We start from the raw sequence: 72,089 nt of genomic DNA, 5'->3' as shown, positions 1-72,089 counted from the left end.
TCTTGCTTTTAAAGCTTAAGCTTCCCAGCAGCAATCAAGAGACTTTGTGAGAATTGCGGTCATGTGAAGTTCGTGTTTTTCACGAGTTTAGCACAAAAATACTCTACCAAAATTCGTAATATTTTTTATAGGATTTTTGGTGTTGCAAAATTTTGTCACATTAATGTCAGAAAAATTTTGTATTCTGATTATAGATTCTCATAGATAATTTGTATTAGAAAACTATTTACATGTGTAAGACTATATTTTAGAAAGATTTGTTCTGGAGTCTCAGTCTATCTAGTAATGTTCAAAGCGGGAACATAAGAACACAGGAAACCATAACAAAGATTAAGAACAACACAAACACAGCACACAACATGCACACATATGACACAAGACATGTTTGTGTGCTTACTGATAATCCAAATTCCCTTTCCCCATATACATCCACGTATACATGAAGCTAACGTCTGTTTTGCCCGAAATCGAAAAAAAAATAAAGAATAAAAACAAAAAAGAATCCCCAATTCACTACTTTGTACATATATTCACATTTCTCTCGTTTCTCATTTAGGGTTTTGAATTATTGGATTTCACTAGAAAAAAGAAGTTTCAATTTATGAGAAAAAATGGCAACAACTTTGAAGGAGGTAAATCTTCAAATCCAGCTCGAAGCTGCTGGAAAAAACCTGTTAGGCTTCTCGTCAGTTGCTAGTACTACACCTATAGAGCTCCTCAGGTTTTTAGATGTATGATTATACACTTTTCCCGCAAAACACAAAGTTATTGAATTGGTTATAAAATGATTTTGTATGTGTTTCTGATGAATTAAACTGTTGAATTTGATTTTTTTTATATATTGGATTGTGATTTGTTCATAAAAATCTGAGTATGTATTATAGATTTGGTCATTGCCCTTTAATCTCTGTAAATGTTTAAGGATTTAGGTGACATGAATTGTGAATTAATTTTGTTATTTTATGTGTGAACTAGCTAGTCGTTCCAATTTGTATTTTATTTTTGTCACACACGGACACAGTGATCAAGGACTGATTTGGTATGTGCTTTTTATTCTTTTCAATCAATATTGAATTTGGGGTTTTTTGGTCTTGTTTCTCGTTTATACTTTGTTGATAGAGTTTTAAATATTATATGGATGTGGTCATTACTTTTTATCTCTATAATTCTTGAATGATTTTGATTTACAGAAATTGTGAGTTACTTGTGTTTCGATTTTTTCATTGGTTAAAGTTTATGGTATTAATTAGTGATGTCATTTATTCCATTAAGTTGATGCATCACATGCATAACTTATGGTAGACGTAGTTACTGTTTCTAAGCGCTATTTGGAATCACTAGTTAGTCGCAAGGTGGTTCATTTGACGTAGTCTTGTTGGAGCCATTTGGTTATGAATAATCGAGTGGGAATCTTTTAGAATCATGAAATTTTTATGATGTTATGCTTGATGGATGCTCTTTGTCGACTGAGGAAAACTTGTTATCCTTTTTTACTCGATTTTGACCTGCATATACATTTTCGCTCTTAACAAGTAATCCTTCTATTAATTATCAGTTCTTTCTCTTTATCTTTTTTTAATTTATGATCTCTATGTTTCATTTTTATAATACAGTTCTATTTATTCATGTCTTCCAGCGAGTAGAAAGACTTTTATCTGAGGTTGGGTAGGCACCTTCCAGGTGGATGAAAGACGCACTTGAACCCACAATGAAAGCATTAGTTTCTGATCAGTTGTTAAAGCATTCTGATTTTTATGTGAGAGTGGCAGTTGCATCTTGTATGAGTGAGTTTATAAGAATTACTGCCCCTGACACACCTTATAATGATACTGTTCAAATGAAGGTTGCCTAAATGTAAAGAATTAGCTTCGCAATTCAGATAAAAAGTTGACGCCTTAACAAATCTTATACGATTGTTTGCTTTTCCATCTGAATGATGTGCAGGACGTTTTCAATCTCATAGTATTGGTACTTGGCCTGTTGTCTAGCGAAGATGCCCGCAGGTATGACAAGGGCCTTCGTATTCTTAGCAATATGACAAATGTGAGAGCAGTAGTGCTGGTGGTGGACAATTTGATTCCCAAAATGTTCAGGGTGTTCCTGAATTCCATTAGGTAATCACAACTAGTGCTATAAGCAAGTATTCGTACAATATTAAGTTAAGAATTTAAAGCTTTGAAGTTTGCAGATCAAGCTTCAGTAATTGTAGAAGTTTAAGCTGACTTTCAGTTAGCATAAACTTTATGCAAATGAACTTTTGTTGTTTTGCAGATATTAGTAAATTTATATAGTGAAATTCCCTTAGAGGAGACGCGTAACATCTGAATTATTTTTATGACATGTTTTAACTTTTTCTTATATAATTAATATTTACGTTGTTAATATAGAGAAAAAGGAGATTGAGTTTAGATTTTGGTAATTATGTTTGGGTGATTAGTTGCCATAGTAGCAGCATTATGTCCACAATCAGTTTATGTTTTATTCCCATGTATCTCTAGGATCTCTTTATCTCATGCTAGCACTAATTTGAGAATATTTGCCACTGTACTATTGCTTGAATATGCTAAAGGGTGTTTGATACTGTATGCAAAATTACTTTTCATCAGAAATTAAGAATTTAGCTTTGTTTTGCTTAATAACAAGGTACCCCCACTCCGTTGTTGCGTTTAGACAAATGGAGTCTATCATGACCCGTGCTTTAGAAGAAAGTGAAGAGATTTCAAATGAGTTTCTGAGCATCCTCCTTACCAGCGTTAACAGAAAAATTGAGGTATCTGGTTTTATGTACTTCTTGTGTTTGCAGTTGTTTGTAGCTTATTAATTTCATATACTGAATCAGTTTGTGTTATACACATTTTGTTTAGCATATTTCATGCAGTCAGAGGTTATTGGGGGAGTTTGTTCTCATAAACTGCAGTGTCAAACTCCGCCACTATCTCCCAAGATTTGTTAGATCCGGGAACCTGAATGTTGACGATTATTCCTCAATAGTAGCTCACATATGCCAGTGCGCCGCTGAAAACAAACATGTGTGTGGTTTGTGTCTATCCTTCTACCTTCACATTTCTATACAAGATTAAACTGTGTTTCTCTACTTCGAGCAATTAGTATGTAATGTAGATATTAAATTATCGTGGTCTTCGATTTTTTTTCTTTCCTTTTATTTCTATAAAGTGATGCAAGTTACGACCTTTTCAAGTATTACTTTTGTGGTAATTGTGTTTCCTTTTGCAAATTAACTGCCAGATGGTGAAATTTAACTGTGTATCCTCCCACAACTCTCAACATGGGCGGTCTGAATCGGTAGATAAAGTTATTGCCCAGGAAGGCAAGCAAAAATCAAGAAAGACAGTTTAGTTAAATTATAAAGTACTTTATTGTATTTGTTATGAAGTAGAAGAAGATTTTACTTGTGGTAACAAAAGAAAAACTGCTGGAATTTAGGAAGCCAAATAACGATCAATAACTTTTGATAAATTTCAAATTATAGGAAAATTTTAGGTCTAGGCGATATTTAGTTGGCGTGGTCGCAAACTAGGTCAAGTTATATTTTTCTTATAAGTATAGTTATCCGCCGGATTAACAATAGGTAATATAAATTTGAATGATAGATGCTGTAATTTATCACTTTTGTTAGTTGATACTATTTTCTCTTCTCCCATACCGCGGTTGAGAAATTCTCGGAGTTAGAACTTGAATGCTTGGAGCAGGTATTGGAAAAGCGATTATGAACATTATAAATCTACTCTATGTTCTACTGAAGAACCTGGTTTATTTAACATTATAAATTCAATTATCATTATATTCCAAATAAATTCACTCTCTTTTACCCACACCGAGGCAGCATTGGAGTAAATGCATTTGTAGAATCAAATATCTTCTTGGTTTTCTAGTTCATCTCTTGCATTAATGTAAGTTTGATTATCAATGATGTGCAGGATCGTGGGATCGTGAAGGGGAAAGTGAAGGCCCTGATGTTGTTTGTTATGAAGTGAAGGCTGAATGAAGTGATTTACATTTTACTTGTTGTATAGGTTATGTTGGTTAGATAATCTCCAAGAGATCCTATCTTTGCTCTTATTTTAAAATTAGAGGGTGCAAAAAAATGTTGCAAGAGTCTCTTAGGGGATCTTCAACTCACTAAGAGCATAAATGTTGTAATAGGCTCTTAGGGACAGTGACGTGTAACCAAGATGATACTCTATCTATTGAACTTGATATGGAATGAGACTTAGAATCCTGGAAATATCATGTTCAACTTTAAATGTTTTATATGCGTTTACATGTGTGAAATATGATAGATCAATAGTGGCATGGACTGTTGATTGTGTGCATATTAGGGAACTTTTGGATCATAGGATTTCAACCTGGTTAAAGGGAATGTGAATGAAATTTATTAAAAAATGAATTAGATTCTCATTCCGTTAACCGGGTTGAAATCCCACGATCGAGAAAGAACCTTTAGCCTATTTATTCTTTCTAAAAATGTCAAGTTTTCTTATCTTAAAAGGTTCCTCTGTGATCTTGAATTTCATTTGGAATTTACATAGCATCTTTGGTTCTGGACTGGTGCTATGTTGTTTAAGTATTATGATCATTATAAATATAACAATTTACGTACATATGTGTGATTTTGGCACTATCTGATTTCTTCTGTGTGTATATATTATGACCATACCTAAGGGTGAGAAAAAAAACCGAAACCGACCCGAAAAATCGAAAAAACAAATAACAAAAACCGGAAACAATCATTACCGAACCAAACTGATGGAACGGTTTGGTAACGGTTACAAAAGAAGAACCTCTGTTCTGTCTTCCGAGGTTAGTGGAATGTGGAACCATTTAAATTTGCTGTAATTGTTACACAGCAAGTTATGTTTTCAATCTAATGAACCCCCTGGTGGTTTTCACTTTGAAGTCAAAGATGAGTCGCCTGTTGTCCAGGTAACTTCCCTGGAGACAGAATATTGACAGGCTTAAAATGTACATGGATATCAACTTGGTTCAACTACACGAGATCGTTTTAACGATTTCTGTAGCTGCTGCCTTAATACAGTTACAAATTTTGAATGAGCACTTTATTTAAAGCCTTTTCTTGTCAGACCATGTAAATATAACTCCTAAATCTGTAATTGAAATGTTATTTTTTAAGGAATAAGTTATGCAGACCTTCAAACTGACAGTTCAGCTGATGCATTGGCAAACACCATGATGCAGACAGTGGTACTTCACAGCGACATGTGGCTAATATATTTTTCTTGGGTAATGTTTTTTACTCAACAATAATTTTATCAGTTTAATTTCGTATTCGTATAACAATATAAACTTTTCCTTGTTATTTTTCCAGAAGCCTCGTACTTAGCTTCAAGGTCCAAGTATGCCTTATCTTTCTCCACCTACTTTGGCTTTCTGCATTCTGTGGCAACGTGACCAAATTCATCACAATTATAGCATCTAATTTTAGATCTGTCCATAGATCCTGATTTGTAGACACTCTTTCCAGTTATGTTTGAGAACCTCATCTGATATTTTCATTACAGTCATTATTGTAGAAAGATTGACCTTTACCCTTAAAGTACCCGGGCTTTTTGAATCTTATCTTTGAAAACTTTCTTGCCAGGTAGGCCATGGATTGATCCCTTTCATCTAACTTATCAAGAGTGTAGAATTCTTCCTAATCTACTTCCAGAATGACTTTTTTTTAGGTTCCTTGTATTAGGTTGCATAACTTGAATTTGAGATTTTGTTTCCTTTTTAATCTCCTTTTGGTCACTTGTTATCAATGTACTTGACACATCAATCGCATGTCCTTGATTTAGCTTCAATGACTTTCTCTGCAACATCTCAAATTTATAGGTTTTTAGAACTCCATATAAAACTTTCAGGGTTATTCTGCCTAGATGTCTTCCTTCCCTTATTGCAGAAATTTTCTGTTCTAAGTGGTCAGGAAGAGTGAGTAAGAACTTCAAGTTGACCTCCTCAGCATCATAGAACTTGTCATGTAACTCTGCAAGTCATTTATCAGCTTGTTGAATCTTTCAAACACTGCAATAATGCCTTCTTTTGGTTTGACCATAAAACCCTCATATTGTTTTATCAAGATTATACTTTGGTTTGATCTTACTTCTTCAGTACCTTCACATAAGATATCTATCTTCTCCCAGATTTGCTTGGATGACTCAAAGTTCATAATGTTGTTATACATAATATTATCAAGAGACTCAATCAAAATGAGTTGCAAGACACTGTCAAGTGAGGCCTTCTCTTTCTCTTGTTCAGTGTATGTTGATGGATCTTATGGAGCATAATGAGCTGGAATAACAACAACATCTTGAGTTGTTTCAGGTACCCTCACCATAGGAATGAAATGTCCATGCTCGAGAATCTTAAGGTACAACGGTGTAATATCCCGTAATTTTTAGAATTAGATTAATAATAGAATTAAATGATTAAAATTTTATAAGGATTAAGATTTAAAAATTGAAATAGACTAATGAGCCTAAAATTTGGATCGAATTTTAATACGGATAACTTGTAGATTAAGAAATAGGGTTTTGTGTATTGTTATAAATACACAATATCCGTCTTCCTCGCCTTTTGTATTAAATTTCTTAGGGCTTTAATACACAAAAATCATCAATCTTGTAAAATTTATTAGTAAATTCACCGTAAATCAGAATTCGTTGATTATGGACTTTTTGGAAAGGTCTTTTTGTTCTCTTCAACTTTCATACACTACAACATATTTGCAATCATACAACTGTTTTTTGCCGTTGTGTGAGAGGTAGAGTTTCCGTTGTCTATCCAACACTCGTGTGATCGAAAGTGGGACAACGGTTGTTTATACACTTGTAATAAGCGAGATTCAACAACGTTTTTTAATACTGGTTACAATTAAGAATTCACAACGGTTACTCTCTATTAACCATTGTTAGGAAATTCTTTAAACAACAGTTTTTTTATTCAACTATTGTCTACCTAACTTAACAACAATGGTTTTGTAGAAAAACCATTGTTGTTAACTTATTCGATGTTTTCATAAACAACAGTTTACAAACTTCTTTTAACTAGTTAAAACCGTTGTCATGAATCTTTTTCGTTTAAAAGACAATGTTGTAAAAGATTTGAACCATTGCAAAGAATATCAAAAGACAACAGTTTTTTTAAAAAAATATGTGTAGTGAGACATACAACGGTTTTCATCATTTTTTAATTGGGTTTCACACAACTGTTTACAAAGTTAATCTCATTATTTAAAATAAATCAATTTTAAAATAAAATGATATTACATTAATTCAATTGTTACTTCAAAATTAAAATTAAACTTATAATAAAAGGTTCTCTACAAGAATTACAACTATAACTTCAAATCTATTTCTAAACATTCTCATTAAGGTACACAATAACTAATTAATTTGCATACATATTCCGTTGTTTTTGCCCAAGAACCAAGAGAATGTTCACTCAATTGGCATGCCTAGTCCTAGTTCTTGTTCTTGCCCATCATGTTCTTGTTCCAAGTGTCATACATGTAGGTTTGCTGCATCAAGAATTACACGCATATGAGAAGAATATATAGAACTTCGAGAATAGTTAAAATGGAGGCAGAGAAGAAAATAGAAAATAAAGAGTGAAACCTGCAATCTATATGCCCATATGCAATCCACATACGTACGGCAAGAAACTTGAATCCAAGAATTAGTTACAAACACAAGTTGAAGCCGGTTGCTCCCAGTCCTGAACTCGCTTAACCTTTTGTTTTCAGGAGCATCTAGGTTGCGTACACTTGCAGGAGTAAAAGGACCAAACACAAAACTCTTAGACAGATGCCTCTACTGCTGCTTCATTGAGTTCTCATCATTTTCTTTTTTCACATTATGTTGCTTGGCATATGTTGGCATAATTACGTTCTCACTGGACCTGCACTTGGATAAAGAATTGTCCTTGAACCTCTTTGAAGCAGTATTCATAATTTCACTTCCAAACACCCTCCTCCTGGTGTCATATGAATCAGAACCAATACTGGAATTCTGTTTTCACCAACCGCCTTAATACTGGTTCCCTACGTTCTGGATCCTTAGGCAGATTCCCCTGGTGCTGCTTTGATGAGTTCTCATCATCTTCAGTTTCCACATTAATTTGCTTGGCATATATTGGCACATGTACCTTCTCACTAGACCTGCAGTTGGATATAGAATCTGTGAATCTCTTTGAGGCAGTATTTGCTATCTCAGTTCCAAACACCCTCATCCTGGTGTCATTTGAACCAGAACCATGCTCATGTGCATTACTAGATTTCTGTTTCATCCCCAACCACCTAAATGCTGGTTTCCCACTTTCTGGATGACGGACCTACAAATTCACAATATCGTATTTAGGAAAAATTAGATTCATTTTACAACTATCTTAGGCCTTTTCTCACATCAGTAAATCCTGAATATACCTAACCTTTTCAATAAGATTCATAGATGCAAAGACATTGGCAATATCATAGAGGCGCCTCGCTTTAGCTGTAGAATTTAATTACATGAGGAAAATAAATGTACAGTAGATCATCTACAATTTAGATTGTATAGTGAACAGTGGCAAGGTCATTTACTTCGCATAGCTGTTGAATCATGCACATCACCGGGCAATGCTGTTGCAGCACTGTCTAGGGAGATAATATCCGCCTAAAGGGACAAGAAAGTTTAGAACATATAATTGAAATAACAACTAGACCTTGAAAAGGGAATGTAAAAGATTAGCATAACTTACACCAGAACGAAGGAATAGCTTGACAAAATTCTGAGCAAGCAGTACCAGAGATTTTTCCTTGCGGTTTTCTAGAAAAAATGCCAGAAACTAATGTAATTAGAATAAATCTCATTTAAGGGTAGCCCTTAATCAACATGACAATACCATTTCCTTTAATTAAGGGATGTATTTGAGCAACAAGTATCAACATATTCCAACCCACAATCATAAACATACTTATTTCACAATACAAAAGTAATTTTACCAGTTTTAGTACATGAAATAGACTTCTCTTGCTGGAAGAGATTCAAGAAACTTGGCAACATACTTCTCTAACTTTGTCAAGTTCTCTCCATCAGCAGTAAGATTTATCAGGCAGTCTTCCTTTGAAAATAGACATTTACTGATCTCCCCAAGGATGATGAGATTTAATTCCAGTCAAGATCAATTTTCTCTTCAAGAGATTGCAGATACTCTAGATAACTGAAAGTACACACATATACAAATTACATTAAGCGCACCAATAATGATACAATACTTAATTTCTTGGATACACTGAAGAATTGAAAATTTGTATATAGGCATTTAAGTCCTTACTAATACCATAGTCAGCATTACAAGGCGGCAAATTCCCCCACCATCAAACTCTTATCATATTTTTTTTTCAAGTGCCAAAAGTGTTATTCAATTCAACAGCTGTCGTTCAACAAAATTACAAAAACTATTCGGCATTTCAACATATCAACCAAAGTAAACAAATTATAAAAACAACCAAATCACAAACCTACGATCCAAACAAAATCCAAATCATATACAAATACAGAGGGAGAGGGGAGTGAGGGAGAGGGAGAGAGAGATTAGAGAGAGAGCTGAGCGAGAGATGTATATACTTGGAAAGAGTCTCTTTATGAACCTGAAAAAAATGAATAGACATGCTACCAACATTAGAAAGCTTCTTCTAACAAAGATGACATTTAAAGTGTTTAGCTTTCGGATGTTGTTCCAATATCTTCTTATCATCAAACTCTCTATCTGCTGCAATCTTCTTCTTCCCCATCCCAGACTGATATTCAATTCTATTCAATACCCATTCCCTATCTAGATTACTATCAACAAATGAGGCGATGATGAAAATCACTGCATCGATGTGATTTTAAAAAAAAATAGGTAAGAAACTGGAGAGGGAAGAAATCGGAGATGAAAGAACGGCACAAGAACAATGAGGGAGAAGAGAAAGTCAGAGATAAGATAAGACAGAAATCAGTGGAGATAAGGGGGAGATATGGGGGGAAATGAAATTTGGTGAAAGGGGGAAATGAAATTTAATGAGAGGGAATGAGAAAATTGGGTTAAAATGTGTAAATAGGTTAATAAATTCTTTAATTTAAAAAGATTATTATTTAATTATATTTATCGTATTACATATTAGTGTAAAAGAATTAATTAAAATTTTCTTATTTAAAAATAATAATTTTTGTACATGAATGTTTTTAATATTATACAATTACATTGTAAATCAGGAACTAATCTCGTTGTTTGGAGTGATATTTTTACTAGATTTTTCTAATCCTGGCGTGCAAGATGAATTTCAAAATTTTTAATAATTTTTTCATATGACTAAAATTGATATAACTTAACATCTGTACGGTTGGATCGTCAAAAAAATCATTTTAAAAATTATTTGGTTAATTGGCAACGAATCTTGTTTTAGGGAGTTGTAATTTTACCTCATTTTCCTTATAAAGTCAAGCAAGATAAATTTTGAAATTTTTTATTATTTCTTTACATGGCTAAAATCAATATATTTTAACATCCGTACGGTTGGATCGTCCAAAAAATCATATCAAAAAATTATTTCGTTAATCAACAACGAATCTTATTTTAGGGAGTTGTACTTTTACCTCATTTTCCTTTAAAACACAAGGAAGATAAATTTTGAATTTTTTTTTACATGGATAAAATCAATATATTTTAACATCCGTACGGTTGAATCGTCCAAAAAATCATTTGAAAAAAATATGTTGTTAATCAGCAATGAATCTTATTTCACGGAGTTGTACCTTTACCTCATTTTCCTTATAAAGTCAAGCAAGATAAATTTTGAAAATTTTTATTATTTTTTTACATGGCTAAAATCAATATATTTTAACATCCATACGGTTGAATCGTCCAAAAAATCATTTCAAAAAATCATTTCGTTAATCAGCAACGAATCTTGTTTTAGGGAGTTGTACTTTTACCTCATTTTCCTTTATAAATCAAGGAAAATAAATTTTGAAATTTTTTATTATATTTTTACATGGCTAAAATCAATATATTTTAACATCCGTACGGTTGGATCGTCCAAAAAAATCATTTGAAAAATTTATTTCGTTAATCGGCATCAAATCTTGTTTTAAGGAGTTGTTTACCTCTTTTTCCTCAAAAACGCAAACAAGATAAATTTTAAATTTTTTTATTATTTTTTTGCATGGCTAAAATCAATATATGTTAACATCTACGGTTTGATCGTCGAAAAAATCATTTCAAAAAATCATTTCGTTAATCGGCAACGAATCTTGTTTTAGGGAGTTGTACTTTTACCTCATTTTCCTTTAAAACTCAAGGAAGATAAATTTTGAAATTTTTATTATTTTTTTACATGGCTAAAATCAATATATTTTAACATCCGTACGGTTGGATCGTCCAAAAAATCATTCAAAAAATTAATTTTCGTTAATCGGCATCGAATCTTGTTTTAGGGAGTAGTACTTTTACCTCATTTTCCTTAAAAACACAAACAAGATAAATTTTAAATTTTTTTATTATTTTTTTACATGGCTAAAATCAATATATGTTAACATCCGTACGGTTTGATCGTCGAAAAAATCATTTCAAAAAATCATTTCGTTAATCGGCAACGAATCTTGTTTTAGGGAGTTGTACTTTTACCTCATTTTCCTTTAAAACTCAAGGAAGATAAATTTTGAAATTTTTTATTATTTTTTACATGGCTAAAATCAATATATTTTAACATCTGTACGGTTGGATCATCCAAAAAATCATTCAAAAAATTAATTTCGTTAATCGGCATCGAATCTTGTTTTAGGGAGTACTACTTTTACCTCATTTTCCTTAAAAACACAAACAAGCTAAATTTTAAATTTTTTTATTATTTTTTTCATATGCCTAAAATTGATATATCTTAACATTCGTACGGTTGGATCGTCCAAAAAATCATTTTAAAAATTAATCTTGTAAATAGGGAACGAGTCTCGTTGTCGGGAGGGATACTTTTACTGGATTTTTCTAATCCTGACATGCAAGATGAATTTTAAATTTTTTATTAATTTTTCATATGACTAAAATTGATATATCTTAACATCCGTACGGTTGGATCGTCGAAAAAATCATTTTAAAAATTAATCTTGTAAATCGGGAACGAGTCTCGTTATCGGGAGGGGTACTTTTACCGGATTTTTCTAATCCTGACATGCAAGATGAATTTCAAATTTTTTAATAATTTTTTCATATGACTAAAATTGATATATCTTAACATCCGTACGGTTGGATCGTCCAAAAAATCATTTTAAAAATTAATCTTGTAAATCGGGAACGAGTCTCGTTGTCGGGAGGGGTACTTTTACCGGATTTTTCTAATCCTGACATGCAAGATGAAGTTCATATTTTTTAATAATTTTTTTATATGACTAAAATTGATATATCTTAACATCCGTACGGTTGGATCGTCGAAAAAACCATTTTAAAAATTAATCTTGTAAATCGGGAACGAGTCTCGTTGTCCGGAGGGGTACTTTTACCGGATTTTTCTAATCCTGACATGCAAGATGAAGTTCATATTTTTTAATAATTTTTTTATATGAGTAAAATTGATATATCTTAACATCCGTACGGTTGGATCGTCGAAAAAATCATTTTAAAAATTAATCTTGTAAATCGGGAACGAGTCTCGTTGTCGGGAGGGGTACTTTTACCGGATTTTTCTAATCCTGACATGCAAGATGAAGTTCATATTTTTTAATAATTTTTTCATATGACTAAAATTGATATATCTTAACATCTGTACGGTTGGATCATCGAAAAAATCATTTTTAAAAATTAATCTTGTAAATCGGGAACGAGTCTCGTTGTCGGGAGGTGTACTTTTACCGGATTTTTCTAATCCTGACATGCAAGATGAAGTTCATATTTTTTAATAATTTTTTCATATGACTAAAATTGATATATCTTAACATTCGTACGGTCGGATCGTCGAAAAAATCATTTTAAAAATTAATCTTGTAAATCGGGAACGAGTCTCGTTGTCTGGAGGGGTACTTTTACCGGATTTTTCTAATCCTGACATGCAAGATGAAGTTCATATTTTTTAATAATTTTTTCATATGACTAAAATTGATATATCTTAACATCCGTACGTTTCGATCGTCGAAAAAATCATTTTAAAAATTAATCTTGTAAATCGGGAACGAGTTTCGTTGTCGGGAGTGGTACTTTTACCGGATTTTTCCAATCCTGACATGCAAGATGAAGTTCATATTTTTTAATAATTTTTTCATATGACTAAAATTGATATCTCTTAACATCCGTACGGTTGGATCGTCGAAAAAATCATTTTAGAAATTAATCTTGTAAACCGAAAATCTCATTTATAGAGTAATACTTTTACAATGGTTTCCTTGAAACACCATTGTGTAAAGATAAAATAACAACGCTTTTTTTATTATAAAACCGTTGTGTGAGCATATCAGCTTTTTTCAATCTAACGGCTAATATCTAATCTCATTTCAATCAAGGGCTATCATTCAGACACTTCAGCAATCCGAGTAAAATGTTTACAACCAATCATGGGGTGCCACCTCATCAGGTGGTGCCCATTGAAATTATAAAATAACTATTTCAGACAACTGTTTTGTTCCGTTGTATGAAGTTTTCTAAGACAACCCTTGTAAAAACTGTTGTGTGAATTACACAACGTAATATCTAAAAGCTTGTATGAGACCAACTAAGACAACACTTTTGTTTTAACATAAAACCGTTGTATAAGAATTCGGCTATTTTTCGATCTAACGGCCAATATCAAATCTCATATCAATGAAGGGCTCTCATTTCGCCACGTCAGCAATCCTTGTGAATGATTTACCACCTATCACGTGCTGCCACCTCAATACGTGGTACCCATTGAAATTCCTCAGACAACGGTTTCATTCTGTTGTTTGATGGTTTAGAGGACAACCTTTCTAAAAAACCGTTGTCTCAATTACACAATGTAATGTCAAAACCGTTGTCTTATATCCCTATACGTTAACATAGTAACAACGGTTTGTAATCGTTATGTTAAAGATCTACAACAACACTATATTTAAAAAACTGTTGTCTGACTCGATGAGAGGATACAACTTGTACAACAGTTTAAAAAAGATGAATATCCGTTGTTTGTTCTGGAGCTCACACAACTGTTTTTTCTGTAAAATCAATTCACCGTTGTATGATTTTTAGGACGACGTTTTTTTTTTAACCGTTGTTTGTCAAGTGTTGTCTGATTACAAATTTCTTGTAGTGATATTTTGTATTTTTCAAGAAAACGTTGTTTAGAGGGTCAAAAAGGAAAAATGAGGATCTGATCAAAATTGGAATCATAGAGATATTCGAGATTTGAGATGTGCAATTATTGATGAGTTACCATTGATCGAATATGTATTCTAATTTGAATTACCTATTTACGTGATTGAGGCAAGTAACTTTTCGTTGCTCTGTATTATTGTGTAACGTATATATATTGTTTGCTTACATGTTCTTAAATGTTTGGTAAGTAAACTATTCGTGCCTGTATTACTTGTTTGCTTATGTGTTTTGTGTGTAACTTTCCGTCGCTTTGTATTATTTGTTTGTATGCGTGTTCTTTAAGTGAATATTCGTTGCTTCGTATATTGTGTAAAGTTCCATATTATGTGTGATTATATATTCTCCAATATTTGTTTAGTTGTTATTAGTGTGATATTGATATGTGATTAATAAGATAATAAATTCGGAAATCCCCAGTCTTAGTCATGTATAGAATTAGAACCCGATCACTGGGTAGTGTGATACATAGAACTTAGAACTAGTTTGCGCACATTCCGTAATACATCGATACCTTGTCAATCTTTGGTTTCACTTGATGAGGGACATTAACTATCCCTCCAACTAATAAGAATAAGAACCCGCTCACTTGGGAAGTGTGGCATAAAAAGTAAGATGCCAGTCACTGGTAAAATGTGGCATAAGATGTGATTTAGGACTGTGGGATTAAGATGAGAATTTGATATTAAGACTTATTGATTGATTAAGATTTTAATATGTGAATTATAGAATAGTAGTGTGCATCTCATTGATAATCGTTATAGAGTGTATTATGTGCAACTTGTTGTATTTGTTATCGAATATATGTGCGATTCTATGTGATTTATGTATATGATTAATGTCAAAGTTGTGTTTTTTTTTAAAGTTAAAAATATTTTTTTGAGCCTTTGGACGGTAATTACTTGCTGGGCTTCGCAGCTCATCTTTACAATTTTCAGGTTTCGTCTAAGATTCAAGTTTGATAGCATTGGAGTTTGACGTCTAATCTGTTTGCTTTAGATTTTGCTCTGATACCACTTGTTAGGTATGAAATGCACACGGGGGGGGGGGGGCGGGGGGGGGGGGGGGGGGCTGAATGTGTGTTTCTAACTGTTTACTTAAGAACTTTGTGATATGTTTTCAATAAAATCAAGTTTCAAATAGTTTGGCTTACTGGAACTCAACAGGCTAAGTAATTTGTAGTGATAATCAACAAACTGTAAAAATACATAGAAAGCAAATTATTAAAACTTACTTGATCTTTTATTAAAAAATTATATATGTTGTGCTACAAATCTAAGTTCTTGATGTTGAAGAACTTAGCTACTTTTTGAGAGAGTACAAGAAAAACTAGTCTGTTTGTTACAACTAAACAAATGACCCGTGACATGCTTTGTAGACTAACATGCACAATTTACATAGATTGCATTAAAATATACTAACATAATTTTTAAAGCTATTTTGTCTATTTCAGTTTCAAATGCTGCATAATTGCATACAATCTTCAGGTCTGCTACTCTCCTTTGTCCAGTTCATCATCTTGGCCCTTGATCTTGCACTCTTAAAGCTGTATTTGTAGACTTTTATTTTAATGATAAAATGGTTTGTTGACTGATAACTTTGATTCTTTATGAAAACTGTATTATGTAATTGAAGCGTTTATTGAGATCTCCAAAATATATAGAGATGTATGTATCGTGATGTTGAATGACTTGTCGATATCTGCACTTCTCTATATATATAAAATGACTTGTCGACATCTTCACTTCTCTATATGTATAAATGACTTGTCGATATCTCCATTTCTCTATATGTGTAAATGACTTGTCGATATCTCCATATCTCTACATGCATTTTGAATTATCGACATCTCCAGTTCTCTACATGTGTAAATGACTTGTCGATATCTTCATATCTCTATTTGCGTTTTGACTTGTCGACATCTCCATATCTCTACATATCAAGTTGACTTCTCTATAGGGAAAGTGACTTCTCTACAAGAGATATGACTTCTTTACAAGAGATATGACATCTCTACAAGTCAAATTGACTTCACGATAAGCTTGAGTAGTTTTCGATATACTTCTTGACATCCCTTTATCTGTAACTTCTCGATATTCGACTTAGAACATTTTTCAATCTACATCATTATTCTTCACCAAGCTATTGATCTTTATTCTGAGACATGATCAGGCTTGATCTTCTTCCAGAAACTTATTCCTAGCTTGTTGGCGGTTTACTGAGAAATACTCTAGTATAGTCTTTTTCAACATTCTTACATATTAAAAAATATCATTACAAATTACATAAGAGTTACAATTCAACTAAATCTAGAATTATCAATATGACTAAGTCTTGTTATATTAAGGCATGTCTTGCACAACAATCTCCCCCATTTGTGAGAAGATCACTTGTAACATATTCATGCTTGATCAAGACTAATCCCAAACTAAAATAAAAAACAACACAGATATACAAAGGACATTCTTTTATACATAAATGTCATCTAGCTGTTACAAAGAAAAAAATGAGTTACAGAACTAACTGAAGTTTTATACCCTGACTGAGATCTAATCAAGTTCTTTAGTCTAACAAGACATTCCAGTTCTTCATAATCTCAGGTCGTCTTAGTGCTTTCACAAGTTTCAGCCATTCTTCTAGTGAGTAACTGCCAAGATGCTCAAGTCTGTACCTTGATAGTCAGTGAGTTCTATATTCAGGAACACATCATTTTCAGAAACCCTACTTAATCCTCTAGCCTTGAGCTCATTTGATCTTCTTTCCAATCTGTCCAACTCCTCAGCCTTTCTGATAGCTCCCTCTTTCATCTCAACCTTCTCCCTTGTCCTTCTTTCATTTATATTTACCAACATTTCAGTTAGCTAAACCTTCCTCATCCTTGTGAATTTATCATTCTCAATCATTAACTTATCACCCTTTCAAACTCCACTGTTGAGAAGTTCTCCATTATTTCTTTCTTGAATATGTTGACTAAGCCATTCTTGAAATAGATTCTTACCTCTCCCAGAGTTTCCACAGAGACTTTACATATGAGTTCATTTTGTTGATTATTGTAGTCATTATCTGAGAATTTTTCTATCAATATAACTTAGTCTTGTTATATTAAGATATGTCTTGCACAATTATAATGTGGAAATCGTAAGAGCTCACTTTTTACAATAGAAGTTCGTTCATACTATGAAGGCATCTTTATCTCTAATTGCATTTTGTACAACTGTAATATATGAACACCATACTAAATGAAGATTTAATTATATTAAGGTCAATTGTGATGCTACTCTTTTCAAAAATACATCGAAAGTTGGTGTAGGTGATTTGCTTGGAAGACAATTGAGTTTATTTTTAATTTCAAGAATATCCGTCTTCAATATGTTAAGCTATTCGAAAACAAGACGACTAATTGTTTAGCTTATTTATCAGTTTTGAACCTTATTGCAATTCGTTCAGAGATTTGTTTTCGGCCATGCATTAAAAAATGCATAAAAATCTCATAAGGTCGAGTTTTATCTAGTCCTTAAAAAACTCAATTTTCTAGGAAAAAGGACCGAGTCAGGCGTTTCTAAAAATCGGGTCTGGCTGGACTTCCTATTAAATATGAGGTCTGTTTTAGGCCCGCGTGCCGGTCTGAACTGGACTTTTATTTGGGTTTTATTTATTTATATGGTAACCACTATTCATTTTTTTTGTGTCTCGATCTATGATTAGTTTAGCACCTAATGAAATTATATTTTTAATTATGAGAGAGGGTACTTTAGATATCAAAATAAAAGTTCTTTTTTTATATTTCATCCAATTGCTCTCATTTATTAACCTAAGCTCTATTGACTGTTATTTACGGTATAAAATCAACAAATCAACCAAATATACATTGTTTTACATCTAATAGTATAATATAATTTATAAAAATTTATTACAAATATCACACATATATATATATTCATTTTAATAAAAAAATTGAATTTTTATCCTGGTTTTTATGAAAAGTCCGTGCTTTTATCTGGCCGAAGTAGACTTTTATCCGGATTTTTCGGGTTCCAGCCCGGGTCAAATTGTCAAGAAAAAGAAGGCCCATTTTTGGCCAGCAATATTTTGAGGCTTTTTTCCAGATCGACTTTCGGTTTCGGATTTTTTGAACATCTCTAGGTGAGTTCTTCTAAATTAATGAAATTATCTTTAAATTTGTCAGAAAAATAAATTTTGATGGATTTGTTAAAATTTAAACTAAATACCACCATATTTTGTCGTAGTTATTGGAATCTTAATTGAATACAATCAGATTTTAAAACACTTTTTATAAACCTTTTTGAATATCATAATTTTTTTTTTCAAAAATAAAATAAAATATTTTTAAATTTTAAAAATATTTAAAATTTAGATCGAATATACAATAGTAGTAATGTGAGATTTCAAGAAGTATATAATAAATAGTGATAGAGGTACCAAATTGGGTACTAAAATTTGGTCACAAAGACATTGCTTACTTGACAATCCACTTACATTTAAAATTATGTTCAAAAATTATGAAACTCAAAATACGATCAGGAAAAAGCTTGAAAAGGTCTATCGGAAAAAAATGCGGCTTAGGCATGACACGCGGGCCTTAAACGAGCCTTCTTTTTTAGTGAAATCCAGTCTAGCCTAAAAATTCGAATAAAAACCTGCATTTTGAAAAGTTCGGTTCTAAAAAAACTCGGTTAAAAGCCAGATTTTTAATAAACTTGGATAAAATTTGATTTTTTTATAAAACATAAATATATATAATATTTTTAATAAATTCTTATCAACTGTATTTGTACTATTGGATGTAAAATAGGGTATATTTGTTTGGTTTGTCGATTTGATATTGTAAATAACAATCACCAGAGTTTAAGATTAATAATTGAGAACATTTGAATATAATTTGAAAGATTTTTTTTGTTTTCATGTCTAAACTCCTCTCTCCCATAGTTTGAAATATTTCGTTAAATATCTAAACTACTCATAGCTAGATTGAGGCAAAAGTTACTTACTAGTCTTTAATATATCTTGAAAAAACCCAAAACACGATATGACACGGTTCGCGGGTCTAAAATGGACCTCATATTTTAGTGGAACCTCCCATAGTTATTTTTTGTAATCACCCGTGTAAGTTTAAATACGTTTTATTGATTAGTTACTGTTTCTACTTAATGTTTCGTCCTTTTTTATGTTTCGATTTTCTTAATATATTTTTCGGGAATTTAAATGTTTCGAATTCAAGATCTGTATATGTTAATAATGTCCCAAAATATTCCAAATTAATTTTATTCAGTTCTGCATTTTAACATTCAACTAGTTATTTTGACTAATACTTCAAACTAGTGTTTCATCCTGAATTAGTATTTTGATATTTTAAAGAATTTTATTCAAGATTCAACGATATGGATGTCAATATGCATATATTTAATATGTTTCCAAAATTTGAAAAATATAAATTTGTTTGTTTTTGAAATTTTAACTGTCTCGTGTTGCATATATGAATGGTAACATTATATAAACTTGACTTAGAAACGATAACACTGAATATATGTTTCGTTACTGAAACGTTTTGTTACTGAAACGATAACACCGATCAAATGCCACTTGATTATATGGTATGGCTCCCCCTTGAACCATACTGGAATCCCTCATGGCTTTCTGACTCCCCCTAAGTCCACACTCGAACACCCACATGCCTTTTCCTTGACCTATTTATCGCTTTCTAGGTCCATTCGGAGAGTGTTGTAAAAGACATGCCTGTACTTTAACAAGACTAAGATATTTTGTCAACCCTAAGTAAGTTGTATTGTTATCCTAGTTTGTATTTGTACTTGTAACACTTAAAAGTCTGTAAAAATGCAAAGGAGCAGACTGGAGTCTTTTTCCTGAAACAATATCAAGCCTAAGGATTCTATCCGGAAGAAGATCATGCCTCAGAAGAATTTTGAAAAAGCTTGGAGTTGAATAAAACTGTTTGGATAAAAATACTCTAAGTCAGGATCTCTACAAGTCACAGATTTAGTGTTATATCATTCGAGAACTCCAAATGACTTATCGAGAAGCCAGGAAAGCTACTAGAGAACTCAGTGAGATATCGACAAGTCAAGAAGACATGAAGGTTGGAGATATCGACAAGTCATTTCTTCACTAGAGAACTCAGAGTTATCGACAAGTCTACATTCATTAGAGAACTCTGAGTTATCGATGAGTCTAAGTCTACTAGAGAACTCAGAGATATCGATAAGTCAAAATTCACTAGAGAACCCTAAGTTGTCAACAAGACAAAGTAAAGACATGATGCTGAGAGATCTCGACAAGCTAAAGTTTTATTCGAGAACTCAGAGAGCTCTATAAGTCAAATTCACTAGAGCATTAGAGATCTCGATAAGTCATTATACTTATCGAGATGTCAAGATCTCTATGTGCCTAATTGGAGATCTCGAGTAAAACTCTCAAAGTACAAAATCACAAACCAGTTCAATATTCAAGATTAACAATCAACAAACAATCCAAACAGCTGGATTGACAAGTCTACAAAAAGCAGTTTGAATAATGTGCAAGATCAATGGTGAAGATTAACTGACAGAGGGAGATTAAAATTATCACAGGATGCTAAAGATATGCTAAGCCAGAAATGAAAGATCTACTATTCTATAAATAGAAATGACAAGTGACAGTTTAGAAAAGCTAATAGCATGTCTTATTGTACACTGTGTAAACCGGCAGTTAACTGAATTATAAAGTTAACACTGGTCCTTAAGTCAGAGGTAATAATTTAGATCAAATTTCTTGTAACACTCTCAAGGAGAAGCTAAGCTCTTTATTAACAAAGAACCTAGAAATTTTGTTGCAAAACAGTCTTAATTTTAATAGAAAATTAAGTGACTTTTGAAGATCTGTGTTCTCTATTTTTTGCAAATTTAATTTCTGAATGAACACATTTCACTACACGATTTAATTTATTTTGATCAGCCATAAACATTCAAGAAAAGCCCAAAAACAGTAAAACATATTCACCCCCTCTGTGTGTTATTCATTTCCTAACAGAGAGCCATCAGAGATTTTTATGTATTGTTTACAACCTAAAACTGTATACGACTTGTTGGATCGGACAATTTACTTCTTCTACAAATGATGTGGACTGAATGGTATTTATCTCATATTTTTCTTTTAAAAGAGAAAAACATGATGGTGTTGAGATTTTAAATTAATTGAATTATTTTTTTGACCAATATAGTCGAGATCATCGGATTTTTCTTCGGTGGTTGATATGGTACTAAATAATAATTTCTCATTTTCCAAAAACAATTCTCAACGATCTAATTATATATATGTCAAGGTCTACATATTTGGATATTTCAACATATTTGGATATTTCAAATATTTCATAAAGAATAAACATTATTTGATTTGTGATTTTAACAGTTAACTAGTGATATGATTGTGACTTCAAAATAACGTATTTTCGCCGATTGTCATTTCAGTTTTATTAAAACAATCTTGATAATCCAACTGAATAGATGTTAAAATTTATATATTTTATTATTTCAAAAAAATTAGTATTCAGTTTTTTTAAAAAAATATTGATCGACGATCTAACCATATACACTTTCTAGTGGTATTTTGAAATTTCAATAAACAATATAGTTTGAGATTATAATAGTTACTAGTACGTCTCTGAAAACTTAATTATAATTTAACCCTTAAAGTATAATTGATGTACAATTTAATTTGTAAATCTAGAAGGGTTTAAACTCGGTTAAAAGATTGGAGTTTAAATCCTTTATTTGTAAGCATTTTATATTTTAATTTGACTGGTATAAAATTTAGAAATGACTCTTAATTGAAGTCAAACCGATCTGACCGACCTAAACCGGGAAAACCGCTTCTTATATATATAGGCGTGTGTCTCGCACAGACTTTTATGCTAGTTAATATAAAAGGAAGGATATTTAAATTTTATAAATTCAATACAAATACATATTGTGAACATTTTAAAATAAAAATAAAATATTTAAAAATAAATAATAATATCTAAAAATATAAAGGAGTAGCACGTTAAACGAAGTGAAATTTAAATAAAATATTTAAAAATAAATAATAATATCTAAAAATATAAAGGACTTGCAAATTATCTCGATTATCGATTTTTATAATATTTTTGAATACATAAACTACAAAATAAAGTAGACAGAGAAAAATGACACTTTGTGAATATATTTATTGATATATGCAGATATTATAGATATTATCATAAAGATTATGACTTTTGAAATAGTATGAAAGGTTTTTAAGATATTGAAACTTTTGCAAATTTTTTGAGAAGGTGCAAAATTGAATGTTAAAAAATTACGAGGCCCCCAGGACCATGATTTTTGTAAGGTCCTCTTCCATATTTAATTTATTTTCTTCATAGTTTATATTAAAACATAAATCGTCTGATGTATTAAGAAATATGAAGCTCAAGCTCCATTCTTCACATGTTTAGGGTATTAAATATTAATAACTATTTCTTTTAGTTGAATTAATTTAGCTCTTTCCTTACCTATTGAGGATTTTAATGTTCAAAATTTCGTTGACTTTATCTACTCTTTCCTACCTCTGATCTTCCTAGAACTGAGTGGTCCATTTTCAGGCAATTCTATCAAGTTCTACCCTATGTCAAATACTTTTATGAACACATGTTTATTCGAGAATCATACAGTATCTGTCTACAACTTTAAATTGCTTTATGAAACCCTTGTATTTCATATAAATTGTTTTGCATCTTATGAATATCACTATGGCAGCCTAATAATCCCATTCATGATGTGTTTGTATCCAGAAAAACAAGATACATGAATTGGAGAAAGTAAATCCCCTTCATTACACACCATGGTACGGACTAGTGTCCTTTTTTTAAGTTACATTTTAGGTAAAGGTTAATTTGAGAAATTTAAAGACTCACGCACACATGCTTCCACTGAGGCATGTTTATACTAAATATTTTATCACTTTCATCCAGCATTTGTAGACAAATGAATGCTTATGATCCACGTCGCCTGCTCTCATGTTCTTGCAAAAGGTCAGTTCCCCATTCCTCACCAGCTGTAAAATTAAAGGAGAAGGAGGTAACTCTATCCAGTTAGTTTTAGTTGACAACCTTACTGGAGGTTGTAAAAAATGGACCTGAAGCATTCAACAGAGGTTGAGATACTGGTTCTTAAGGGTGATTGTGCTGGTCATGAATCATTCAACGGAAATCCAGAAGACTTCGACAATAGGATTGTTGGCAAAATGGAAGGAAAGACATCTGTGCTTCAAGGTACTACTACACTGAAGCTAAAAGAAGGCATCAATAACTTTGTTAATCTTTCTTTCACGCAGAATTCAGGCTGGACGAAAATTTCGAGGTTGTGCCTTGGAGCAAGAGCTGTGAATAGTTTTCCAGGAACTACAATAGAGCCAGGGAAGACAGAATCCTTCGACCTTAAAGATCATCGAGTAACATGTGAGTACCTCAAAAGTTCATAATCACTTTTACTTTAGACAAAACATGTATTGCAGAATATATATTACAGGACATGTATCATTGTACTTAGTACTCCAATTAGGAGTACCCGGCAAAGAAATATCAATTTTATTTATCTATGAGCTCTTAGACTATGATTTAACAATAAAGTAGTTTATTAGTAGGGACATCATGCATATTGTCATTAAGACAGTTTATTATTTTTGTGATTAATGTCTGGTTGTTCTTCCCCTTCTGATTATGATCACAACAGATAACATAATTGTGTGATGCTTGCTATAACCATAAAAATTTGTGTGCAGATACTTAAAGTTGGCCCCAAGAAATGGGAGGAAATAACAGACCATGCAAAACATGCATAATCAACGACAAGGTTCACGTTTACATCAGTCCCGATTCAAAACAAATGTGTGGAGTTGTATCTGATGCTATAGGACAATTAAAGGGATCACTTAAGGAATCTCAAAATTCTAATCAAAATATCACCTGGGATTCTCCGTTGTTCGATACATGGGAGCAAGCATGTCAATCAAGTTCTTCTGAACTAAACCTCCAGGATTATGATGAGAAATTTCTGCATTTTATGACCTTCAGTGATCAACTTGAAAGGCTCATCAGCCCAGTATTAAAGCCTAAATGTTCATGGTTTATTATCTGGTGTTTCAAGATGGCTCGTGATAAGGAGAAGGGTTGGATCCTTGAAAAAGAATCGTGTTAACAAAAAACAGAAGATCTTATAACAGGCGCAGAAACTCTCAACTCATAGTTGACAATTAATACCCGTCTCATTGGTACTGCAGCTGATGAAGATACGTGCAGGTTCAGGGGAGCAGAATGTTGGGTTTTCATGCAGCAACAGTACAGATCTGAAGATCATAAAAAGAATTCCTTTTTTTCATATATTTTGTATATTAGTATAAATATACTGTAGTGTGTAGCTCTTTAACTTTGAATTTGAGTTGTTTGTACAAGGCTTGCTTTTCTCCATGTTCATTTGTAGATTTAACTAATAATTGATATAAGAGTATAGTGTAGTAAGTGTACTTACACTTCAACAGATAAATCACTTCCAATATTTACACATTTAAATTAAATTAAGAACCCTCCACCCTCCTCCTTTATCCGGGCTTGGGACCGGCTGTGTCAGTGCAGTGACATAGGCAGAGTTACCCTACTCCCCCTCCCTCCCCAAATAAAAAGATAAACACCAGTTATGCTGAAAATTAACTTAATTTCATGTCCTGATATCAATACTTGTATAAGTAAGTTGGGATAAAGAAAATGCAGATTACATATAAGTTTCTTTAAACACAAGTAGGTTACTGAGCTTGATCAGAGGGAAAATTTGAGCACATATAAGTTATAATGATCTGAACTCTCTCATGGAATGCTTTCTTCAAACATATGGGTCAACAATCTTAGATTATCAGAAAATCTTAGTCAATTAACAGCTGGGATTTTCTGTTGTTAGATACATGTGAGCAAGCAGGTATCCCATTATATGATAGTCTTATGTCTATCAATTGCATTGGGGATCAAGTCAATTAGGTTCTTTTAAACAAGGTCTCTGCGGTCCAATATACTCTCCTCTCCATTTTGATGAGGAAATTCTGATTTTTTTGAACTCCGACAGTCGACCTGAAAGGCTGAGCCCAGAACTAAATGTTAGGAATATATGTGCATTAGTTTGATGATATGTTTAACAAAACACTTAAGTAGAAATTTAGTGTCTGTAGCCTCAACGGATAAGACCACTTTGGCTATCCGTTGATGGTGTAGCTTTACTTAGAAATAAGTCTAGTATTGTAGCATATTTCAGTCTCTGTATTTAAAATTGTAATTCTTAGAAGTTGAGAGAAACTATGAGTCATGTTGACTACTAGATGATATGCAGATAGGAAGGCCAATTGTAAATATTTCATGCCTTGTAATTTTGTATAAATGAAGTGGTATCAACGGATGACTTAAAAGACCTTCAACGGATGAGAAGCTAAGCTTCAACGGATGTCTCTAAAGCTTCAACGGATAACATCCTTCAACGGATGAGAGCATCAACGGATGAAAGCTTCAACGGATAACATCCTTCAACGGATGAAGTCATCAACGGATGAAAGCTTCAACGGATGTTCTGCTAATCAGCCGTTGATAAGTGGTAGTTGTACCTACAAGCAGAGGCACGTGGGTTGACAGAGAAAACTGAGATGTGGTAGCCGAATTTCAGGATCAACAGAAAAAGCAGCCGTTCTTCTTTTGTACAAAGTTGCAATAGTCAACAAAGTACTTGAGTGAACAGGAAAAGAAGCAAGTGAAGAACTTATTTTACTATTGTAATTTTATATTGTTTTTCACTTGTACACTTGGTAATATATATGAACCAAGAAGAAGCTAGTAATTAGAGAGATTTTTCCAGAGCTGTTAAGAAATATCTTGAGAGAAAATTCATCTAGTTTGTACTAGGATGCAGCTGTGATCAACATTGTTGAACACAGATTTTCTAATACACCATCTCTGGTGGAACAACAAATCCACCAGAAAAGTTTTTAAGGTCTGTTGTGTTCTTTACATTTGTGCTTGAATATATATCTGTCTGTATTAGCTTAAAGCAATTCACACACTTGTTCTTCTTGAACACACAACTTTATAAACTGCTCAAAACTTGAAAAAGTTTTGAGATTTACATTCAACCCCCCTTCTGTAAATCTCATTGTTAGTCTTCTAGGAATAACAATTGGTATCAGAGCAGGCTCTTGACACACAAAGAGTTTAAAGATCTTGGAATCTAACAAAGATGAGTAAGAAGGATATTGGAGTAAAGATCCCAGTTCTTGACAAAGACAGTTATCACCACTGGAAGGTGAAAATGCACCTTCATCTACTCTCCCAAGATGAAGGTTATGTAAACTGCATTGAGAATGGTCCTCACATTCCCCACAAAGTAGCCACAGTTGCTACGGCCACAATTGCTGTTGGTCAATCCATTCCAAAACCTAGAGCAGAATGGACAATGGAAGACACAGAAGAAGTCCACAAGGATAAGAAGGCTATGAACATTTTGTTTAATGGTCTTGACAAGGATATGTTTGATAATGTGATAAATTGTTCAACTGCCAAAGAGGTTTGGGACACAGTTCAGCTGCTGTGTGAAGGTACAGAACAAGTAAGAGAGAACAAAATGCAGCTTCTCATTCAACAGTATGAGCACTTTCATTTTGAAGAAAATGAATCTTTAAATGACACATTCAATAGATTCCAAAAACTGTTGAATGGACTGAAGCTGTATGGTAGAGTGTACCAGGTGAAGGATTCAAATCTTAAATTTTTGAGATCCTTACCAAAGGAATGGAAACCCATGACTGTTTCCTTAAGAAACTCTCAAGATTATAAGGACTTTACTCTTGAAAGATTATATGGAATCTTGAAGACTTATGAACTAGAGTTGGAACAGGATGAGGTATTGGAGAGGGGGAGAAAGAAAGGAGGTTCAGTTGCATTGGTAGCTGAAAATGAGAAAGAATGCAGAAAAGAAACTGTGAGATCTACATCAAGCTCCAAAGATGGTGTAAGAAATCCAGAATCAGACAAGGGTAAAGGGCAAGTTGCTGAAAATGAAGACAACTCCAGTCAAGATGACTCTGATGGTATTGATGAGCATCTTGCATTTCTGTCCAGGAGATTTGCAAAGATGAAGTTCAGGAAAAACACTAGAGCCACTAAACCCCATAAGAACATGGTGGACAAATCCAAGTTCAAGTGTTTTAATTGTGGTATGAGTGGACACTTTGCAAGTGAGTGCAGAAAGCCAACCTCTGAAAAGAAGAAGTTTGATCAAGTAGATTACAAAAAGAAATATTTTGATCTGCTCAAACAGAAGGAAAGGGCTTTCATTACTCAAGAAAGAGACTGGGCAGCTGATGGAGAAGAAGAGGATGAAGACATGGAATATGTTAACTTGGCTCTCATGGCTGATTCTGAGGAGAATGAAGTTAGTTCATCAAGCAACCAGGTAATTACTACTGATATAACACAGCTTACTAAAGAAGAGTGCAATGATGCTTTTAATGACATGTCTACTGAACTGTATCATTTGCGTGTATCTCTTAAATCTCTTGCTAAAGAAAATAGTAGGATTAAAGAGAACAATCTGTTTTTAAGTAATAGAAATGCTGTGTTAGAAGATAAGTTAATTGACCTAGAAAAGACTAAGCTGCATTGTGTATCTGTTGAAAATGAACTAGCTGAATCTATTAAGAAAGTAGAAATACTTTCCAATCAATTAGAGAAAGAGCAAGAGGTGATTAAAGCCTGGAAAACATCTAGGGATGTAAGTGCTCAAATTGCCAAAGTCCAAGGAATTGAATCATTCTGTGAAACTGCCTGGGATAAAAATAAAAAGAAACTGGAATTAATTGATGGACTGTCAACGGATGTGGAATCAACGGATGATGAAAGTTATCCGTTGAAGGAAGAAAAGGAACATCCGTTGAAGGTTCCTCAATTAAAACAGGCAGATGTTTCTAAAAGAGAAAATCTAAAGAAACTCAACAAAAAGTTTGGTTCAACTTCAAAGAACTTTGTCAAAGAAGGAGCAAGCACATCCAAAGATGTCAGAAAGGTGAATGTAGGGCACATGACCTTAGAACAGTTAAACAATAGGCTCAAGATGGTTGAGGATAAAAAGGAATCCAAAAGGAAATCCAACAGAAATGGGAAGGTAGGAGTTAACAAACATAACAATTACACACCTGACAAGTATGCTCCTAGAAAAAGCTGTGTGCATTGTAGTAGTGTTAATCATCTATCTGCTAACTGTAAATCTATTAAGAAAACTCCCATAACTGTACCCTCTTCCATGCCTAACATGTCTGTATCACCTCTACATGCTCTGCCTGTTATGTCTCAACAAAATCCTTATGCACATTTTGCAAACATGCCATATTTTAACAATTCTTATCTTGCTGCATTCAGTATGCCTCAATTGCCATACAATATGCCAATGTGGAATAACATGTATGCACAATCCATGCCTAATAATACTATAAATGTGCTGGATAATGTTGTGACTAACCCTACACCTCAACCAACCACATCTAAGACCAAGGTTGACTCAAACTCACCTAAGTCTAAAGATGCAGGAGGAATGAAGTCTAGGAGAAAGGCTAACAAGAATGGACCCAAGGAAACTTGGGTACCAAAATCAAATTGATTGATTTTGTGGTGTGCAGGAAAATAGAAGAAATCTATGGTACTTGGACAGTGGCTGTTCAAGACACATGACTGGAGATTTCTCCCTGCTCACAGAGTTTAAAGAGAGAGCTGGCCCCAGCATAACCTTTGGAGATGACAGCAAAGGGTTTACTATGGGATATGGCTTGATTTCAACAAGGAATGTCATCATTGAAGAAGTTGCATTAGTTGATGGTCTCAAGCACAACTTACTGAGTATCAGTCAACTATGTGATAGAGGGAATACAGTTTCCTTCAATTCTGAAGCCTGTGTTGTCACTAGTAAGAAAGACAACAAAGTGGTTCTAACTGGAGTTAGAAAAGGAAATGTGTACTTAGCTGACTTCAACTCTACAGATGCAGAATCTATTACTTGTCTTTTCAGCAAAGCAAGTTCAGTTGAGAGTTGGCTATGGCACAAGAAGCTATCCCATTTGAATTTCAAGACAATGAATGAACTAGTCAAAAAGGACTTAGTAAGAGGAATTCCTCTTGTTGAATTCTCAAGGGATGGTCTGTGTGATGCTTGTCAGAAAGGCAAACAAAGGAAAGCATCATTTCAGAAGAAGCTTGAAACAACAATTGATGAACCATTACAGCTGCTACATATGGATTTGTTTGGACCAGTCAATGTATTGTCAATAGCAAGAAAAAGATATTGCCTAGTGATTGTAGATGATTTCTCAAAGTTCTCATGGGTCTATTTTCTTGGATCAAAGGATGAGGCAAGTGAAATCATTATCAATCACATCAGGCAAGTCAATAATCATCCTGACTTGAAAGTAAGAAACATCAGGAGTGACAATGGAACTGAGTTCAAGAATTTGACATTAAGGCTGTTCTGTGAAGAAAATGGAATCATGCATGAGTTCTCAGCTCCAAGAACACCTCAGCAAAATGGGGTAGTTGAAAGAAAGAACAGATCTTTAATTGAGGCTGCCAGAACAATGCTTGAAGAATCAAAGTTACCAACATATTTTTGGGCTGAAGCTGTTAATTGTGCCTGTTTCACTCAAAATATTTCTCTGATCAATCAAGCTAAAGGCATGACTCCTTATCAGTTGTTCAAGAAAAGAAAACCAACTCTAAACTTTCTTCATGTCTTTGGATGTAAATGTTTTATACTAAGGAATCAATCTGACCATAAAGGGAAGTTTGATGCAAAGGCTGATGAAGGAATATTTGTTGGTTATTCAGCTGGAAAATCTTATAGGGTCTACAATCTAAGAACCAACATTGTTATGGAATCTGTGCATGTTGTGTTTGATGATAAAAAGATTGATGGACTAACAGATGAGGAACATTATGAGAGACTCAAATTTGACAATATTGAAATATATTGTGATGATAGTGAAGAAGAGATTGATGGAGACGACACTTCAAAAGGAATACAAAATTTGCTCCTGGATAATGCACAAAATTCAGCATCCGTTGAAAGACATTGTGCATCATCCGTTGAAGTACTTAATGAAGCATCCGTTGATCATAGCTCATCAACTGATAATCAATTTACATCATTAATTGATGGAACTCCAAGTTCCCTGCAAAGGACCAACAACTCAGGGGGAGTTTCAACTAATCAAAACTCTATCTCACATCATGACAATACTGAGATCACCTCATCTAGAGCTCATCTTCCACCTCAAAGGAAATGGACCAAGAATCATCCCTTTGAACTGATCATTGGTGATGCATCATCTAAAGTGCAAACAAGAAGAGCTACTCAAGATGAATGTCTGTATAGTAGTTTTCTATCTCAGGAGGAACCTAAGAAAGTGGAAGAAGCCTTATTGGATCCAGATTGGATACTAGCTATGCAGGAAGAGCTAAACCAATTTGAGAGAAACCAAGTTTGGAAGCTGGTACCCAAACCAAAGAACAAGAGTCCTATTGATACAAAATGGGTATTCAGAAATAAGATGGATGAAAATGGCATTATCATAAGGAATAAAGCCAGATTGGTTGCTAAAGGCTATTCTCAGCAAGAGGGAATAGATTTTGATGAGACATATGCTCCTGTTGCAAGACTTGAAGCTATCAGAATCTTTCTAGCCTATGCAGCCCATGCCAATTTCAAAGTCTATCAAATGGATGTCAAGAGTGCATTTCTAAATGGGAAATTAGAGGAAGAAGTCTATGTAAGTCAACCTCCAGGATTTGAAGATCCAAATTTTCCAGACTATGTGTATTATCTGTTGAAAGCACTCTATGGACTGAAGCAAGCACCTAGAGCCTGGTATGAAACATTATCAAAATTTCTTTTGGAGAATCACTTCACTAGAGGTACTGTTGACAAAACTCTCTTCTTTAGAAATGTTAATGGCTCTAGTATACTTGTTCAAATTTATGTAGATGACATAATATTTGGTTCTAAAGATAATAATCTTTGTAAGAAGTTTGCTAAGCTAATGCAAAGTAATTATGAAATGAGCCTAATGGGAGAACTAACCTATTTTCTTGGTTTACAAATTAAACAAGTTAGTAATGGAATTTTCATTAGTCAAACTAAATATATTCATGATCTTTTAAAGAAGTTTGACTTAATGGAATGTTCATCTGCAAAAACTCCCATGGCCACTGCCACCAAACTTGAATTAAATAAGACTGAAAGGTCTATGGACATTACAAGTTATAGAGGCATGGTTGGTTCACTTTTATATTTAACTGCTAGCAGACCAGATATAATGTTTGCTACATGTCTGTGTGCGAGATTTCAAGCTGATCCTAGGGAGTCTCACTTAATTGCTATCAAGAGAATTTTCAGATATCTCAAGGGTACACCAAATTTAGGAATTTGGTATCCTAGAGAATCTGGCTTTGATCTAATTGGTTATTCAGATGCAGACTATGCAGGTTGCAAAATAGACAGGAAAAGTACAACAGGCTCCTGTCAATTCCTGGGAAACAAGCTTGTATCATGGTTTAGCAAAAAGCAAAATTCAGTCTCTACTTCAACAGCTGAGGCTGAATACATTGCTGCTGGAAGTTGCTGTTCTCAAATGTTATGGATGAGGAATCAACTCCTTGATTATGGACTTCATGTTGATAGAATACCTATCTTTTGTGACAACACAAGTGCCATAGCCATAACAGAGAATCCTGTGCAGCACTCAAGGACCAAGCACATTGATATAAAGTACCACTTCATCAGGGAGCATGTCATGAATGGTACAGTGGAACTACATTTTGTTCCAAGTGAACAACAAATTGCTGACATATTTACCAAGCCACTTGATGAATCAACATTCACAAGATTGGTAAGTGAGCTAGGTATGCTTAATTACTCTTAAAATTCATGTCTTCTTTGCAATTTGATGTGGAGCCTGAAATATATTAGTTGCTAGAACAAATTTGACTTTTAACAAAGTTTATTCCATCAACGGATGTTCCCTATCCGTTGAAAGTCAAAATTGCTCTATCAACGGATATTCATTATCCGTTGAAAGACAAGTATATCTCTGGAACTTTTATCCGTCAACGGATAAAGCTGAAGTACCTTTCAACGGATGACAATTTACATTATCCATTGAAATGTCACATCAGACGTTTGAGGTGTTTCACAGCCGTTGATTCTATTTTCTTAACCGTTGATACCATACATACATCTGTATGTATTGGTTTTAAAGGTAGTTACTAGAATACTTACAGTTTATTCTTAAACGGCTGAAATTCACTAACACCTATTTATTGATTAATCCTTTATTTATTTTTTTTTCTTTGAAAGCATATAAGCCCTTCTGATTGTTCATTATTACTTTACGCTTTCTTAGAATTTCAAGCATTTACCATTTTCTCTCTGCAAAACCCTCAAGTTATTCTCTGCAATTTCTACTCACAACAATGGCACCAGTCGTGAAGATTATGTCTCAATCTGGGTTCATCTACGAGAAGAATAATTTCATAGCTCTGGTAGAGAAGAATGAAGCCCACTCAGATTATCACAAAATGATGGACTTCATCAAAAACTGTAAACTTAGCTATGCAATGCTGGAAGCCCCAACGATTTTCTGTGAAGTAGTTGAAGAGATTTGGACAACTGCTGAGTTCAACTCCATGGATATGACTATCTCCTTCACTCTCAAAGGTAAAAATCACTGTATTAACTGTGATGACTTACAAGCATGTTTTAAATTACCTGAGAACAATGCCATGACACCACACACTGATAGTGATGTATCCAGCATGTTAGATTCCATAGGTTACTCTCTTAACTCTGCTAATTTAGGGGGTATTAGACGAAAAGGCCTTAGGAAAGAATGGAGTTTTCTTGGGGATGCCTTCATAAAGGTTTTCTCTGGGAAAATTAGTAATTTTGATGCCATAACTTCATCTCTTGTTAACATGTTCTATATGCTTGTTTCTGATAGGTACTTTAACTTTAGCAACTATGTGATGCTAGAATTAGGTACTAGATTAGGTAACAAAGCTAATAGACCTAATAACATCTATTATGCTAGATTCTTTATGTTATTGGCTAACCATGTTGCTGAAGGTTTAGTCATAATCAATGAGAATAATAAACTCAAGTGCTGGACACAAGAGAAAAGAGTTCTTGCAGACTTGAAGAGAATGGATCTTAACAGCAGTGTGCAATTGGTATATTTACCAATCATGAATGCACCCCAGGTAGGTGAGGTAATTGCTTCTACAACTCCTACTTCTTCCAACCCCTCTATTTCTTTATCTTCTAGTGTGGCCATGAAATCTGTGTCAATGCCCCAACAGATTTCTACCAAGGTCACCAAATCCAAACTTTCAAAATCCAAGACAAAGAAAACCACCTCTGTTGTTTCTCAAAAGACAACAGTTGTAACAACAACCATTAACCCTGAGGGAAGTGATCAGGGTGTGAGTGGTGAGGGGAGGGGTGAACATCAAAGAAACCCCCAGGATAAGGAAGGAAAGTTGAGTGCTTCCCAAGCTAGCCAAGCCCCAGTTTCTCAAAAAGCTGTGGTGGTTGAAAAGGTCTCTAGCACATCCCTAGTAGCATCCTCCCAAAAGGATGTTACTATTGAAAAGAGTTCCCATCCAGGAACACAGAACAAAAGAGGGAGGGACACTAAAGCCAAACACTCACCTACAAAAGCCTTTATTAGAAGAAAGAAGGCTAGAACCCAATCTTCTACACAGGGTGCACACACTGCACAGATACATCCATCTGTCTCTGTGCCTTCTCAAACTCAGTTTGATGTGACTCCAATAAATGTGGAGTCACAGCCCCATTCTCTCACAATAACTACACATCAATCACCAAATACTTCTTCACCATCTCTGGATGTGGATATGCTATTCCCATCAATTCCTGATTCTCCCTCTTTACAACTCAGGGAGGAGCCCCACTCAAATACAGGTGATCATCATCTTTTAGATGATTTGTTGGATCACCCGCAAATTCTTTCAGATATAATTGAAGGATCTGTATCAACACATATCAAATCAATCTATACAGATTCAACAGTTATATCACTTTCAATTTCATCTTCTTTTCCTTCTTCAATGGATATCACTCATCCGTTGACAAGTGGTTGCTCTTCAACGGATAAGCTTAACAGCAGTTATCCGTTGATAACAACAGTTTCAACTTCAACGGATATTCCACATCCGTTGATAGTCTCTACACAAATAACTGAAATGATTCCAAGTGTAGAAGACATGAATACTGTGCAATCACTTTTAGGATTGAGGGCAGGGAGTGAAAATTTGAGTGAGAGGCTGGGTTGCTCCCAGGCAAAAGGAGAGATTGAGAGCACAAAAATGCATGCTATTTCTTCCAGCATGGCAAAAGTCAGTGAGTGGAGTACCACCTTAGAAGGTGAAGGTGAGGGAGTGAGATGTGTGAGCCAGGGGGAGCCCCTGATGCAAGAACATAGAGAAAAAGAGAGAAAAGCAGGTACAGTTGATACAAGGGTGGAACCAGCCATTGCTCATGAGTCAATGATTGTGGATGATGCTGAAAAGGAAAGACAATTTCAGCAACATTACAAAGCTGTAATTGATAACATTTCCTTGGATGCTGACACTTTTACTCATCCTGTGACAGCCTATCAACTGTTGGCTGCTCAGGGCAATGAGGAGGCAGAGAGGACACTACATCTAGTGCACTCAACAGAATCTCTTCAAAGGGATAAAGCTGCTATTAACAGGATGCCTTCTACAGCTGGTGAGCCATCTGAGGAATTTGGAGTAAATTCTGATGATGATGACTCTATTTCTTCTGATGGAAGCATGAACATAGGGGGAGATGAAGACCCTAGTTCCATTCCTAATCTACCTGAATGGGCCCTGACTAAGGAGCATAGAACAGGTGAATTCAATGTCCACCTGGTCAAACAAATCATCACTATTCAACAGGCCATTCAGAACACTTCAAATGCAAATATCAAGGCTATCCTCCAAGCTCACCTGGACTCACTGCATCTCATGAAGTTGCAGAAAGTAAAGCAAGATATGAGTCTAAATGATCTCAGGAAAGATATTGCTGACTTGAAATCCTTCACTTCAGAAAAATTGGATTCAGTCATGCCCTATGGTACTTTGCAGGACTTGGTTTCGAGATTGAAAAAGGAATCAGTTACTGAACAAAGGCTGGCCAAGTTGGAAGACAGAGTTCAAGGAATTGAAGATTCTGTGGCCACCCTTCTTCTCAACCAACAATCTCAAACCAATCTCCTAATGCAGCTGGCAAAAGCACAAGGCTTGACCCCTCTCCTTGATGATAACAAAAAGGGGGAGAATAAAAGGGAAGGGGAAGGAGAGCCCTCTACAAAGATTCAGATATCTAAAGTGCTAGTTCCTGCCATCACTACCTCTCCAATCATTCAAATCAAGGGAAAATCTGATGGAATTGATTTGATTCAGCTAGCAGCAGCTGAAATACAAATGAAAGAACAATGGAGGAGAATTGATGAAAGGTTGCAATTGGTGTTTGGTTCTACACAAAATAAATCAACATCTGTGAAATTTAGCACAAAGATTGAACCAATCAACATGGAGCTCATGCCAGTAGGGAGTCTTAAGGATGGAGAAGCTTCTTCCAAAGAGCTACAAGCTATAATCCTCAAGCCCAATGAAAGATCCAATAAGGACTCAACAAAGAATCCTTTAAAAGAAGTGGACTTTCCTCCTTCAAAAGATGATGAGAACAAGATCTTAGGCAGGAGTATTGCCTATCTCAAAAAGTCCATGGATGAGGCTGTAAGGAGAAATAGAGCTATTATCATTAGAGAGGGAAAGAGCATATGTGTGATGCAAGGACATCCCAAATTCTCAATAGCTAAGAAAGAAGAAGCCAAGCAATTAAAGGCTGACAAAAGAGCACAAGCAAAGCTTGAAAAACAGCTAAAGTCAAGCCAAGTTAAAGAAATGAAAGGAATTGAAGTCAGGGGTGAAGAAAAGATTGCTAACTTAGATGAGGTTCTTGGGAGCATATTTGGTGAAAATATGGAGGAAAGAGAGGAATGGCAGAAGGGAAACAGAAGAAAGGCCAAGGCACACAGAAGGAGTGAAGATAACCCTGAAGATACCAAATCTATATCTAAACCACTACCTTCCATACCTGAACCTTTTGTTACTGATCCCTCTATAAATATCCATGGTGAACCAATCATTCCAAAAGAGGAACCTATTGATTGGGACAACATCACATTGCCTACCTTTCTAACCACTCTTCCACCACCAAAGAAACAGAAAAGAAAACCAAAATCTACACCTCCCACAACCTCTAAGAAATTCACTCAAAAACAAAAACCTAAGCCTAAGTCACCCATTTCTAAAGATGATTATGTTCACATTTGTGACATAAAAGAAATTTCAGACATTGAACTCTATCTGGATGAGCTGGAGGATGTAAGGGGAATAGCTGCCTACAGACAGTTACCAGAAAGATTAGTGTTCAGATATAAAGGAGCTGGGGAAAGAACATGGCCTCTCCACAGGATTCTAAATGAAGGCTACTCTACCTTGATCAGAGTCTTTTCAGCCATCAAAAAGGATTCTGGCTTTACCAGAACAGCCAAGACTGAAATTCTCAACAAGATTGCCAACATAAGGAAGACTTGGAGGGAACCAAATGCTTTGCCCAGAACCTTACTCATACAAGAAAGGGGAACTAAAATTCACAAATCACCTCATTGGTTGATGGAATTTAGAGATGACAAAGGAGTCAGAAGATTTTTCAGACTTGAAGACCAACTCAAGATTGCCAGCAATGAAACTCTCAAAGAAATGCAATCTAAGTTGGATATCAGTGATGAAGATGAAGCTGAATTCTTCAGAAAACTCCAACTCCAAATTGAGGGAAATGACAAAGGGCTAGGAAAGAAAACCAGGGAACAAAGAAGAAAATGATGATTTGCTCAGGCTAGAGGAGCACCCCTGGAAATACTGTAAATCTTCAATTACCTCCTAGTACATACACTTTTGCAGCACTTTTTATATTTCTACTTAGTTTCAATTCAAATATTTGTTAAGTGTTTTGTTATCATCAAGTTAACCCTGAATTTATGCCTACAGTTCTTATAGACATAAATAGGGGGAGATTGTTAGGAATATATGTGCATTAGTTTGATGATATGTTTAACAAAACACTTAAGTAGAAATTTAGTGTCTGTAGCCTCAACGGATAAGACCACTTTGGCTATCCGTTGATGGTGTAGCTTTACTTAGAAATAAGTCTAGTATTGTAGCATATTTCAGTCTCTGTATTTAAAATTGTAATTCTTAGAAGTTGAGAGAAACTATGAGTCATGTTGACTACTAGATGATATGCAGATAGGAAGGCCAATTGTAAATATTTCATGCCTTGTAATTTTGTATAAATGAAGTGGTATCAACGGATGACTTAAAAGACCTTCAACGGATGAGAAGCTAAGCTTCAACGGATGTCTCTAAAGCTTCAACGGATAACATCCTTCAACGGATGAGAGCATCAACGGATGAAAGCTTCAACGGATAACATCCTTCAACGGATGAAGTCATCAACGGATGAAAGCTTCAACGGATGTTCTGCTAATCAGCCGTTGATAAGTGGTAGTTGTACCTACAAGCAGAGGCACGTGGGTTGACAGAGAAAACTGAGATGTGGTAGCCGAATTTCAGGATCAACAGAAAAAGCAGCCGTTCTTCTTTTGTACAAAGTTGCAATAGTCAACAAAGTACTTGAGTGAACAGGAAAAGAAGCAAGTGAAGAACTTATTTTACTATTGTAATTTTATATTGTTTTTCACTTGTACACTTGGTAATATATATGAACCAAGAAGAAGCTAGTAATTAGAGAGATTTTTCCAGAGCTGTTAAGAAATATCTTGAGAGAAAATTCATCTAGTTTGTACTAGGATGCAGCTGTGATCAACATTGTTGAACACAGATTTTCTAATACACCATCTCTGGTGGAACAACAAATCCACCAGAAAAGTTTTTAAGGTCTGTTGTGTTCTTTACATTTGTGCTTGAATATATATCTGTCTGTATTAGCTTAAAGCAATTCACACACTTGTTCTTCTTGAACACACAACTTTATAAACTGCTCAAAACTTGAAAAAGTTTTGAGATTTACATTCAACCCCCCTTCTGTAAATCTCATTGTTAGTCTTCTAGGAATAACACTAAAGCCTAAACTGTCATGGTTTATTATTTGTATTTCAAGGTGGTTCATGATAAGGAACATACATGATTTTAACTAAAGACAGAAAATCTCATGACATATCCAGAAGTTTAGCAAGAAACATATATAATTTTAGCTCTGCTCGATGCCTGATATGTCAGATAGCTAGTAAAACTAAAAAGTGAAATGTGGAGAACCCCTTGTATGAATTTAATGAGAAAGAATAAAGTGTTTTGCAAGGCTTGTTTTTTTAAGTATACATTTGAAGCTTGAACTAATTTTTGTAAGAGTAAAGTGTATTTAGTATCTATCTTAACCAAATAAAGGAGCCACTGCCTCATGCATTCAAAGAATATAAACTGCAATTATTTTGTTCAATTTATCAATCCCTTATAATAAAAAGAACTAACATTCGAATATCAAAATGACAATTCGACTTATAAGTTGAATGCACGAGATCATCTGAGACCCCATGAACCTTGTGCAGTTGTGCCATTAAATTAAGAAGCCACCAGGTTACCCTCCTCCTTTATCCGGGCTTGGGACCGGCTGTGTCAGTGTAGTGACATAGGCGGAGTTACCCTAGCCCCCCCCAAAAAAAAAAATAGATTAACAACAGTTATGCTGAAAATCAACTTGATTTTTATGTCCTGATATCAATACTTGTACATGTAAGCTGGGATAAAGAAAATGCAGATTACATATAAGATTCTAAAAACACAAGTAGGTTACTGGCTGCCTTATACATGTGGTTATTGTTAACAGTTATGCTAATCAGCAGGGTACATGTACTTGGTAACCAAAACCTGGTTTTTCTGCACGTGTTTTAGACTTATGAGACACAGAAAGCTTCAGTTTAAACCAGGACTTGTAACCAAGCGCCGGATTTGTTTACATTGTCAGACGAGGAAGCTTCAAAGGGGTTTAGCTATCATAGGTCTCCTTAGTGGTTGTACTTTTTAAGGTGCATGACAAAGTATTCTCGATTTTTTATTGTGCTTTTGCACTTATTGTATACAGTTTATAGTGCAATGCACACTTATTTGTTTTTGTGCTTTTTTTTTGCACTGGTCTATTTTTAGCCCCTTTTTGTGCCTTTTTTGCACCGATCAAGTTTTGCCCACTCGAGATGAACCAGCAATGCTTACCTTATTATAGTCAATCTCAGTAAGGATTGTATGATGCTACCCCCGAGACATCACACATGCTGCAACAACCTTATTATAGTCAATCTCAGTAAGGATTGTATGATGCTACCCCCGAGACATCACACATGCTGCAACAACCGATCTGCATAGGTATGAAAGCCTTCGGAAACTAAAGGATGATCTTACATCAGGCATCTAAAGACATCAACTAGTGCAGAATTGCATGCTTAGATTCACCGAAGTAGATGTAACTGCTTTCATAAGAATAATGTTAATTCAAACTTAGCATATTTTAGGCAGAGAACCATATTGGTGTCATAAAACCTCATATATAATAGACAATTCTTTATCCCACAAATATGTAGAAGCATTTACTGAACAAAAAACCAAAATAAACAGCATAACTGAAATTTTCATTTAAAAGATATCAACATATATTTCTGAATTTTATGTATCAGATTTTTTAAATTATATAGAGTCACGCATGGAGAACCCTGAAAAATCATTGTTCCTACACTTTTAAAAAATTGCAGAGCAATACAAACAAAAAGTGCATAACAATGATTTTCATGGATTCTTAAGCTAATATGATTTTCATTTGAACGTGATTCTATATATTATATAGGGTCTGTGAGAAACATCTGATTACCTAAACAGCTCAGAAACTCTCTAATTCAGCGTTGAGATTTTAAGTAAAATTTCTCTCAAATTACCCTCTACATAGCTTCTTCTTCTCAAGTCAGAATGCACCCGAAGTTATTCATCCATCAAAGCCTCAACATATCATTTCCTTTCTAAACACCTCCTAGACTATCCTTCTTAAGTCCATCACTACTCGCCTCAAAATCACCCGAGTTTAACCTATTCATCCCTTCTACGTCTCATATAGCATATGCTTATGTATCCTTAATTTATTCATCAATAACCTCAAAAAATCTGTCAGCCCGTTAACTTATTCATCCTCCCCACTCTCAACAGAGCATTTCTGCTTCCCACTCTCTCTCTCTCTGTCTCTCTCTCTTTCTCTCTCTCTTTCTCTCTCTCTCTCTAATGCCTCCAAAACTCTCAGAACAAAGATTCTAAGTCAAAAATCACATACCACCTTATTCTATCCATAATGTCCTGATCAGTATAGTGTATATGCTTCTAAAAACCTCAAAACTCTCACACTAGAAGTCAAAAATCAAGATGTACTCGAAGTTATTCATCCATTAAAGCCTCAATGTATCATCTCCTTTCTGAACACATCCAAGACTATCCTTCTTAAGTTCATCGGTACTAGCCTCAAAAATCACTTGAGTTTAATTTACTCATCTCCTCTACGTCTGACATAGCATGTGCTTCCAGAACACCTCCAAGACACTCCTTAATTAAGTTCATCAATAACCTCAGAAAATCGCTCAGCCCGTTAAGTTATTGATCGTCCCCACTCTCAACACAGCATCTCTCTTCCTAAACGCCTAAAAAACTCACAAATACACCCTCTCCTAAGCATCTCTGCTTCTCTCTCTCTTTCTCTCTCTCTGATGCCTCAAAATCTTAGAACAAAGCTTCTAAAAAATCACATGAGAACTTATTCTATCCATAATGTCCTGATCAGTATAGTGTATATCCATTAAAGCCTCAACGTATCATCTCCTTTCTAAACACATCCAAGACTATCCTTCTTAAGTTCATCGGTACTAGCCTCAAAAATCACTCGAGTTTAACTTACTCATCTCCTCTACATCTGACATACATCTGACATAGCATATGCTTCCAGAACACCTCCAAGACACTCCTTAAATAAGTTCATAAATAACCTCAGAAAATCGCTCTCAGCCCGTTAACTTATCCATACTCCCCACTCTCAACAGCATCTCTGCCTCTCTCTCTCTCACTCTCTCTCTCCCCCCCACTCCCTAAAGCCTCAAAAACTCTCAGAACAAAGCTTCTAAGTCCGAAATCACATGAGAACTTATTCTATCCATAATGTCCTAATCAGTATAGCGTATATCTATTAAAGCCTCAATGTATCATCTCCTTTATAAACACATCCAAGATTATCCTTCTTAAGTTCATCGGTACTAGCCTCAAAAATCTCGAGTTCAACCTACGTATTCCCTCTATGTCTGATATAGCATGTGCTTCAGACCACCTCCAAGACACTCCTTAATTAAGTTCATCAATAACCTCAGAAAATAGCTCAGCCCGTTACGTCATTCATCGTCCCCACTCTCAACACAGCATCCCTCTTCCTAAACGCCTAAAAAACTCAGAAACACGCCCTCTCCTAAGCACCTCAAAAACCTTGGACTCAAAAGTCAAAAATCAAATTTCGTTCTAGTTAGTCGACACCTCCAAGACTCCAACACTATGGCATATTAATAGTTATTAAGATTAGAAGATCTTACCTTTAATTGTAAACTAATAAATATTTGAAATTAGTAATAATGGAAACAATAGGACTAGAAACTACCTCAAAACATAGGCGAGGATGATGGTAATGAGTACGAAAAAGGCGAAAAGAATGGTACCTAGTTGGTGGAGATGTGTGCATAAAGGACATCGATGATCACATGCAAAGGCAGCACGAATGCAATCTGTGTGGAAAAATGTCTGCATGGTAGGAGAGCTATACTCCCCCCTAGACTGAAAGTATCTAGACAGATACTACAACAACAAAGTTGTTGTGTGTCTTCTAGAATGACGACACTCGTAACTATGGCTTTCGAAAACGCTCGCGAAGACATTGTCAAATATCTTTCTCTCTGTGAAATATGTTTGTTTCTCTCTGCTTTTTTCTGGTTAGGGTTGAATAATCAAGATATATAGAGGGGGTATAATCTCATTAGCGTACGGTTAAAGCTGGTTTATTAGCAAATTGCTTGGGGCTAAAGCTATATCATAATTGTTGTCTATCGCTGCGTTATTAGTACAAGATACATATGTTATCCGGATTGCACGCCCTTTGCAACAGAGGAAGAAGCTGTTAAATAACGAGGAAGGTTCGCTTCAAAGATCGATTAAAACAATCTGTTTTTCTAAATGCATGTTTTGAAATTTATTTTTCCGCGTAAACCTTATACGCGAATTTGGCTCAAATTTGCATTCGTTTACCAATTTGGTAACACTAACCCGGAACTAATATATTCGTGTTTACCCATTTTAGTATACTAAAGTACACGAATTATATATGAAAAATATTAATTGTTAAAAAATGTAATAGATAATTACAGGGTGTATTCAATTGAGATTTTGAAGGATTTTAGAAATCATGGAGTATTCAATTTAGATTTTAAATAATTCTTTAAAATCTTAAGGTATTCAACAATGATTGGAAAAAGTCTTTTAACTAAAGTCAAGAGTATTTAGGTAAAATACGTACTTTTACCTCGTATTAATTACTTTGCTTAAGCACCCACTGATGTCAAGTATATAATCAATTATTTTTGAATAATAACTGTTCGTGATAAGTCGGGATGATAAAGATATTTATGAGAGCTTATTATCTATTTAAATTTCAGGTTTTGTTCTCTGTCATGTAGACGTGCCAATGGATCGGGATCCGATCCGATCCAATCCGGGTCTCGTTTACTGTATATAGACTGACCTGAAAATTTTCCGATCCGCAACCCGATCCGATAAGGGAGATCCGAATAATAAATGGACTAAATATGGATTTAAGTCAATCAAATCCGGTTATCCATGACCCGATCCGTTTAGTTATATATATAATATTATATAAAAATATATAATATAGTATAACATAATTTAATATATTTATAATAAATAGTATATAATATACTCAAACGCACCTGAAGCACCTCTTTTGAAGGAACATGTACTATTTTCACCGAGATTTCTTTTAGGATTATTACAATTGATTAATTTCTTGTGCAGGAATTGAATTTTGATCAGTATAAGCAAGTTAAGTTGGGATTTCTCACTAGACTTGTCCCAGGAGGGAAATCCATGGCTAGAATGTAGTTTTGATGATTATTTTTGTTTTGGACGCATCTATCACATTTTATGAACTTCAAATAGTGTACCAAAACTTAACTTACTAGTTCTCAAGCCAGTTAAGATGAGAATGCCTTATTGCTTGTTGTTGCTGCATACATACATTTGTTTAATGCCTAGAATCGGTATTAATTTAGCCTATAGTATAATCATTCTGATCTGAATTTATTTATTTGCAACATAGGAAAGTTAATGCTCGAACATGTTTTTTCCAGTTGTGTATATGTATTTATATAAAACTAAAGATATAGTTTTACAAAGTGAAGTGAGTGTCCTTTGTTCATGTTAAATAACGATGAGTGGTGATATGTGAAAAATTATTAATAAATATTAATAAATTCATAGATATCCGAAATCTGATCCGTTATCCATTAAATTAAATGGAGTGGATATGGATTGACATGTAAAATATCCGGGTTGTGACCCGATCCGATCCGAATATGATAAATCTAAATGAATTTGAATATGAATTTAGATGAATCCGATCTGAATCTGATCCGTTGACAGGCCTGCTCTCATGTAATCTCTCATGTAAGAGCGATTTCATGTTTGGTTCAGTATCGGGAAGTTTTGTTTTTGGTTCCGTATCGATAATTGTAACTTTGCATAATTTATTTATTTACTGATTTGAATTACATGTGATTTAAATTATTGTCGATTGTTTGAAAATTTGTTGATAAGTCATGCGCATTTATTATTCACGACTACAAATTGTTTAATTATCTCCCTAAAAAAGCAATGTTAGTGTGTAATGTGCTACAAATTGAACATTTGACAAACGGGAAAAAAAATATTTTTTCTGCGAGGGAGTATAACTCCCTGAAAAATAATTTTTGTGCGAGGGAGTATAGCTCCGTGAACATTTGAAAATTATCTCCCTGCACGCATGGAGAACCCTGAAAATCATTGTTCCTACACTTTCAAAAAATTGCAGAGCCATACAAACAATAGAAGATCTTATTTAAGTTCATCAAGACACTATACTTGTTATCAGCATAAGATTAGAAGATCTTACCTTTAATTAATATGTAAACTAATAAATATTTGAAATTAGTAATAATACTAGTAATAATGGAAACCATAGGACTAGAAACTACCTCAAAACATAGGCGAGGATGATGGTAATGAGTACGAAAAAGGCAAAAAGAATGGTACCTAGGCGGTGGAGATGTGTGCATAAAGGACATCGATGATCACGTGCAAAGGCAGCACGAATGCAATCTGTGTGGAAAAGATGTCTGCACGGTACGAGAGCTATACTCCCCCCTAGACTGAAACTATACCCCCGGATGAAGTTTGAACAAAGAAAAAAATAATTTAATTTCTTTTATTACATTTTTGTTCAATTTGATAAGGTGTCGTGTGGTTTTTTATTAATTTATTGTTCCCTTCCAAAAAAATCATCATTTTGATTCTTAGACTTTTTAATGGAGTTTAAATCATTTTAAATTTCACATGTATTACTAGTAGTTATATTTTAAGTGATAAAAAAATAATACATGTCAACATAAATTCATCAAAAATATAATTTATAGGAAGACTTGTGGGGGTTTTATTTACAACTTTGTATAATGACGTGTCTTGAAGTTGTATTTATAGTTTGTCCATCTGATGTAAGTATATAATTAAAAGTAGATTAGTAAAGTCTAATATAACGTTGAAATTGACATTGAAATTGACATCGACATCAGAATTTTTTGGTACCAAAAATATTAAAATTGTGAATAAGATAATGTTGCTATAGAAATTAAGTTAAACAATTTATGGGAATTTTAAAAAGAAATAGGTTAAACATTTTACAGTTTTTGTTCGTCCGTTCTATTTCCCGTGGATTGATAGTTCGAGAGACTGCTAAAATTAATATTAAGTAGCAAAGTTGAAGAAATTGTATCAGTATTTACTCTATGTATATTTATGTATTTTTTATTTTAAAAATTGATATAAAATATATGTATTTATTAATTATTTGCATTAATTAATGGATCGATACGGTTTTTCACAATTCGGTTCCAACCTATAATCAGAACTGAAAAATCGATTTTAATCTCAGTTTTAGATCGGGTTTAGACGATTTGAATGTAGACGGTTTTTAAAGGTTTCAAATTCAGTTTCGATAATTTTTTGTTCAAATTCGGTTTCGATTTCATTAGTCCTAGTATCAGACACTTTGGTAGAGGCTGAGAGAGAACTTCAGGTATGGTAACACTAAAAACCCGAATGCAGTTTTGATGAAAAAAAGTGTAAAAATCCTCGTAGCATAAGTAGACTGTACCAATATATAAAAAATTTTAACTGACATTGCACGAGCTCGTGCATAAGGAATGCAGACAAAACACAATATCATACTTTCATCATAAACCAAATTTCAGAATGAGAGAAATCCTATTACGTGTCTGATGGATATTAATGGTAGATGGAAGAATGGTAGATGGAAGAATAATGAGAGAGATTTTGAAAAATCATTAACGATTATTTTAAGGATCTCTTACTTGCAACAAACGTTATCTGACTTTGATAACGCTCTTGAAGGCATTTCATGTACAATTTCTATTGAAACAATTAAAGTTCTTGATGAGTTAGATACCATGTATGAGGTTCTTAAATGTTGAATAAGATGCATCCAACCAAAATTTCGGGAGTTTTTGGCATATTATCCAAAATTGGTGGCGTGGCCATGTCGAATTGAAAGATATTAATAAGACTTATATTGTCTTAATTTCCAATGCAATGAACCAAAGGAAATGAGTGACTTCAAGTTCGTACGCTTGTGGTTTATAAGTTGACTCCTAAAGCGATGGTGAATCGCCTTAAAAATGCTTTTACCTGATCTTATTTCTCTTCGTCAAAGTGTTTTTGTCCTTGAAAGATTAATTACATACAATGCTCTTGTCGTCTTTGAAGTATTTCACGCAATGAAAAGGAAGGGATAAGGGCGGACGGATACAATGGCGTTAAAATTTGATATGAACAAAGTATATAATTAGAGAATGGGTATTCGTAGAGCGAGTAAAAAATGGGTTTTGATTGCAATTGAGTGAGGGAATTATGGGTTGTTTGGGCAGTGTATCATATGTTTTCCAATAAAAGGGTGGAGTTGGAGGTTGTGTTATTCCATCTCGAGATCTTCGCCAACGGCATCCAATTTAATCATATCTACCAATTTAATCATAACTACTCTTGTTATGTGCAGAAGCTTTTTCATCTTTACTATTGCTGGAAACAACTAAAAAATACATTCATGGTACGAAAAAATGAAAAAAAAATGACCAAACAGACAAGTAAGGATCCGCTAGAGTTTTTCAACAGCTTTTTTCGGGTGACAACACTCCCTTTTCGATATAAATGCTCCAAAATTGCTAAAATTATCAGCGTATTAAAATGACCATATGACAAAAAATCAACTTCAATAAATATGAGGTGTCTTTTAGTAATAAGCGGAAGAATGATATCTTAAGAATTTTGTGTGTTCGACAAGTAGACAAACACGAGAAATGTTTACACATTCTTGGTATTTATATTTTCCTATAAATTCCTTTACTTGATGTAAGAGTATTTCCGTACATATTGATATCGAGAGTATCATGGAACGCGAGAAGATTAAAAGCAGCTGAGCTGAGTACTGTATGATCACGCTATTGAGGATGCATGATCATGCCAAATTGAGATTTTGTATCCGAAACATTTTTTCGAATGATGTAGAGATTGTGCATTACAATTAATATTTTATTTTTAATTAAGATTTATTTTATTTTAGAGTTATCAATCTATATGATGTAAACAACATAATATAATGAATGATATCTTTTATTGAAATTAAATCTTTAAGAGTTTTGTGTATTCAAGAAATCTTCGTAGATTTAAGGTTTGTCTTGTGGATTAAAGGTAGTAAAGAATTTTTTATCTAAGAGTTATGATGAGAATTATCGCTTGCTTTTATTAGGTTTTCGTGCTGCGTCATTACTTTTTTTTATCGAAGATTAAAGAATTATTTTAGTTATATTTTGGATTGCGCATTCTTTTGCTAGGAAAACAACATATAATTAGTGCAATTACAAAAAATAATAGGGTATGTATATATCGCGTCAAAATATATTTAGGTAATATGTCTTTCATAATTTATATGTACTGCATTTATAACGATTTATGTTTGTTACTTGAAGCTTGTTAGCACTAGATTTAACACTAAAAAAATCACCTTAGCACACCTTAAAATTATACAATAATTATATTTCATTGACTCTTGTTATTAGTTAATTTTTTTCGAATTTCGGGTTTAGACAGGATTTTGGGCTTCGAAGCAGGTTTCGGATAAAACATATACCTAAAATTCAAATTCAAAAAAATCAGATTTAAAAATTAAACCTATATACAAATTCAAAAAATCGATTCTACAAATGTGAAATTTCGAGTTTCGGATTGGCAATTCGTCGGATTGAATTACTTTGCCATCCCTGATGATACATTATCTACAACTTAATATTGATATTGAAACCCAAGTATTTCATATAAATTATTTTACATATTATGAAAATCACTTTAGCAGCCTAATAATCCCATTCATGATGTATTTGAATCCAAGAAAGCTGGAGAAAGCGAATCCCCTGCATCACATACCTGCTGTCGATTAGTATCCTACTTTTTTAATAAAGGTTAATTTAAAAAATTTAAATACTCGCGCGCCTATGCAATCGTACTAAATATTTTATCACTTTCATCCGGCATTTCACGTAGACAAAGGAATGCTTAGGAACCACGATTCTTGCGTCCAAGTTCTTGCAAAAGGTCAGTTCCCCAATCCTCACTATCTGTAAATTAAAGGAGAAAGAGGTAACTCTATCAAGTTAGCTTTACTTGATACTTGATAGCCTAACTGGAGAGGTTGTAAAAAATGGACCTGAAGCTGCCATAGAGGTTGAGATACTGGTCCTTAAGCGTGATTGTGCTGGTTATGAAGCAATCAACGGGAATTCAGAAGACTTCTTCCGTACTTCAAGGTACTAGTACACTGAAGCTAAAAGAAGGCATCTGCAACATTGATAATCTTTCTTTCACACAAAATTCAGGTTGGACGAGAATTTCGAAGTTATTCCTTGAGGCAAGAACTGTGGATAGTTTTCCACGAACTACAATTGAACCAGCAGAGACAGAATCCTTTGACCTTAAAGATCATCGCGTAACATGTCAGCACCTCATAAGTTCATAATCACTTCAATTAAACTTCTGACTCAATATTGAATAATGGCGGTCAGTCCACCAAATTAAATTCCAGCAGCTGGTTACAAGTGATACCACATTTCTTTGACAGCAATAAGCACAAGTTTAACATAAGGTTCAGTTTAGAGTTGAGACAGTTGATGTGTTTGTCAGGTCTACACTTTTTGATATATATTTTTATACTTGATCTTGTCGCAGCTTAAACATATTGGCAGAGAGAAAAGAAAACATCAGAAGGTTCTAGGCATGAAAACTGTGGGGGATCTTCCAGGGCATGACATCGTCTCCTATTTTATTTCAGCTCCTTCTCAGTGTATATTTTAAAGCTTTTTCAAATTTTATAATTTAATTAGTTTAGATTTATTTACTCTCATTATACATGAATAAGGGTACCATTGAGAATTTCCCTTGTATATATTTGTCATCTTTTATTTAGGCAAAAGTTCTTTGAAGTGCCTTAAATGAAGTTTTAGTGGAAGTACAATATCTTCCCTAATATGTTCCTTTTTAGAATATTACAGAACAGGACATGTACTACAATTAGTAATCCACTAAGGAGTACTCCATTAAAAAAACCGATCACAACAGATAACATAATTATGTGATGTTTGCTATGATCGCAAAATTCATGTGCAGACTGCAGATACTAAAGTTGGCCCCAAGAAATGGGAGGAAATAATAGACCATGCAAACACAAGTATAATCAACGACGAGGTCCATGTTTACATCAGTGGGAAAACATAGGCATACATGATGACAGAAAATCCTAGTCAATTTATCACTTGGGATTCTCCATTGTTCGATATGTGGGAGCAAGCAAGTCAATTAGATTCACTTGAACTAAATCTCTGGGGTCCAATATTCTCTCCTTCCTATTATGATGAGGAATTTCAGCATTATATGATCTTCAACTATCAAACTGAAAGGCTCGTCAGCCCAGAATTAAGGCCTAAACTTTCATTGTTTATTATCAGTGTATTGCTTCATAATCTCTGGGGTCCAATATTCTCTCCTTCCTATTATCATGAGGAATTTCATTGTTTATTTTAATGAATACACTGTAGTGAATGAGCATTTTTTTCAGCAATGGAGAGCGGGCAAGCAGAAACTTGACTAGCTCTAAATCGGCTCTAAGACCTCTAAAGTTACTAAAGGTGACAATTTCAAGATGATCCAGGGTACAGTCTCCAGAATCTTTTATCCGATATTTCTTGAGATCACCTTCAACTAAACACACAGCCTAATATAGAGAAAATGTTATAAAAATGACAAACAGTAGCTAAGTTGTAGTGACACAGAATAAGATGAAGTGATGGTGCATGACTCACCACAATATTTAGTTTGCACAAGTTGGGAACACTCCGAATTAAGCACAGCAAACTAGAAACCTCAGACAACTTATCAAAACGTATGTCAGAGATATTTAGAGTCTTTAGGGAAGGCAACGGTTCAGAAAGAGTTTCCAGAAAACGTCCTGCAGTTTGAAACATGTTGCACACAAAGAGCACGGACAATTAGACATTGATGTATTGTGCCAAGTTAAAAAGGACAATGTAAAGAGATCTGAAAATTACCCGAATAAATTTTAATGCAATATACAACTTCTCAATTTTTGGTAAGCTACCGAAAACATTGGTAGTCCTATTATGAAGCTCTTCCAAGTTCCAACTATGAAATTGTTAAGCACACTGTCAAAAGGAAGATCAGACATTTTAATGTCTGGGACACCAAGTGAATAGTCCGTAAAATATAGCTAATGCAATAAGAAATAAAGAACCCTCTGCCCTCCTCCTTTATCCGGGCTTGGGACCCGCTGTGTCAGGTAGTGACATAGGCGGAGTTACCCTAGTCCCCCACCTCCCCCCCAAAAAAAACAGATTAACAACAGTTATGCTGAAAATTAACTTGATTTTTATGTCCTGATATCAATACTTGTACATGTAAGTTGGGATAAAGAAAATGCAGATTACATATAAGATTCTAAAAACACAAGTAGGTTACTGCCTACCTTATACATGTGGTTATTGTTAACAGTTATGCTAATCAGCAGGATACATATGCTTGGTAACCAAAACCTGGTTTTTCTGCACAGTAATGTTTTAAACTTATGAGACGCGGAAAGCTTCAGTTAACAACACTAGGGCTTGTTACCAAACGCCGGATTTGTTTACATTGTCAGACGAGGAAGCTTCGAAGGGGTTAGCCATCATGGGTCTCCTTAGTGGTTATACTTTCTAAGGTGCAAGTCAAAGTATTCTCGATTTTTTATTGTGCTTTTGCACTTATTTTATACAGTTTATTGTGCAATTCACTTATTTATTTTTGTTTCTTTTTTGCACTGATCAAGTTTTACCCAGTCGAGATGAACCAGCAATGCTTACCTTATAGTCAATCTCGCTAAGCATTGTATGATGCTACCCCAGAGACATCACACATGCTGCAATCCCAATCTGCATAGGTATCAAAGCCTTCGGAAACTAAAGGATGATCTTACATCAGGCATCCAAAGACATCAACTGGTGCAGAATTGCATGCTTAGATTCACCAAAGTAGATGTATACCTGTTTTTTTAGGATAAAGTCAATTTAAACTTAACATATTTAAGGCACCGGTGTCATAAAACCTCGTATATAATAAGCAATTCTTTATAACACAAACATGTAGAAGCATTTACAGAACAAAAAAAAAACAAATTATACAGTATAACTGAAATTTTCATTTAAAAAATATCAGCATATATTACCGAATTTTATTTATCAGATATTTTAAATTTTATAGTCGCGCATGGAGAACCCTAAAAAATCATTGTTCTTGCACTTTCAAAAAATTGCAGAGCAATACAAACAAAAAGTGTTTAACAATGATTTTCATGGATTCCCAAGCTATTATGTTTTTCATTTGAACATGATTGTGTATTATATAGGGTCTGAAGAATCCAGGGAACCACTTTTTGCACTTTCAAAAAATTGCAGAGCAACACAAGTAGAAAGTACTAAACAATGCTTCTCACATCTTCAACACTGACAAAAAGTTTTTATATAAATTAGTTGAGCGCTTCTCCGTTCTGTCAGACACATCTGCTAACCTAATTCTCACTAAGCCCATCTGTACTAGCCTCAAAAAGCACACGAGTTTAACTTATCCATCGCTTTCACGTCTGATATGACATATGCTTCCAGAACACCTCCAAGACAGTCCTTAATTAAGTTCATCAATAACCTTAGAAAATCGCTCTCATCCTGTTAACTTATTCATCCTCCCCAATCTCAACACAGCATCTCTGCTTCGTACTCTCTGTCTCTCTCTCTCTCTCTCTCTCTCATGCCTCAAAAACTCTCAGAACAAAGCTTCTAAGTTAAAAATCACATGAGACCTTATTCTATCCATAATGTCCTGATCAGTATAGCGTATATGCTCCTAAAAACCTCAAAACTCTCGCACTAAAACTCAAAAATCAAGATTACTAGTAGTCATTCATCCATTCAAGCCTCAAAATATCAAATCCTTTCTAAAAACCTCCAACACTATCCTTCTTAAGCTAATTACTAGCCTCAAATTGCACTCGAGTTCAACTTCTACTCATCCCTTCTACCTTTGATATAGCATCTGCTTCCTGAAAACCTCCAAGACACTCCTTAATTAAGTTCATCAATAACCTCAGAAAATCGCTCTCAGCCTGTTAACTTATTCATCCTCCCCACTCTCAACACAGCATCTACGCTTCCTACTCTCTCTCTCTCTCTCTCTCATGCCTCAAAAACTCTCAGAACAAAGCTTCTAAGTTAAAAATCACATGGAGACCTTATTCTATAAAGGACAGTGACGTGTAACTAAAATGATAATCTATATATTGAACTTGATTTGGAATGAGACTTGGAACCCTGGAAATATCATGTTCAACTTAAAATGTTTTATTTGCGTTTGCATCTGTGAAATATGATAGATCGATAGTAGCATGAGCGTTTGATTGTGTGCATATTAGGGACCATCTGAATCATGGGATATCAACCTGATTAAAGGGAATGTGAATACGAAGATGAATCAGATTCTCAGTGTTGTTAACCGGGTTGAAATATCACGATCAAAACGGCACCATAAGCCTATTCATTCTTAATAAAAATGGTAAGTTTGTCTTCTCTAAAAAAGGTGTCCTTTCTTACTTTGAAAGTACTCTATAAAAAATGCAATTTTTCACTTATAATTACTATGAATTTGGATTAGGTAACATAAATTTTATAAACAATCAAACAATACTTATAAGTAATTTTCAGCGTTTAAGGGGACCAAAGTTACATTTTCTTGATTTCTTGTTTATTTGGAACCTGGAGATGGAGTTTATTTGTGCTTCATTGTTTTGGATATCTTTTGAGGATTTATGCTGTTGAGCTCAACGAACAGAGCAGATTTCAGGTCTTTCTTCATATATAGTAAAAAATTGATTTGGAGCATCCTCTGCGATATTCAAATCAAATGTAGAAATTAAGATATCTTTGAATATCGATTGCAATTTGATGACTGCAGTGGCTTGGTTCTGTGTTGGTGCATCAAAGATTAACAGGGTTTTGTAAAAAAAATTAATTGCCCCTTCGGGAAGATTATCTAGGGTTTCCCTCTACTGAACTCAGTCGCATTGAAATTTAAGGCGGGAAGTGATGTTGAAATTTTCTCCATCTAGCAGAAACTACGTCAACTTTATTTTTAGCCAACTGAAAGTGGAACTGATGGAGTGTGGTTTGGATAGCATTCTTTGCTAGCCTATGTCCCTGCGGTCGTGCCTCAGCTCTTTAGCTTACATATTTCCTGGCGAAAGCTTTTCCATACCATACTTAAGTATGGTATTTGCATTTGTGCATCATGTTTCTTTATCCATTCCCCTCTTTTTAAAAGCAGTGATTTTTATCTGCTTGTTTTTAGGCCCTCTTTTCCAGACCAAAGTTCTTTAATTGCATTTTATTTTTCTTGGAAGCAGATATTCAAGTTCAATCATCTTTGAAATAACTATGTTTATGGTGATGTTCTGTACTATTTTTTTAGGCTTTTTCATTATTGGTTTCAGCAATCCAAGTGAAGGGGTTCTTTTCCCTGTCTTCAGTACATTGGGTGTTTTTGGTTTGTAAAGTTTGCTCATTTGTCTTGGATCCCCAAGTCAACCTGTCATTGTGGTCGATCTTCTGGAACTTAGGAAATTTGCAGGAAACTGCACAAATGGCTCCATTATCGAAACATGGTCTACTAGTAATTTTGTTAAATGTATCTGGCAAAGGCGAGTTGCCTGCTGCCTTTTCCAAGTTGAACTAACTAGAGTTTCTTGATTAGAGCAATGCCGTTTTGACTTTTTAAATTTTTTAGTAATCTTTTTGCACTAAGCAATAATTTCTTCTCTGGTGGTTTCAATTATCAAGTCTGCATTTCCTCCAAAGAGATTCATTTTCTTGATCTTTCAACGAACCATTTTACTGGAGTGCATGTAGGCTTCAAACTATGTGGCAGCTCTCTAGAGCAATTGAATATGAATTACAATTTTAACTCATTTCCAGGATCCCTTCCTGAATCATTGTACTTAACATCTTCTTTGGGCAATTTTCAGTCTCTGAAAACAATTTATCTTTGAGAAATGTAAGTTTTTTCCACCTCAAGACCTTAATTTTTAACAACAATTCATTTTCACGCCCCCCACCAGACAGGTCTGAAAATCTAACAGAGCTAGATCCCTCAGAATTATGTGAACCTTTCATCTCCATCTATTCCTTCAATGGCAAAAAACTTTGGTGGTGAAGAAGAAGAACTACCAAATAACTATGTTACTCGGACTATTCATTTTATCTTCGAGTAACCGTGTCGCACACTCGGACTTGGACACTTATTTTAGGCAAAAAACATGAATATTTTTGAAAATGTTGCCGAGTCCGATACTTAAACTCTATCCATGTCGGACACTTCTAGCCGAATCCAAGTAACATAGCCAAGTAATACTAGTGGTTTTAAAAACTTGGAGTTTTTTGCTCTGGAAATTATGCTCTTACATGGTAAGTACTAGCTTGGTTACTCAATTGCAACAAATTACAAATCCTTGATTTAATCTTGGAAGTATCTACCATTGGATTGGTCATACGGATAGCCTTGTTTGGACTTTCTGAACGATACTCTCACCGAGAAAATCAAGAGAGTTTGGCAGAGCTGAAGGGCCTCATTTCTACAAACAACAGCATATTATGTGATCAATTAATTTGCATCCCTCGGTATGTTAAGAGAAATTAGAGTGCACATTGTTGCAGTACAAGCAGGCTTCAAGTTTCCCTCTATCCAAAATATTATCCAATAAGAGGAAAAATAAGAAACGGATCCATATTGCCCGATACTGGGAAACTGGCTTCATGTCTTGGATTTGAGCAGGATAACCTTTACGGATCTATAGCGTCATCTTTCAATAAGTTAGCATTCCCTTCAAGATTAAGTGTTCCTAATATCCCTTGAGGGAGCTGGAGGCCAATTTTTTAAGCATTTTATAATTCAAGATTTAATTGCAATCCTGGATTAATGGTAAAATTAGAATCTTTTAATGCCGCTGCCAGTAATTTAGAGAATCAACCAAAATTTCCAATTGCTTTATGCGAAATTTGGTCTTGCTTTTAAAGCTTAAGCTTCCCAGCAGCAATCAAGAGACTTTGTGAGAATTGCGGTCATGTGAAGTTCGTGTTTTTCACGAGTTTAGCACAAAAATACTCTACCAAAATTCGTAATATTTTTTATAGGATTTTTGGTGTTGCAAAATTTTGTCACATTAATGTCAGAAAAATTTTGTATTCTGATTATAGATTCTCATAGATAATTTGTATTAGAAAACTATTTACATGTGTAAGACTATATTTTAGAAAGATTTGTTCTGGAGTCTCAGTCTATCTAGTAATGTTCAAAGCGGGAACATAAGAACACAGGAAACCATAACAAACAGATTAAGAACAACACAAACACAGCACACAACATGCACACATATGACACAAGACATGTTTGTGTGCTTACTGATAATCCAAATTCCCTTTCCCCATATACATCCACGTATACATGAAGCTAACGTCTGTTTTGCCCGAAATCGAAAAAAAAAATAAAGAATAAAAACAAAATAAAGAATCCCCAATTCACTACTTTGTACATATATTCACATTTCTCTCGTTTCTCATTTAGGGTTTTGAATTATTGGATTTCACTAGAAAAAAGAAGTTTCAATTTATGAGAAAAAATGGCAACAACTTTGAAGGAGGTAAATCTTCAAATCCAGCTCGAAGCTGCTGGAAAAAACCTGTTAGGCTTCTCGTCAGTTGCTAGTACTACACCTATAGAGCTCCTCAGGTTTTTAGATGTATGATTATACACTTTTCCCGCAAAACACAAAGTTATTGAATTGGTTATAAAATGATTTTGTATGTGTTTCTGATGAATTAAACTGTTGAATTTGATTTTTTTTTATATATTGGATTGTGATTTGTTCATAAAAATCTGAGTATGTATTATAGATTTGGTCATTGCCCTTTAATCTCTGTAAATGTTTAAGGATTTAGGTGACATGAATTGTGAATTAATTTTGTTATTTTATGTGTGAACTAGCTAGTCGTTCCAATTTGTATTTTATTTTTGTCACACACGGACACAGTGATCAAGGACTGATTTGGTATGTGCTTTTTATTCTTTTCAATCAATATTGAATTTGGGGTTTTTTGGTCTTGTTTCTCGTTTATACTTTGTTGATAGAGTTTTAAATATTATATGGATGTGGTCATTACTTTTTATCTCTATAATTCTTGAATGATTTTGATTTACAGAAATTGTGAGTTACTTGTGTTTCGATTTTTTCATTGGTTAAAGTTTATGGTATTAATTAGTGATGTCATTTATTCCATTAAGTTGATGCATCACATGCATAACTTATGGTAGACGTAGTTACTGTTTCTAAGCGCTATTTGGAATCACTAGTTAGTCGCAAGGTGGTTCATTTGACGTAGTCTTGTTGGAGCCATTTGGTTATGAATAATCGAGTGGGAATCTTTTAGAATCATGAAATTTTTATGATGTTATGCTTGATGGATGCTCTTTGTCGACTGAGGAAAACTTGTTATCCTTTTTTACTCGATTTTGACCTGCATATACATTTTCGCTCTTAACAAGTAATCCTTCTATTAATTATCAGTTCTTTCTCTTTATCTTTTTTTAATTTATGATCTCTATGTTTCATTTTTATAATACAGTTCTATTTATTCATGTCTTCCAGCGAGTAGAAAGACTTTTATCTGAGGTTGGGTAGGCACCTTCCAGGTGGATGAAAGACGCACTTGAACCCACAATGAAAGCATTAGTTTCTGATCAGTTGTTAAAGCATTCTGATTTTTATGTGAGAGTGGCAGTTGCATCTTGTATGAGTGAGTTTATAAGAATTACTGCCCCTGACACACCTTATAATGATACTGTTCAAATGAAGGTTGCCTAAATGTAAAGAATTAGCTTCGCAATTCAGATAAAAAGTTGACGCCTTAACAAATCTTATACGATTGTTTGCTTTTCCATCTGAATGATGTGCAGGACGTTTTCAATCTCATAGTATTGGTACTTGGCCTGTTGTCTAGCGAAGATGCCCGCAGGTATGACAAGGGCCTTCGTATTCTTAGCAATATGACAAATGTGAGAGCAGTAGTGCTGGTGGTGGACAATTTGATTCCCAAAATGTTCAGGGTGTTCCTGAATTCCATTAGGTAATCACAACTAGTGCTATAAGCAAGTATTCGTACAATATTAAGTTAAGAATTTAAAGCTTTGAAGTTTGCAGATCAAGCTTCAGTAATTGTAGAAGTTTAAGCTGACTTTCAGTTAGCATAAACTTTATGCAAATGAACTTTTGTTGTTTTGCAGATATTAGTAAATTTATATAGTGAAATTCCCTTAGAGGAGACGCGTAACATCTGAATTATTTTTATGACATGTTTTAACTTTTTCTTATATATATTAATATTTACGTTGTTAATATAGAGAAAAAGGAGATTGAGTTTAGATTTTGGTAATTATGTTTGGGTGATTAGTTGCCATAGTAGCAGCATTATGTCCACAATCAGTTTATGTTTTATTCCCATGTATCTCTAGGATCTCTTTATCTCATGCTAGCACTAATTTGAGAATATTTGCCACTGTACTATTGCTTGAATATGCTAAAGGGTGTTTGATACTGTATGCAAAATTACTTTTCATCAGAAATTAAGAATTTAGCTTTGTTTTGCTTAATAACAAGGTACCCCCACTCCGTTGTTGCGTTTAGACAAATGGAGTCTATCATGACCCGTGCTTTAGAAGAAAGTGAAGAGATTTCAAATGAGTTTCTGAGCATCCTCCTTACCAGCGTTAACAGAAAAATTGAGGTATCTGGTTTTATGTACTTCTTGTGTTTGCAGTTGTTTGTAGCTTATTAATTTCATATACTGAATCAGTTTGTGTTATACACATTTTGTTTAGCATATTTCATGCAGTCAGAGGTTATTGGGGGAGTTTGTTCTCATAAACTGCAGTGTCAAACTCCGCCACTATCTCCCAAGATTTGTTAGATCCGGGAACCTGAATGTTGACGATTATTCCTCAATAGTAGCTCACATATGCCAGTGCGCCGCTGAAAACAAACATGTGTGTGGTTTGTGTCTATCCTTCTACCTTCACATTTCTATACAAGATTAAACTGTGTTTCTCTACTTCGAGCAATTAGTATGTAATGTAGATATTAAATTATCGTGGTCTTCGATTTTTTGTTCTTGTTCCTTTTATTTCTATAAAGTGATGCAAGTTACGACCTTTTCAAGTATTACTTTTGTGGTAATTGTGTTTCCTTTTGCAAATTAACTGCCAGATGGTGAAATTTAACTGTGTATCCTCCCACAACTCTCAACATGGGCGGTCTGAATCGGTAGATAAAGTTATTGCCCAGGAAGGCAAGCAAAAATCAAGAAAGACAGTTTAGTTAAATTATAAAGTACTTTATTGTATTTGTTATGAAGTAGAAGAAGATTTTACTTGTGGTAACAAAAGAAAAACTGCTGGAATTTAGGAAGCCAAATAACGATCAATAACTTTTGATAAATTTCAAATTATAGGAAAATTTTAGGTCTAGGCGATATTTAGTTGGCGTGGTCGCAAACTAGGTCAAGTTATATTTTTCTTATAAGTATAGTTATCCGCCGGATTAACAATAGGTAATATAAATTTGAATGATAGATGCTGTAATTTATCACTTTTGTTAGTTGATACTATTTTCTCTTCTCCCATACCGCGGTTGAGAAATTCTCGGAGTTAGAACTTGAATGCTTGGAGCAGGTATTGGAAAAGCGATTATGAACATTATAAATCTACTCTATGTTCTACTGAAGAACCTGGTTTATTTAACATTATAAATTCAATTATCATTATATTCCAAATAAATTCACTCTCTTTTACCCACACCGAGGCAGCATTGGAGTAAATGCATTTGTAGAATCAAATATCTTCTTGGTTTTCTAGTTCATCTCTTGCATTAATGTAAGTTTGATTATCAATGATGTGCAGGATCGTGGGATCGTGAAGGGGAAAGTGAAGGCCCTGATGTTGTTTGTTATGAAGTGAAGGCTGAATGAAGTGATTTACATTTTACTTGTTGTATAGGTTATGTTGGTTAGATAATCTCCAAGAGATCCTATCTTTGCTCTTATTTTAAAATTAGAGGGTGCAAAAAAATGTTGCAAGAGTCTCTTAGGGGATCTTCAACTCACTAAGAGCATAAATGTTGTAATAGGCTCTTAGGGACAGTGACGTGTAACCAAGATGATACTCTATCTATTGAACTTGATATGGAATGAGACTTAGAATCCTGGAAATATCATGTTCAACTTTAAATGTTTTATATGCGTTTACATGTGTGAAATATGATAGATCAATAGTGGCATGGACTGTTGATTGTGTGCATATTAGGGAACTTTTGGATCATAGGATTTCAACCTGGTTAAAGGGAATGTGAATGAAATTTATTAAAAAATGAATTAGATTCTCATTCCGTTAACCGGGTTGAAATCCCACGATCGAGAAAGAACCTTTAGCCTATTTATTCTTTCTAAAAATGTCAAGTTTTCTTATCTTAAAAGGTTCCTCTGTGATCTTGAATTTCATTTGGAATTTACATAGCATCTTTGGTTCTGGACTGGTGCTATGTTGTTTAAGTATTATGATCATTATAAATATAACAATTTACGTACATATGTGTGATTTTGGCACTATCTGATTTCTTCTGTGTGTAGTATATTATTATGACCATACCTAAGGGTGAGAAAAAAAACCGAAACCGACCCGAAAAATCGAAAAAACAAATAACAAAAACCGGAAACAATCATTACCGAACCAAACTGATGGAACGGTTTGGTAACGGTTACAAAAGAAGAACCTCTGTTCTGTCTTCCGAGGTTAGTGGAATGTGGAACCATTTAAATTTGCTGTAATTGTTACACAGCAAGTTATGTTTTCAATCTAATGAACCCCCTGGTGGTTTTCACTTTGAAGTCAAAGATGAGTCGCCTGTTGTCCAGGTAACTTCCCTGGAGACAGAATATTGACAGGCTTAAAATGTACATGGATATCAACTTGGTTCAACTACACGAGATCGTTTTAACGATTTCTGTAGCTGCTGCCTTAATACAGTTACAAATTTTGAATGAGCACTTTATTTAAAGCCTTTTCTTGTCAGACCATGTAAATATAACTCCTAAATCTGTAATTGAAATGTTATTTTTTAAGGAATAAGTTATGCAGACCTTCAAACTGACAGTTCAGCTGATGCATTGGCAAACACCATGATGCAGACAGTGGTACTTCACAGCGACATGTGGCTAATATATTTACTTTCGGGTAATGTTTTTTACTCAACAATAATTTTATCAGTTTAATTTCGTATTCGTATAACAATATAAACTTTTCCTTGTTATTTTTCCAGAATAGCCTCGTACTTAGCTTCAAGGTCCAAGTATGCCTTATCTTTCTCCACCTACTTTGGCTTTCTGCATTCTGTGGCAACGTGACCAAATTCATCACAATTATAGCATCTAATTTTAGATCTGTCCATAGATCCTGATTTGTAGACACTCTTTCCAGTTATGTTTGAGAACCTCATCTGATATTTTCATTACAGTCATTATTGTAGAAAGATTGACCTTTACCCTTAAAGTACCCGGGCTTTTTGAATCTTATCTTTGAAAACTTTCTTGCCAGGTAGGCCATGGATTGATCCCTTTCATCTAACTTATCAAGAGTGTAGAATTCTTCCTAATCTACTTCCAGAATGACTTTTTTTTAGGTTCCTTGTATTAGGTTGCATAACTTGAATTTGAGATTTTGTTTCCTTTTTAATCTCCTTTTGGTCACTTGTTATCAATGTACTTGACACATCAATCGCATGTCCTTGATTTAGCTTCAATGACTTTCTCTGCAACATCTCAAATTTATAGGTTTTTAGAACTCCATATAAAACTTTCAGGGTTATTCTGCCTAGATGTCTTCCTTCCCTTATTGCAGAAATTTTCTGTTCTAAGTGGTCAGGAAGAGTGAGTAAGAACTTCAAGTTGACCTCCTCAGCATCATAGAACTTGTCATGTAACTCTGCAAGTCATTTATCAGCTTGTTGAATCTTTCAAACACTGCAATAATGCCTTCTTTTGGTTTGACCATAAAACCCTCATATTGTTTTATCAAGATTATACTTTGGTTTGATCTTACTTCTTCAGTACCTTCACATAAGATATCTATCTTCTCCCAGATTTGCTTGGATGACTCAAAGTTCATAATGTTGTTATACATAATATTATCAAGAGACTCAATCAAAATGAGTTGCAAGACACTGTCAAGTGAGGCCTTCTCTTTCTCTTGTTCAGTGTATGTTGATGGATCTTATGGAGCATAATGAGCTGGAATAACAACAACATCTTGAGTTGTTTCAGGTACCCTCACCATAGGAATGAAATGTCCATGCTCGAGAATCTTAAGGTACAACGGTGTAATATCCCGTAATTTTTAGAATTAGATTAATAATAGAATTAAATGATTAAAATTTTATAAGGATTAAGATTTAAAAATTGAAATAGACTAATGAGCCTAAAATTTGGATCGAATTTTAATACGGATAACTTGTAGATTAAGAAATAGGGTTTTGTGTATTGTTATAAATACACAATATCCGTCTTCCTCGCCTTTTGTATTAAATTTCTTAGGGCTTTAATACACAAAAATCATCAATCTTGTAAAATTTATTAGTAAATTCACCGTAAATCAGAATTCGTTGATTATGGACTTTTTGGAAAGGTCTTTTTGTTCTCTTCAACTTTCATACACTACAACATATTTGCAATCATACAACTGTTTTTTGCCGTTGTGTGAGAGGTAGAGTTTCCGTTGTCTATCCAACACTCGTGTGATCGAAAGTGGGACAACGGTTGTTTATACACTTGTAATAAGCGAGATTCAACAACGTTTTTTAATACTGGTTACAATTAAGAATTCACAACGGTTACTCTCTATTAACCATTGTTAGGAAATTCTTTAAACAACAGTTTTTTTATTCAACTATTGTCTACCTAACTTAACAACAATGGTTTTGTAGAAAAACCATTGTTGTTAACTTATTCGATGTTTTCATAAACAACAGTTTACAAACTTCTTTTAACTAGTTAAAACCGTTGTCATGAATCTTTTTCGTTTAAAAGACAATGTTGTAAAAGATTTGAACCATTGCAAAGAATATCAAAAGACAACAGTTTTTTTAAAAAAAATATGTGTAGTGAGACATACAACGGTTTTCATCATTTTTTAATTGGGTTTCACACAACTGTTTACAAAGTTAATCTCATTATTTAAAATAAATCAATTTTAAAATAAAATGATATTACATTAATTCAATGTTACTTCAAAATTAAAATTAAACTTATAATAAAAGGTTCTCTACAAGAATTACAACTATAACTTCAATCTATTTCTAAACATTCTCATTAAGGTACACAATAACTAATTAATTTGCATACATATTCCGTTGTTTTTGCCCAAGAACCAAGAGAATGTTCACTCAATTGGCATGCCTAGTCCTAGTTCTTGTTCTTGCCCATCATGTTCTTGTTCCAAGTGTCATACATGTAGGTTTGCTGCATCAAGAATTACACGCATATGAGAAGAATATATAGAACTTCGAGAATAGTTAAAATGGAGGCAGAGAAGAAAATAGAAAATAAAGAGTGAAACCTGCAATCTATATGCCCATATGCAATCCACATACGTACGGCAAGAAACTTGAATCCAAGAATTAGTTACAAACACAAGTTGAAGCCGGTTGCTCCCAGTCCTGAACTCGCTTAACCTTTTTGTTTTCAGGAGCATCTAGGTTGCGTACACTTGCAGGAGTAAAAGGACCAAACACAAAACTCTTAGACAGATGCCTCTACTGCTGCTTCATTGAGTTCTCATCATTTTCTTTTTTCACATTATGTTGCTTGGCATATGTTGGCATAATTACGTTCTCACTGGACCTGCACTTGGATAAAGAATTGTCCTTGAACCTCTTTGAAGCAGTATTCATAATTTCACTTCCAAACACCCTCCTCCTGGTGTCATATGAATCAGAACCAATACTGGAATTCTGTTTTATCACCAACCGCCTTAATACTGGTTCCCTACGTTCTGGATCCTTAGGCAGATTCCCCTGGTGCTGCTTTGATGAGTTCTCATCATCTTCAGTTTCCACATTAATTTGCTTGGCATATATTGGCACATGTACCTTCTCACTAGACCTGCAGTTGGATATAGAATCTGTGAATCTCTTTGAGGCAGTATTTGCTATCTCAGTTCCAAACACCCTCATCCTGGTGTCATTTGAACCAGAACCATGCTCATGTGCATTACTAGATTTCTGTTTCATCCCCAACCACCTAAATGCTGGTTTCCCACTTTCTGGATGACGGACCTACAAATTCACAATATCGTATTAGGAAAAATTAGATTCATTTTACAACTATCTTAGGCCTTTTCTCACATCAGTAAATCCTGAATATACCTAACCTTTTCAATAAGATTCATAGATGCAAAGACATTGGCAATATCATAGAGGCGCCTCGCTTTAGCTGTAGAATTTAATTACATGAGGAAAATAAATGTACAGTAGATCATCTACAATTTAGATTGTATAGTGAACAGTGGCAAGGTCATTTACTTCGCATAGCTGTTGAATCATGCACATCACCGGGCAATGCTGTTGCAGCACTGTCTAGGGAGATAATATCCGCCTAAAGGGACAAGAAAGTTTAGAACATATAATTGAAATAACAACTAGACCTTGAAAAGGGAATGTAAAAGATTAGCATAACTTACACCAGAACGAAGAATAGCTTGACAAAATTCTGAGCAAGCAGTACCAGAGATTTTTCCTTGCGGTTTTCTAGAAAAAATGCCAGAAACTAATGTAATTAGAATAAATCTCATTTAAGGGTAGCCCTTAATCAACATGACAATACCATTTCCTTTAATTAAGGGATGTATTTGAGCAACAAGTATCAACATATTCCAACCCACAATCATAAACATACTTATTTCACAATACAAAAGTAATTTTAACCAGTTTTAGTACATGAAATAGACTTCTCTTGCTGGAAGAGATTCAAGAAACTTGGCAACATACTTCTCTAACTTTGTCAAGTTCTCTCCATCAGCAGTAAGATTTATCAGGCAGTCTTCCTTTGAAAATAGACATTTACTGATCTCCCCAAGGATGATGAGATTTAATTCCAGTCAAGATCAATTTTCTCTTCAAGAGATTGCAGATACTCTAGATAACTGAAAGTACACACAATATACAAATTACATTAAGCGCACCAATATGATACAATACTTAATTTCTTGGATACACTGAAGAATTGAAAATATTGTATATAGGCATTTAAGTCCTTACTAATACCATAGTCAGCATTACAAGGCGGCAAATTCCCCCACCATCAAACTCTTATCATATTTTTTTTTCAAGTGCCAAAAGTGTTATTCAATTCAACAGCTGTCGTTCAACAAAATTACAAAAACTATTCGGCATTTCAACATATCAACCAAAGTAAACAAATTATAAAACAACCAAATCACAAACCTACGATCCAAACAAAATCCAAATCATATACAAATACAGAGGGAGAGGGGAGTGAGGGAGAGGGAGAGAGAGATTAGAGAGAGAGCTGAGCGAGAGATGTATATACTTGGAAAGAGTCTCTTTATGAACCTGAAAAAAATGAATAGACATGCTACCAACATTAGAAAGCTTCTTCTAACAAAGATGACATTTAAAGTGTTTAGCTTTCGGATGTTGTTCCAATATCTTCTTATCATCAAACTCTCTATCTGCTGCAATCTTCTTCTTCCCCATCCCAGACTGATATTCAATTCTATTCAATACCCATTCCCTATCTAGATTACTATCAACAAATGAGGCGATTGATGAAAATCACTGCATCGATGTGATTTTAAAAAAAAAATAGGTAAGAAACTGGAGAGGGAAGAAATCGGAGATGAAAGAACGGCACAAGAACAATGAGGGAGAAGAGAAAGTCAGAGATAAGATAAGACAGAAATCAGTGGAGATAAGGGGGAGATATGGGGGGAAATGAAATTTGGTGAAAGGGGGAAATGAAATTTAATGAGAGGGAATGAGAAAATTGGGTTAAAATGTGTAAATAGGTTAATAAATTCTTTAATTTAAAAAGATTATTATTTAATTATATTTATCGTATTACATATTAGTGTAAAAGAATTAATTAAAATTTTCTTATTTAAAAATAATAATATTTTTGTACATGAATGTTTTTAATATTATACAATTACATTGTAAATCAGGAACTAATCTCGTTGTTTGGAGTGATATTTTTACTAGATTTTTCTAATCCTGGCGTGCAAGATGAATTTCAAAATTTTTAATAATTTTTTCATATGACTAAAATTGATATAACTTAACATCTGTACGGTTGGATCGTCAAAAAAATCATTTTAAAAATTATTTGGTTAATTGGCAACGAATCTTGTTTTAGGGAGTTGTAATTTTACCTCATTTTCCTTATAAAGTCAAGCAAGATAAATTTTGAAATTTTTTATTATTTCTTTACATGGCTAAAATCAATATATTTTAACATCCGTACGGTTGGATCGTCCAAAAAATCATATCAAAAAATTATTTCGTTAATCAACAACGAATCTTATTTTAGGGAGTTGTACTTTTACCTCATTTTCCTTTAAAACACAAGGAAGATAAATTTTGAATTTTTTTTACATGGATAAAATCAATATATTTTAACATCCGTACGGTTGAATCGTCCAAAAAATCATTTGAAAAAAAGATGTTGTTAATCAGCAATGAATCTTATTTCACGGAGTTGTACCTTTACCTCATTTTCCTTATAAAGTCAAGCAAGATAAATTTTGAAAATTTTTATTATTTTTTTACATGGCTAAAATCAATATATTTTAACATCCATACGGTTGAATCGTCCAAAAAATCATTTCAAAAAAATCATTTCGTTAATCAGCAACGAATCTTGTTTTAGGGAGTTGTACTATTTACCTCATTTTCCTTTATAAATCAGGAAAATAAATTTTGAAATTTTTATTATATTTTTACATGGCTAAAATCAATATATTTTAACATCCGTACGGTTGGATCGTCCAAAAAAATCATTTGAAAAATTTATTTCGTTAATCGGCAATCAAATCTTGTTTTAAGGAGTTGTTTACCTCTTTTTCCTCAAAAACGCAAACAAGATAAATTTTAAATTTTTTATTATTTTTTTTGCATGGCTAAAATCAATATATGTTAACATCTACGGTTTGATCGTCGAAAAAATCATTTCAAAAAATCATTTCGTTAATCGGCAACGAATCTTGTTTTAGGGAGTTGTACTTTTACCTCATTTTCCTTTAAAACTCAAGGAAGATAAATTTTTGAAATTTTTTATTATTTTTTTACATGGCTAAAATCAATATATTTTAACATCCGTACGGTGGATCGTCCAAAAAATCATTCAAAAAATTAATTTCGTTAATCGGCAATCGAATCTTGTTTTAGGGAGTAGTACTTTTACCTCATTTTCCTTAAAAACACAAACAAGATAAATTTTAAATTTTTTTATTATTTTTTTACATGGCTAAAATCAATATATGTTAACATCGTACCGGTTTTGATCGTCGAAAAAAATCATTTCAAAAATCATTTCGTTAATCGGCAACGAATCTTGTTTTAGGGAGTTGTACTTTTACCTCATTTTCCTTTAAAACTCAAGGAAGATAAATTTTGAAATTTTTTATTATTTTTTTTACATGGCTAAAATCAATATATTTTACATCTGTACGGTTGGATCATCCAAAAAAATCATTCCAAAAAATTAATTTCGTTAATCGGCAATCGAATCTTGTTTTAGGGAGTACTACTTTTACCTCATTTTCCTTAAAAACACAAACAAGCTAAATTTTAAATTTTTTTATTATTTTTTTTCATATGCCTAAAATTGATATATCTTAACATTCGTACGGTTGGATCGTCCAAAAAATCATTTTAAAAATTAATCTTGTAAATAGGGAACGAGTCTCGTTGTCGGGAGGGATACTTTTAACTGGATTTTTCTAATCCGACATGCAAGATGAATTTTTAAATTTTTTATTAATTTTTTCATATGACTAAAATTGATATATCTTAACATCCGTACGGTTGGATCGTCGAAAAAATCATTTTAAAAATTAATCTTGTAAATCGGGAACGAGTCTCGTTATCGGGAGGGGTACTTTTACCGGATTTTTCTAATCCTGACATGCAAGATGAATTTCAAATTTTTAATAATTTTTTCATAATGACTAAAAATTGATATTCTTAACATCCGTACGGTTGGATCGCCAAAAATCATTTAAAAATTAATCTTGTAAATCGGGAACGAGTCTCGTTGTCGGGAGGGGTACTTTTACCGGATTTTTCTAATCCTGACATGCAAGATGAAGTTCTATTTTTTTAATAATTTTTTTATATGACTAAAATTGATATATCTTACATCCGTACGGTTGGATCGTCGAAAAAACCATTTTAAAAATTAATCTTGTAAATCGGGAACGAGTCTCGTTGTCCGGAGGGGTACTTTTACCGGATTTTTCTAATCCTGACATGCAAGATGAAGTTCATATTTTTTAATAATTTTTTATATGAGTAAAATTGATATATCTTAACATCCGTACGGTTGGATCGTCGAAAAAATCATTTTAAAAATTAATCTTGTAAATCGGGAACGAGTCTCGTTGTCGGGAGGGGTACTTTTACCGGATTTTTCTAATCCTGACATGCAAGATGAAGTTCATATTTTTTAATAATTTTTTCATATGACTAAAATGATATATCTTAACATCTGTACGGTTGGATCATCGAAAAAATCATTTTTAAAAATTAATCTTGTAAATCGGGAACGAGTCTCGTTGTCGGGAGGTGTACTTTTACCGGATTTTTCTAATCCTGACATGCAAGATGAAGTTCATATTTTTTAATAATTTTTTCATATGACTAAAATTGATATATCTTAACATTCGTACGGTCGGATCGTCGAAAAATCATTTTAAAAATAATCTTGTAAATCGGGAACGAGTCTCGTGTCTGGAGGGGTACTTTTACCGGATTTTTCTAATCCTGACATGCAAGATGAAGTTCATATTTTTTAATAATTTTTTCATATGACTAAAATTGATATATCTTAACATCCGTACGTTTCGATCGTCGAAAAAATCATTTTAAAAATTAATCTTGTAAATCGGGAACGAGTTTCGTTGTCGGGAGTGGTACTTTTACCGGATTTTTCCAATCCTGACATGCAAGATGAAGTTCATATTTTTTAATAATTTTTTCATATGACTAAAATTGATATATCTTAACATCCGTACGGTTGGATCGTCGAAAAAATCATTTTAGAAATTAAATCTTGTAAACCGAAAATCTCATTTATAGAGTAATACTTTTACAATGGTTTCCTTGAAACACCATTGTGTAAAGATAAAATAAGACAACGCTTTTTTTATTATAAAACCCGTTGTGTGAGCATATCAGCTTTTTTCAATCTAACGGCTAATATCTAATCTCATTCATCAAGGGCTATCATTCAGACACTTCAGCAATCCGAGTAAATGTTTACAACCAATCATGGGGTGCCACCTCATCAGGTGGTGCCCATTGAAATTATAAAATAACTATTTCAGACAACTGTTTGTTCCGTTGTATGAAGTTTCTAAGACAACCCTTGTAAAAACTGTTGTGTGAATTACACAACGTAATATCTAAAAGCTTGTATGAGACCAACTAAGACAACACTTTGTTTAACATAAACCGTTGTATAAGAATTCGGCTATTTTTCGATCTAACGGCCAATATCAAATCTCATATCAATGAAGGGCTCTCATTTCGCCACGTCAGCAATCCTTGTGAATGATTTACCACCTATCACGTGCTGCCACCTCAATACGTGGTACCCATTGAAATTCCTCAGACAACGGTTTCATTCTGTTGTTTGATGGTTTAGAGGACAACCTTTCTAAAAAACCGTGTGTCTCAATTACACAATGTAATGTCAAAACCGTTGTCTTATATCCCTATACGTTAACATAGTAACAACGGTTTGTAATCGTTATGTTAAAGATCTACAACAACACTATATTTAAAAAACTGTTGTCTGACTCGATGAGAGGATACAACTTGTACAACAGTTTAAAAAAGATGAATATCCGTTGTTTGTTCTGGAGCTCACACAACTGTTTTTCTGTAAAATCAATTCACCGTTGTATGATTTTTTAGGACGACGTTTTTTTTTAACCGTTGTTTGTCAAGTGTTGTCTGATTACAAATTTCTTGTAGTGATATTTTGTATTTTTCAAGAAAACGTGTTTAGAGGGTCAAAAAGGAAAAATGAGGATCTGATCAAAATTGGAATCATAGAGATATTCGAGATTTGAGATGTGCAAATTATTGATGAGTTACCATTGATCGAATATGTATTCTAATTTGAATTACCTATTTACGTGATTGAGGCAAGTAACTTTTCGTTGCTCTGTATTATTGTGTAACGTATATATATTGTTTGCTTACATGTTCTTAAATGTTTGGTAAGTAACTATTCGTTGCTCTGTATTACTTGTTTGCTTATGTGTTTTGTGTGGTAACTTTCCGTCGCTTTGTATTATTTGTTTGTATGTGTGTTCTTTAAGTGAATATTCGTTGCTTCGTATATTGTGTAAAGTTCCATATTATGTGTGATTATATATTCTCCAATATTTGTTTAGTTGGTTATTAGTGTGATATTGATATGTGATTAATAAGAATAATAAATTCGGAAATCCCCAGTCTTAGTCATGTATAAGAATTAGAAACCCGATCACTGGGTAGTGTGATACATAAAACTTAGAACTAGTTTGCGCACATTCCGTAATACATCGATACCTTGTCAATCTTTGGTTTCACTTGATGAGGGACATTAACTATCCCCCAACTAATAAGAATAAGAACCCGCTCACTTGGGAAGTGTGGCATAAAAAGTAAGATGCCAGTCACTGGTAAAATGTGGCATAAGATGTGATTTAGGACTGTAGGATTTAAGATGAGAATTTGATATTAAGACTTATTGATTGATTAAGATTTTGAATATGTGAATTATAGAATATGTAGTGTGCATCTCATTGATAATCGTTATAGAGTGTATTATGTGCAACTTGTTGTATTTGTTATCGAATATATGTGCATTCTATGTGATTTATGTATATGATTAATGTCAAAGTTGTGTTTTTTTAAAAAGTTAAAAATATTTTTTTGAGCCTTTGGACGGTAATTACTTGCTGGGCTTCGCAGCTCATCTTTACAATTTTCAGGTTTCGTCTAAGATTCAAGTTTGATAGCATTGGAGTTTGACGTCTAATCTGTTTGCTTTTAGATTTTGCTCTGATACCACTTGTTAGGTATGAAATGCACACGGGGGGGGGGGGTGAATGTGTGTTTCTAACTGTTTACTTAAGAACTTTGTGATTTGTTTTCAAGAAAATCAAGTTAAATATTTTGGCTTACTGGAACTCAACAGGCTATGTAATTTGTAGTGATAATCAACTAACTGTAAAAATACAGAGAAGTAAATTATCAAAACTTACTTGATCTTTTATTAAAAATCAAATATGTTGTGCTACAAATCTAAGTTCTTGATGTTGAAGAACTTAGCTACTACTTGAGTGTATACAAGAAAAACTTGTCTATTTGTTATAACTAAACAAAGGACCCGTGACATGCTTTATGGTCTAACATGCACAGTTTACATGGATTGCATTAAAATATACTAACATAATTTTTAAAGCTATTTTGTCTATTTCAGTTTCAAATGCTGCATAATTGCATACAATCTTTCAGGTCTACTACTCTCCTTTGTCCAGTTCATCATCTGGCCCTTGATCTTGCACTCTTAAAGCTGTATTTGTAGACTTTTTATTTTAATGATAAAATGGTTTGTTGACTGATAACTTTGATTCTTTATGAAAACTGTATTCTGTAATTGAAGCGTTTATTGAGATCTCCAAAATATAGAGATGTATGTATCGTGATGTTGAATGACTTGTCCATATCTCCACTTCTCTATATGTATAAATGACTTGTCGACATCTTCACTTCTCTATATGTATAAATGACTTGTCGATATCTCCATTTCTCTATATGTGTAAATGACTTGTCGATATCTCCATATCTCTACATGCATTTTGAATTATCGACATCTCCACTTCTCTACATGTGTAAATGACTTGTCGATATCTTCATATCTCTATTTGCGTTTTGACTTGTCGACATCTCCATATCTCTACATATCAAGTTGACTTCTCTATAGGGAAAGTGAATTCTCTACAAGAGATATGACTTCTTTACAAGAGATATGACATCTCTACAAGTCAAATTGACTTCACGATAAGCTTGAGTAGTTTTCGATATACT

General features: G+C 33.8%; 1 protein-coding gene across 1 annotated transcript; it reads left to right on the top strand.

The window, feature by feature from the left end:
* The first annotated feature begins 23,514 nt into the window (after nucleotides 1-23,514).
* On the top strand, nucleotides 23,515-49,795 carry LOC141700355 (calmodulin-binding protein 60 D-like). The gene is made up of 3 exons (XM_074504142.1): nucleotides 23,515-23,842; nucleotides 48,901-49,010; nucleotides 49,688-49,795. Exons 1-3 carry the CDS (start codon nucleotides 23,515-23,517, stop codon nucleotides 49,793-49,795), a joined length of 546 nt encoding a protein of 181 aa, XP_074360243.1.
* Nucleotides 49,796-72,089: the final 22,294 nt, after the last annotated feature.

The sequence above is a fragment of the Apium graveolens genome, unplaced genomic scaffold (genome assembly GCF_009905375.1).
Source record: "Apium graveolens cultivar Ventura unplaced genomic scaffold, ASM990537v1 ctg2207, whole genome shotgun sequence".
Lineage (NCBI taxonomy): Eukaryota > Viridiplantae > Streptophyta > Magnoliopsida > Apiales > Apiaceae > Apium > Apium graveolens.
This window is presented reverse-complemented; position numbering and strand designations above follow the sequence as displayed.

What these genes read in the sequence shown, in the direction of transcription:
- LOC141700355 (XM_074504142.1), top strand. Translation starts at nt 23,515, where the DNA reads ATGGACCTGAAGCATTCAACAGAGGTTGAGATACTGGTTCTTAAGGGT. An exon ending in TAAAGATCATCGAGTAACAT is followed by an intron (nt 23,843 to 48,900) that starts GTGAGTACCTCA and finishes CACAAAATTCAG; the next exon opens with GTTGGACGAGAATTTCGAAG. An exon ending in TTGACCTTAAAGATCATCGC is followed by an intron (nt 49,011 to 49,687) that starts GTAACATGTCAG and finishes ATTCATGTGCAG; the next exon opens with ACTGCAGATACTAAAGTTGG.